The sequence below is a fragment of the Trachypithecus francoisi genome, unplaced genomic scaffold (genome assembly GCF_009764315.1).
Source record: "Trachypithecus francoisi isolate TF-2019V2 unplaced genomic scaffold, Tfra_2.0 Lachesis_group0, whole genome shotgun sequence".
Lineage (NCBI taxonomy): Eukaryota > Metazoa > Chordata > Mammalia > Primates > Cercopithecidae > Trachypithecus > Trachypithecus francoisi.
The window spans coordinates 195,892,845-195,962,700 of record NW_022681453.1 but is presented as its reverse complement, the minus strand read 5'-3'; the positions used below and the strand labels follow the sequence as shown (position 1 = coordinate 195,962,700).

Sequence of the window (69,856 nt, the reverse complement as noted above, 5' to 3'; positions counted from 1 at the left end):
AGGTTTTTGAATGAGGGGTGCACGTATAGGAAGGAACAGGTTTTTGAATGGGGGGTGCACGTATAGGAAGGAACAGGATTTTGAATGGGGGGTGCACGTATAGGCACAGGTTTTGGAATGGGTATACTCTTTTCCCTTTAATTTAAAAGGTAATATTTACTTATTAAAACGAGCCTTGGTAGAGTTACTGGTTTATAGTATGTTCTTTAAGAATCCTTATATTACATATACCAATAGTTAGGGTGTTAAAATACAATCGTATTCTCTGTTTGTGTTTAGATTATTGTAAAGTAGAAATGTCATAAGGCGAGGAGGTCGCATCACGTACTTGCCCCATGAGTGGAATCCATTCCATGTGCTATTTCATTTACTTTCTGGAGAAAGGGGAATGTTTTTGCAGCAAAAATGTAAGGTGACTTCGTGGTAGTGGGCGGCGCTACTTCATCTGTAACATATTCCGAAAACCATGATTCTGGTTTGGGCTTTTTTTTTTTTGCTTTGCTTCTGTTTCTTTTTAGTCTGTTTTTAATATCTTTCCCCTTCACTCTAATCTCAAGGAAAGTTCTCTTCTTTCCTACAGGGCTGTGAATTAAGGAATGGGTAGAGTTTACGTTTCAGTAAGCCAGTGTCTGCTCAATTTCCTAACGTACACATTTGTTTTCTTTTTAATTATTCTTTGTTCTTAAAAATACTAGGAGAGGCCAGGCGCAGTGGCTCATGCCTGTCATCCCAGCACTTTGGGAGGCTGAGGTGGGTGGATCACCTGAGGTCAGGAGTTCAAGACCAGCCTGACCAACATGATGAAATTCTGTCTCTACTACAATTACAAAATTAGCCAGGCGTGGTGGTGCGTGCCTGTAATCCCAGCTACTTGGGAGGCTGAGACAGGAGAATCACTTGAACCCGGGAGGCAGAGGCTGCAGTGAGCCGAGATCGCGCCACTACATTTCAGCCTGGGCAACAAGAGCGAGACTCCATCTCAACAAAAACAAAAACAAAAAACCTAAAAGAATGGAAGAAAACATAGGTTCGTTCCTTCCTTCCTTCCTTCCTTCCTTCCTTCCTTCCTTCTTTCCTTCTTTTTCTTTTCTTTCTTTCTCTTTCTTTCTCTCTCTCTCTCTCTCTCTCTTTTTCTTTCTTTCTTTCTTTCCTTTCTCTTTGTCATCCAGGCTGGAGTACAGTGCTGCGATCCCTGCTCACTGCAGCTTCAACCTCCTGAGGTTCAAGCAATCCTCCTGCCTCAGTCCCCCAAGCAGCTGGGACTACAGGCACACACCACCACATCAGGCCACTTTTGGTATTTTTTGTAGAGATGGGTTTTTACCATGTTGCCCAGGCTGGAAAAACATAGATTTTCTAGTGCCCTTAAACTTATGCTGTAATCTAACTACTTTAAATAATTAATAACTTCAGTAGTATTACTGCAACACTGTCTACTGGCCAAAATCACAAAGTGAGTAGTAAGTCAGTTGCATCAATTTCAAAAGCCATGCTTTTGTATAAATTGTATTTGCTCAAGTTGTACATATTGATATTATATGTATATATGCAGCATGGTTAAATAAGAATAAAAATGTTTTACCTAAAAAAAAAAAAAAAAGGAAATAGCAGTAGTCCTGGGCCAGAGGAGAGCACTGGATCTCAATCTAGAATGAAGGCCCTCCTCCTGCAGACACCCTGGCCTGTGAGGGAGCAGGGCTCAGGGCAGGGGACCCAGGAGGTCTGGCCGGGCAGATCGATTATGGAAGCTGTGGACAGTGGAGAACAGTTTTGCTTTGTTATTTTGTTTTGCTTTGGCAAATGTAACTAGGACAAAAATTGTCTTCCCTTCCCTAGCCAGCTATGGGATTGACTTTGCCTGTGTTACCAACCACTCCTCAAGAAATGAGAAAAGTGATCAGTCTTCTGAGACGGTAGGTCTCTGGAGCTGACTAACCTTTCAGTTTAGCTCTTCAAGACCCACGGGCTTCCTGCAAACCTTGGTGGTGGCCTCCAGTGGAATATGAAGTGACCAGCAAAGTTCCATGCTGGGGGCCGGTGTGTGTTTTCGAAGGAGGACTTGTATTAGAAGCTGAAGGCAACTCACATCACAATTTGTTTGCAGGGATTTTGTTGCATCTTTCAGCAAAATTAGCAAAGATGTGACACTGGTTATAGAGATGTCTGCTGAGGTTAGAAAAATAGCCAGTGGGTGACTCTGCCTCACCAGTGAGGCTGTGGGACTAGACCTCCCAGGCTAGGCTGCAACTAAACTGCAGAATCTAATGATGGAGAGTGGCACAAAAATCCTTAAGCCGTTTTAGATCAAAACATCTTCCCACTGGACAAGTATAATTGTCCCCACCAAGATCACCAATATCAGACAAGGGGGCCGGGTGCGGCGGCCCACGAGTGCTTACGGTGTACCTGCTACTTGCCAGGCTGTGGGTACGGGAGATGAACCTGCTCTCTGTCCTCATGGAGCTTCCTGTCTAGTGGGAAATCTTTCCCCATCTGTCTGGTGTCCACTCCCTCTGCCTGCCCACTTCTGACCCTCGCTCCTCTCTTGGCACCTATGGGCAGTGAAAGAGGTTGCCCAGGTTGTCAGCCACACTCCTTTGGGCTTGGTTTCCATTTCGGCGTGTGGCCTGATCTCTGCTCTCCCCGGTAAGGTTTTCGCGCATTAGTCACTCGGCTTGTGGAACGTGGGTCAGCAGAGACGATGGGGTCACCGGGAGGACAGGGTGGAGTCTGGGCTGCAGAGCAAGGACTTGCCCCAGGGGTTGGCAGCCTCTGGGCCACTCTGGGATGACCACGGCCAAGCCTGTCCTGGGGGAAAAGAAGGCACAGGCCGCTGACGGGTCTAGCTGGGGCTGGCACCAGGTGCGGGGCCCCACCGGGGATGTGCCTGATCTGCCCACGCACCCGGAGGAGAGCAGTCCCTGCTGTCCTGGGCTGGCCAGTGCTGCCCTCCTCCCTCCCTTCCAGCCTGTCGCAAACCCAGGCACTTCCTACTTGGTGCCTAGGTTCAGGCCTGGGTCTTGCTCCCTGGGACCAAGGAGGGGCTTCCTCCCTGATCACCCCTGCCCCAGATGCCCCACCTTCGGTTTGCCCCATGCCCACCACCACAAAACCCTTGCAGGAGCCTCCTCTGCAGGCTCCTGCTCCCAGGAGCAGCCCTGTACAGCGCCTCGACCACCTCCAAGCCAGACCAGGCCACACCCTTCCCGGTGTTTCTCCTGCTCATCCACGGACAGTGCTACAGGCCACCGAGTTGGCCCCCACACCCTTCCTGGGGGTGGGGGTATCTTTATGAAAATGGAGGGGAAATAGAGATGCTCTCAGAATAACCGTGCACCAGAGTCATGGGGCCACCAGTGATGGCAAAAGAAAGGTGTGCTGGTTTTGTGGCTGTGCCTTTCCGAGGGCCATTTTCTTTCACCCTCTCCCCTCCTCTGTGGCTCCTAAAGTCTTCTCGCCTGCTCCAGGAAGAGGCAAATTGGACAAAGCCAAGGTCCTGGGTGGATGGAAGGGCCCCCAGGAGCCCCTGGATGTGGAGGAGGGAGGGAAGGGCTGGGGTACAGCAGAAAGAATCCCCAGTGTCCCCATCCTGGGGGAGGCAGCTCTGAACATGTAAATATTGGATGGATTTACAAGAAAGATTTCAATCCAGGATAGACTGTATCTTTACACTCTTTCAGATAACATGGGAATGGTTCAAGAGTCCCAATGGTACAAGGAAGGGGTCCCGATCTAGCCCCCAAGGGAGGGTTCTTGGATCTTGCGCAAGAAAGAATTCAGAGTGAGTCCGTAAAGTGAAAGCAAGTTTATTTTTTTGTTTGTTTTTATTTTGAGACAGAGTCGTTCTGTCGCCCAGGCTGGAGTGCAGTGGCACAATCTCAGCTCACTGCAACCTCCACCTCCCAGGTTCGAGCCATTCTCCTGTCTCAGCCTCCCGAGTAGTTGGGATTACAGGCGCCGCCACCACACCCGGCTAATATTTGTATTTTTAGTAGAGACGGGGTTTCACCATGTTGGCCAGGCTGGTCTCGAGCTCTTGACCTTGTGATCTGCCCGCCTCAGCCTGCCAAAGTGCTGAGATTACAGGCATGAGCCACTATGCCCGTCCTGAAAGCAAGTTTATTAAGAAAGTAGAGGAATACAAGAACAGCTATTCCACAGATGCAGCAGTGAGGGCTGCTTTGCCCATTTTTATGTTTATCTCTTGATGATATGCTAAACAAGGGGTGGATTATCCAGGCCTCCCCTACTAGACCATATGGGGGAACTTCCTGACGTTGCCATGGCATTTGTCAACTGTCATGGTGCTGGTGGGCGTGTAGCAGTGAGGACGCCCAGAGGTCACTCTCGTGGCCATCTTGGTTTTGGTGGGATTGAGCCAGTTTCTTTACTGCAACCTGTTTTATCAGCAAGGTCTTTATGACCTGTATCTTGTGCCAAGCTCCTGTCTCATCCTGTGACGTAGAATGCCTGACCATCTGGGAATGCAGCCCAGTAGGTTTCGGCCTCATGTTACCCAGCTCCCATTCAAGATGCAGTTGCTCTGGTTCACACGCCTCCGACACTAGTAACAACAGCTAAGGATGATCACGTCTCTGCCACATGCTAAGCCCTTATCATTGTGGACACTCTTTGTGGCAAATGCCTTTGATGTCTATGATACAGAAGAGAAAACCGAGGCTCGAGAAGGGTGAGAAAGCTGTTCGCGATCCTACACCCAGGCAGCAGTGGGGTTTGCCCAGGTGGTCTTGACTAAAGCCCAGGCTCCCAGCCACGACACTGGTGAGGTGGCCACGGGGAGAAAGGCACCTCCCATCACTCCGAGGCCCAGCTGCAGCCCTGGGAAGCCCTGAGCGTGCTGTGCGCTGAGGCTGGGCCTCCTGGGGCAGCTCCAGGCAGCGGCTGGCTGCGCAGGGGCAGGAAGGCCGGGGCAGGAAGGCACACGGCGGGTCTGGGGCGCTCCCCTCCACCCTCCCTCCCTCCCTCATTCCTTCACGCAGGTTCAGACTTGCATGGCCGTCTGAAGGCTCTCCCAGCTCCTCTGGCTCCCTCCTTATTTCCCTCACACAGTCACCTCCCCTGATAGAACCCTGGGGAGTTTAATCCCCAGCTCGGCGACCGCTTTCCGGAGGAGCCGGACGCACTCGGGGCTGTGGATTTCTCCTCCAGCCACGCTCGGCTCCGGCCAGGCCGACGCGCGGGGCCGGGCGCCGCCGGCAGGGGGCGCGCGCAGACAGGGAGGCCCCACCCCGGCCCGCGGAGGACGCGCTTCCCCGCCCGGCGCAGCCGCGGTCCGCTCCGCTCCGCTGACACCTGCCAAGCCCGGCGCGCTGCAAAGCCTCGCTCAAGCTCACGTCAATTCCAAGGGAGGCTCAGGGGCTCTCAGTCCTGGGTGCTCAGGACAACTCCGTGGAGAGCTTTTTAAAACTCGTGGGCCGCCGCCGGGCGCGATCACCCATGCCTGTAATCCCAGCACTTTGGGAGGCCAAGTGGGCGGATCGAGGTCAGGAATTCCAGAGCCGCCTGGCCCGCACGGTGAAACCCCGTCTCTACTGAAAATACAAAAAGTAACCAGGCGTGGTGGCGCGCGGCTGTAATTCCAGCTACTGGGGAGGCTGAGGCAGGAGAATCGCTTGAACTTGGGAGGCGGAGGTTGCAGTGGAGCTGAGATCGCGCCGTTGCACTCAGCCTGGGCAACAGAGCAAGACTGCATCTCAAAAAAAAATTTAAAAATTGGCCAGCCACTGGGGCTCATGCCTGTAATCCCAGCACTTTGGGAGGCCAAGTGGGCGGATCACGAGGTCAGGAGTTCGAGACCAGCCTGGCAACACAGTGAAACTAGTCTATTAAAAAATACAAAAAATTAGCTGGGCGTGGTGGCGGTGTTCTGTAATCCTAGCTACTTAGGAGGCTGAGGCCGGAGAATCGCTTGAACCTGGGAGACAGAGGTTGCAGTGGGCTGAGATTGCACCATTGCACTCCAGCCCAGGCAACAGTGCGAGATTCCGTCTTGAAAATAAAAATAAAAGTAAATAAATAAACCCGGCCACAGCCTAGTAACCATGCAGCTCTTGATCACCTACAAACACCTGCAAAGCACACGTCGTGGCAAACATGGGCTTTGGTGACAGGAAGACCTGGGCCCAGATCTTGCTTGCTACCCTGCTCACTAGCTGTGTGACCCTGGAGAAACCGCTGAACTTCTCTGAGCTTGGTTTTCTTAGCTAAAGAGAGAGAATATAAGGCTTCTTATGCTTGTCAGGAGGATTCGTGTAATACCACATCAAGATCTAAGCACAAGCTTCTCTTTGGTAGACCAGTCGCTCTCAGCGAGGACAGTGATGACCCCTAGTGGACAGTGTGGGACGTTCTGGGGGTTTCAGTTGTCACCGAGCCAGGGGCTACTGGCCTGAAGGGCAGGGCCGCAGGGCCTCCTGCAGTGCGTGAGGCAGTGATGCGGAATGAGGACATGGCACCGATCCTGACAAAATAGTTTTTCGCACAATTTTAAGACAAACTGAATTTTCCAGGAACGCAACTACTGTGTAAGTTGAGAAGGTTTCATAATGAGTTTTGTTTGGCACTTTACCACCGTTGTTCACCAGTGTGGGAAACCGATCACTGGCGGCACCTGCCACGCACGGTATCTGAGTGGCCGTGACCCGTGCATCAGCCGGCGTGTGTAACAGCAGCCACTTAGGCACAAGCATCTGACCCGTGTAACATCTTAGCGAAACGCTTCTCACGCGCCAGTGTGCACACAAATGCCTGTGGAACTTGTCAAAGTGCAGAATCCTGTCCAGCTGGTCTGGGGGGGACCTGAGAAATTCATGCTATGAGGTCCTAGTGTAGTCACGCCCAAGTGTGTGTGCAGAGAGCACATTTATCACAAACTACGCTTCTCTTATCTTTCTTTTTTAGTCTCGCTCTGTCACCCAGGGTGGAGTGCAGTGGCACCATCTCGGCTCACTGCAACCTCCGCCTCCTGGGTTCAAGTGATTCTCCTGCCTCAGTCTCCCAAGTAGCTCGGACTACAGGCAGCCGCCATCACACCGAGCTAATTTTTGTATTTTTAGTAGAGATGTGGTTTCACCATGTGACTCAGCCAGGCTGGTCTCGAACTCCTGACCTCAAGTGATGTGCCCGTCTCGGCCTCTCAAAGTGCTGGGATGACAGGCATCAGCCACGACGCCCGGCCTCTTATCTCTCTTTTATACAACGCTTAGGGCATCATCTTGGGTGGAGTTCCCCAGGAAACACTCCGAGAGGGAGATTTGTGTGCCCGTAGTGAATTCGGGTGTGCTCTCAAAAACACCTGTGAGGGGCAGGTAATGCAGGATCGGCCAGAGGGAGAAGTTCAGCTGTGATATAGTCATAGCAGAGGATGCAGCTGGTCCCTCAGGGCTCAGGCCTGGGGTGGCCTTCAGAGATGTCCCAAATTGAGGCTGGAGTGGAGACTCGACCCGTCACTGGATGTGTGCTCCCCTCCCCCCAGGAACAAACGTGGCTCTCTTGGGCCTCAGTTGTGAGCAGCCGACACTCCTGCAGCTGGAGGAAGGGCCTTGGTCCTGGATGAGTGATGTGCGTGGCGCACCCCAAATCTGCGACAGACCGTACGCTGATGTTTAAACGTGGTGTGTGGACAGATTATTTTATCTTCGGAATTTCATTTCAGTATAGTAAAGGTGTTGCAAAATATTTGTCTCAGAAAAGGGGAACTGAGTTTCATAGGCTTAGAGCCTCTACACGGGGTAAATGGCAGAAGCCCCTATTACCAGAAATCATAGTTCACCAAGCTCAGCAAATACCTGTTGCCTACCATGTGCCAGCCACTGTTTTAGGCACTTGGAGATACATCCACGAACAAAGCAATGAAGGCCTGTCCTCTTTGGAGGTGGCAAGGGGTTACAGGCTGTGATCACAGTTTTCAGTTTCAGGCCCACATCCGCCCTCTGGAAGACCCACAAGGCATCCCATAGTTGGCATCAGTCAATGGGTATCTAGTTTACAGCAAACCCACCACAACAGTTGGACAAGCACCTAGAACTCTTCTCTCTGACCAGAGGATTTGTGCTTCTGAAAGTATGGAGGAAATTCCCACTGGCTTTTTTTTCTCTTTCCCGTCTTCTCTTTGTTTGGCCCCAGAGGCAGCTGCAGTCTCAGGAAGTGTGTGGTGTAGCAGGGAAGCTAAAGCCCAGGCCTTCAAGCCAGAGAGCCAGAAAGGTGGGGGAATGGTGGGGGGGTGACCTGAAAGCCAGAAAGTGTCACCGAGACTGAAAAGAAGGAGGTGGCTCAGGGCAGGAATCCCATAAAGCTGGATCCGAGCTCCTGGGCCCATCCCTTGACGGCACAGGCATGGACCGTAAATTGCGTACCGAAGTCCCTGAGAACTGAACCGTGGGCAGATTACCACCCCAGTCCCAGACTGGTCACTGGTTGGTGCACATGTGGGACGGATCCCAACCGCAAAATACAAAGACTTGAAAACTGACTGACATTGCAGCCGCCCCTCACAGGAGGCAGAACTTGGGGTCTCAGTCTAAGTCAACTACCTGCTAAAATCAACCCATCGACAAACAAAAATCACATTCTCTGCGGGCTTTAAACAAGACCCAGAATCTCATTACATCATCTTCAAAAGGTCTAAGATACAATCCAAAGCTACTCAACATACGAAGAACCACAGAACTCTCACATCTCACAAGGAGACAGACAAGCAACGGAGGCCAATCCCACGACAAGGCAGGTGTTGGAATACCACAGACATTAAGCAGCTGTTATAACCATGCTCCAAGAAGTAAGAACGAACACTACCGAAGTGAACAAAAAGACACATCATCTTGGCAGATACATGAAATATTAAAGAGAAACATGAAAATTTTAGAACTGAAAAATACAACAACCCAAATAGAAAATTCGCCTGAGAGGCACAAGATGAGAATGGGCCACAGGCCATGGACCTCCACAGGCAGCCGCGAGGCCTCCTCAGGTTTGGAGGACGCGGGCGGAGGGCACTGAGACTAGCACCAAACTAAGTGGCTTTGGTCCCAGAACCCTTGATGCTGCTGCCACTGAGGCCACCCATGTCCAAATCTGCCCAGTCCTGCCTGGTTCACAGTCTGGCTGTGCCTACCTCCCCCCACCCCCATCCCCGCCCTGCCACCATAATGCCTCAACAGCCTCGTCTATGAGCCCCTCCCATCCAGTGCAAGCTCCTGCCGGGAAGGGACTGCTGGTTTCTCTCTTACTGTCTCACAGCGCTCTGCATACAGCAAGAGGCACGAGAGGAGGTCTGGCAAACGGAGGACGCGCCTCCAACTTGGTCTGCAGGGAAGAAGCAAAAGTGAACAGGAAATAAGGTCTCGCAGCTGGAAGTTTTGACACATCGAATTCCTCACAATGTCTCAAACCCATTTCAAGATGAGGAAACTGATGCCACTGAGAGATTAAAAGGCTAGAATGGGCCCGGCGGCGGCTCACGCCTGGAATCCCAGCACTCTGGGAGGCCGAGGCGGGTGAATCACTTGAGGTCAGGAGTTTAAGACCAGCCTGGCCCACATAGTGAAACCTCGTCTCTAGAAAAATACAAAAATTAGCATGGCATGGTGGCGGGCACCTGTAATCCCAGCTACTTAGGAGGCTGAGGCAGGAGAACCGCTTGAACCCAGGAGGCAGAGGCTACAGTGGGCCAAGATTGCACCACTGCACTCCAGTCTGGGCAAAGAGCGAGGTTCTGTATCCAAAAAAAAAAAAAAAAAAAAAAAATAGCATAATGGCCAACTGTGATTTTTTTCAAGGAACGAACCAGAGCAAATGCTAAGCACTGAGAGGGGATGATTCGATAGTAACAGACTTAGCACAATTCGCTTTTTTTGGCAATAAGAATAACAGAAGAAAAATGAGAACTACCTCTATAACGAACCAAAGGGGAGTGACAGAGTATTTTGGCACATGTACTCAGTATTTACAAGTCTATAATAAAGTGAGCACATTAAAAACATACACACAGCAGGAGAGAAGCACCATGCTGTTCAGCAGGGATTGGATTCAGGAGCCGAACGAGCTGCAGGTTCTGTTGTTCTCTCTTTTGTAGGACACTTCGGGCATCGTCTTGGGTGGAGTTGCCCAGGAAATGCTCTGAGGGAGGTTATCCAGAAGCTCCATAATGAGAATGTTCTTTTGGCAAAGAAGGTAAACATTTTATCTGGAGGGAAAAGCCATTCTTTTATTCTGGCACAGGGCTGATAGTCGGAACAACAGCTTTTGTGATGTTAGGCCCCTCCACACCTGGCAACCTATTCCTACTTTGCTCATCACTGTACCGCTGGCTCCCAGTAGTGCCAGGTACACAACAGAAAGCAGGAAATATGTGTTGATGAATGGATGAATAACATACTTAGACATATGATATTATCTGAAATTTTAAAACTTCTATGAGGGGGCAAAATTTTATTTTTCTTTTTTCCTTTTTCGACCTCAGAAGCTTCCAGAAAAAAAAAAATTTGTTTTAATTAAAAAAAAAAAAATGCCTGGGCGCGGTGGGTCACACCTTTTATCCTAGCACTTTGGGAGGCTGAGGCAGGTGGATTGCTTGAGCCCAGGAAGGAGTTCCAGACCAGACTAAGCGACATGGTGAAAGCCCGTCTCTACAAAAAACTAGCCGGGCATGGTGGCACGTGCCTGTGATCCCAGCTACTTGGGAGGCTGAGGTGGAAGAGCCACCTGAGCCCGGGAGGCGGAGGCTGCACTGAGCCCAGATTGTGCCACTGTGCTCCAGCCTGGGGGACCGAGCGAGACCCTGTCTCAAAAACAACAACAAAACTTCTAGTAGAGAAAGGAATTAGAATATTCCAAATGGGAAGGATGTAACTGAGACAAAGAAAAATAAATGCACCTTAGAGGAAGTTGTTAGCTTTCCTGCCTGCGGACTAGGCTGTGGTTATCAGACAAGATAGAGTGCTCGTAACCCCAGGACTTCCGGCAGCCGAGCCCCTCTCCCAAACACAGTGCTGCCCGGGCCCGTGAAAGAAGCTCAAGCCTGTGGCGCTGGTTAGGCCTCACACGGCTTTTCCTCTGATCAGTTCTCCTCACTCCCAAGGCCATGATCAGCCCCGAGGTTCCAAGGGAGAGCAGGTGAGCGAGGTGGGCGGCTGGCAGGCCAAGAAGGGAAGGCAGTAGGGGTGCTCCCTGCAGGCTGAGTCCTTCCAGAGCCCACCCCGGTACAGGGATGCTCACTGCTCCAGGGCCCTCTGTGATACTGGCAGGAGAGCACATGGGACTAGGGTCCCAGTGATTGGCCATCACAGACAGTGTGTCTTCTATTAAAACAATTACTGCATTTTGGCCGGGCGCAGTGGCTCAAGCCTGGAATCCCAGCACTCTGGGAGGCCGCGGCGGGAGGACTGCTTGAGCTCAAGAGTTCAAGACCAACCTGGGCAACATAGTGAGACCTATCTCTAAAAGCAAAATAAATAACAATAAAATAAAATAATGAAATAAAATAATAAAATAAAATAAAAATCCTCTGGGCATGGTGGCTCATGCCTGTAATCCTAGCACTTTGGGAGGCCTAGGTGGATGGGTCACCTTAGGTCTGGAATTCATGAGACCACCCTGACCAACATGGTGAAACTCCATCTCTACTAAAAATACAAAAATGAGCTGGGCATGGTGGCGGGCGCCTGTAATCCCAGCTACTCGAAGGCTGAGGCAGGAGGATTGCTTGAACCCGGGAAGCAGAGATTCTGGTGAGCCGAGATCACACTGCTGCACTCCAGCCTGAGTGACAGAGTGAGACTCCATCTCACTATATATATATATATATATATATTCTATAAACATACGTATAAAAATTTTACATATTTTAAAATATATGTCCAGAACATAAGTCCTTTCTTTAAAAACATATATGGTCAGGCACGGTGGCTCACGCCTATAATCCCAGCACACTGGGAGGCCGAGGTGGACGGATCACCTGAGGTCAGGAGTTCAGGACGAGCCTGGTCAACACAGTGCAACCCCGTCTCTACTAAAAATACAAAAAAGTCAGCTGGGGGTGGTGGTGGGTGCCTGTAATTCCACCTACTTGGGAGGCTGAGGCAGGAGAATTGCTTGAACCCGGGAGGCGGAGGTCGCAGTGAGCCGAGATCGGGCCACTGCATGCCAGCCTGGGTGACAGAGTGAAACTGTCTCAAAAAAAAAAAAAAAAAAAATATATATATATATATATATATATATATATAGTACATTTTCTTTCATGAAAAATTTCAAAACATATACTTTAATAAAAGAGACAAATATTTCTGGAAAACCTTTTAGCACTATTTATTAAAACAGTTTGTTACAGCTGGGTGCGGTGGCTCACGCCTGTAATCTCAACACTCTGGGGAGGGGGAGGCCGAGGTGGGCGGATCACTTGATCTCAGGAGTTGGGCAACATAGTGAGACCTCATCCCTACAGAAAAAAGGAAAACAAAGAACAAACTTATCCGGCTATAGTGGCGTGCCTGTAGTCCTCACTGCTCGGGAGGCTGAGGCAGGAGGATCCTTTGAGCCTGGAGGGGTCAAGGTACGGCGAGCTGAGCTGGCGCCATTGCACTCCAGCCTGGAAGACAGAGGGACAGCTTGTCTCTAAATAAATGAACAGTTACAAGATAAAAAATGTTAACAAAATGTATTAACTGGAGTTTAGCCACAGAATAAAAACTAGGCAGTGTTTAAATATTCTTCGAGAAGATGAATTTAAAGTTACAGGAAACTGGCCAGGCACAGTGGCTCACGCCTATAATCCCAGCACTTTGGGAGCCTGAGGTAGGAGGATCACTTGAGTCCAGAAATTCAAGACCAGCCTGGGCAACACAGTGAGACCCTGTCTCTACTAAAAATAAAAAATAAAAAAAATTAGCCAGGTGTGGTGAGGCATGCTGGTCACCCCAGCTGCTGGGAAGGCTTAAGTGGGAAGATCGCTTGAGTCCAGGAATTCCAGGCCGCCCTGAACCATGGTCACGCCAGGCACTCATCCTGGGTGACAGAAAGACCTTGATTCAAACAAAACCAAACCACATAAAATAAAGATAAAAATAAAGCTTAAGAAAACCCTGGCCGGGCGCGGTGGCTCACGCCTGTAATCCCAGCACTTTGGGAGGCCGAGACGGGCGGATCACGAGGTCAGGAGATGGAGACCATCCTGGCTAACATGGTGAAACCCCGTCTCTACTAAAAAATACAAAAAACTAGCCGGGCGAGGTGGCGGGCGCCTGTAGTCCCAGCTACTCGGGAGGCTGAGGCAGGAGAATGGCGTGAACCTGGGAGGCGGAGCTTGCAGTGAGCTGAGATCCGGCCACTGCACTCCAGCCCGGGCGACAGAGCGAGACTCCGTCTCAAACAAAAAAAAAAAAAAAGAAAACCCTGCATGCTGGATGATCTTATTTTACAAAACCGTAATACACATAACATATATGTGCACAGAAAAAAAGTGGAAGAAAATATGTCAAAATTTTAAGTGGCTTTCTGCGTGTTTCATTTTCTCACTGCTCTTTTCTGAATGGTCCCATTCAACAAAGAGCATGTCTGACAATCATAAAAACATTGTTTAAAAGACAGTGGAGCTGAGGCTTCCCAAACGGAGTGTGTGATGCCAGGACTTCTGCGGGAGAGTGGCTGCCCGCTCTGCCAGCCCTCAGCTTCCCTCCAGCGAGCCCAGAGCCGCAGGCTTCTGGCCCAGGTGCAGGCGTGGCCTTTTTCAGAGACCCCCACCCGTCTCCTTTCCTGACCTTAGATCCTCGCTGGTCCCCGTTTGGCTCCGGATGGTGGGCGACCCGGAGCTTCCCTTTAAGCACCCGTGGGCTTGGGCCAGCAGATTTGGACTTAATTGATTTATGAGGCCGTTAATGAGGGCACAGTCTCATCCCTCCCACGCTCGGAAATTTAGCCAGAGGGCCTGCAACGCCACATTGTGCCAATAGGTGGTGCTGCCCCACGCGAACGCACGCTGGCCCCTGCTCCTCAAGACTGACTTCGGGGTCCCCAAAATAGCAGTCATTGCCGGGGGCGCATCGGGACAGAGCACTGCTCCCCAAGGACACGGGGACACGGTTACCGTCTACCACCACCGCCACCACCACGACGCAAGAACAGCCATTTCAATACCAAGAACTCAGGAAGACAAAAACATCCGAATAAAGACCATCCTTGAAACGGAATCTGTTTCATTTTAAAGAAAGCTCAGTCCTGTAGTTCTTATCGTTTCACCTCAGGTGGCTGAAAACTTCGCTCTAGACCGGCAGTGGCCCTGGGCTGGCCTTCAAGAACCCTTACTCTCGACAAAGATTCCAGGAGTTGGAGGTTCCTCCAATCTCCAAATTTAGTTTCTGTACAGATTAACTTGCTTCGAATTAAGGACACCTTGCTGCCCGCAGTGTGCAGTGAGAGACACGCGCTAGGTCCTTCCTCCTCCTGTGGCCACAGTGGAGCCGCCGGCCACTTTCCAGCAAACCCATCCTGCTTAAACACGCAGACGCAACCCCACCATCCCTCTGGCTGTTCCTGCTGTCTTCCTTTGTCTACAAAGTCGAAAAGAACTCAGCGTTCCACACTAGCAGCCTCATGATCCAGGCCTGCCTCACGTGCCAGGATCACGAGAACCGCCTCTAACCCACCCCCAAAACAACAAAAGGATGCGCTCTGGCCTTGCCAACTTCAGTGCTTGGGACAAGCCGGCTGGCGTCCGCCGCCTCGGGTGCAGTGCTTTTGTCCCCTTGCCTACCTGGCACGCACCGTTCTTACCCATCACGTCAGCACAACGTGACCTCGTGGGGAGCCACTTCCTCTGCTCCCAAGGCACCTGGTGCACAGTGATTACAGAGCATTTGTCTTGCCGTGATGATGTCACAGTCCCCCAAAGACTGAGAACCCCTCTGGGGCACAAACTGTTTCTACTCGGCTCGTGTTTCCTCATCAGGGCTCAACACACAAAAAGCACCCAACACCTCCCCACTGAGTTGATTCTCCCTGTTGGCAAACACACGTGGGTCAGCGTTTCAACATCCCAACTGAAGATCTTTTCGGTAAACCCAGGAGATGCTGGAAAAGCTGGCAGGCCAGTTAGAAGCAAGAAAAACATAGCAGGAAACCCCAGGGTTTAGGGAACTTGTGTCTGGCAGGAAAAGTACATGGGGTTCCCTGCTCCCCTGAGAAAACTCCAGCTGCTTTGACATCCTCTGCCCCCTGCAAAAATCCTTCTGAATGTGTTGGCTCTGAAACGGATTTTTAAATGCTTGTAAAGCATACACACGTCTGGATTGCTTACAAAAAAATTGATGTCTTTTTAAAAATGAAGTAAAAACACCTATGATCTCTAACTAGGATAATCGTGAGCAAAAGAATAAACTGTTTCCGAAAAAAATAGGGAAAAGGAGAAATGTAAAACACAATTTCATGCACAGAGTGTGGTCAGTGCACAACGTAAGCTACTGATTAATAGAAACAGGCAGGAACACGGGGAAATACATTTATAATAACTACTGTGTAGTGGGTATTGACTATGGCCCACACACTAAGCAAAACGTTTTACCTTCCCAACCTCAGTCAGTCCTCACAACCCTTCTAGAAAGCAGGAGTTACTCCATCAGTTTACAGACTCAGAAAGGTTAAATAACGTTTCTAAGATGAAACAGAGCTGGGAATGAAATCCAGGTCTACCAGCAATGCTCAAAGCTCACTTAATATGAACTTGTTCTGGCTGGGTGTGGTAGCTCACGCCTGTAATCCCAGCACTTTGGGATCAAGGCTGAGGCAGGCAGATCATGAGGTCAGGAGTTCAAGAGCAGCCTGACCAATATGGTGAAACCCCATCTCTACTAAAAATCCAAAAATTAGTCGGGTGCGATGGCACATGCCTGTGGTCCCAGCTACTCGGGAGGCTGAGGCAGGAGAATCGCTTGAACCCGGGAGGCGGAGCTTGCAGTGAGCTGAGATCCGCCCACTGCACTCCAGCCTGGGCGACAGAGTGAGACTCCGTCTCAGAAAAAAAAAAAAAGAACTTGTTCCTTTTTATGATCTATTTGACTAAGTATTTTAAATCACAGTTAAAATAGAATTCCTGCCTTTGCAAACGGCATATGCAAACCTGCCAGGCCTCAGAGCTTCTGAGCCTCAGGACCTACCCCCGAAGGCTAGCCTATAGCCACAGACACACACGTGGCCCAGACTCATCCTGAATGGCCTGTTTTGTTTTCAATAAACCCGAGTCATCAGCTTACTTTCTTATGATTTACCTCTTTTCCTATCAAGTTCACATGATTATATGTGAAGCTCAAAGAGCTAGTTTCCTTAACTGATCTAGTGATTTCCTGGAAAGCAGTAAGAAACTGATGAATAATCTAACATTTTGTAATGGGCCAAGGATATTAATAGGCAACTCATTAAAAAGGAAATACAAATGGCTCAACTTACTTTTGAGTTTATTCATAAGAGAAATGCATATTAAAACTATAGAAACACTATTTTCTAACAGTCTGGTAAAGATCAGAAAACTTAAAACACGGAAAGCTCTCCTGCACAGGTGGTGGACAACTGAGGACGCCCCTCCGCTGGGGGCAGGTTCAGCAGCACCCACCGCCATGGCACACACTTTGACCCAGGAGTCCCACTGCTGCGGACCCATCTGTCAGACTGATGTGCCCACTACACCATTTACTGAGGCAATGGGTGTAACTGCAAAGGACCGGATACGACTAAAATTGCCCTTCATCAAAAGGAGCCCAGGTAAGTAGGCTGTGGTACACCCGTACAGCCATGCAACCCAAAACAATGGGAAGCCCAGCTGGGTGCGGTGACTCACACCTGTAATCCCAGCCCTTTGGGAGGCTGAGGCGGGCAGATCACCTGAGGTCAGGAGTTTAAGACCGGCCTGGCCAACATGGAGAAACCCCATCTCTATTAAAAATACAAAAATTGGCGGGGCTTGGTGGCGGGCGCCTGTAGTTCCAGCTACTCAGGGACTGAGGCAGGAGAATCACTTGAACCCGGGAGGCAGAGGTTGCTGTGAGTAGAGAACACACCACTGCACTCCAGCCTGGGCAACAAGAGCAAAACTCTGTCTCAAAAAAAAAAAAAAAAAAGAATGGGGAAGCACGTTCAATATTGCTACTGAATTCTTCAAAATATTAAGTAAAAAACCAAAAACAAACACAAGCACTACACAAGAAACTGGTGATACAGGCGTCTCTGGGCTGGGAAAGTGGACGGCTGGGGTGGGTCATTTCACTGTACACTCTTCAGTGCCTTTTCAATTTTGAACCGTGTGAATATATGAGTTATTCAGAAAAACAACATTAAAACGCCTAACATACTGAAGGGCTCCTTGTTCCTACCATCTCTGGCTTGGCTCCGTGTAACTGAGTTGCTGTTCTCTCTCCTGCAGCATATATCCTGCCTTACACAACTCCACATGGCACATGAAGTCCAGGCACTGTGAAAGTCACTGACCAGACAGGTGGGGACTCTGGCCCCGCTGCCCGCTGCGTAAGGGGAGACGCCTCCTGGTGCCCAGGGCTGCACGCCCTCCCGCTGCCTCCAGGTGGCGCCACAAGGCCTGCTGCCCGGAGCAGGTGCTGGCGGCGGGGGAGCCTCACTCGGGGCCTGGAGCTTGCTGACCAACAAGCAAAGGAACAGGCAGGTGCAAGTAAGTAACATAAAATAGAAACTAACTTTATTTCTCTGGAAGAAGCAGGTACCGAATGCTGGGGCAGCAACTTTGCCGACAGGCTGGTGGGAAAACATGGAACCGCACGGGAAATTGGGTGGAAGAGGAAGCCCTGATGTCCCTCAAGGGTGGCTGCCCCTTAGTCTCCTTTCAGCCCAGGGCCTTGGGCCCTGTTCCCCGCCAGAGAATGGTCTGGCGCCCTTTCGCTGCCTCCTGAGCCACCTCAGGCTATTTCCAGGCACAAGATCCTGAGGCCAGCCAAGTCCCATTCAAGTCCATGGTGAGGCCACCAGTCACATTCTGCCCGACACCCCAACTGCCTGCCAGGGGCCCCCTGGAAGAAGGCCCAGTCCTAGGAGGTCCTACCGGGTGCTGGTCCGCCTCTCTCTGCGGCCAACACATCCTGCCTGCCCAGGTCCAGTCAGGTTTCCTCCCCGTCTGGTCACCCAGGGCAGGGCCTGGGGGCACTACTCCAGCCACAGGCCCCACCCAGGACCCGGGCCAGGGGCAGGTCATACCCAGAGCCTGCTGGGGCAGCCCCCAGGCCTGTCTTCACCGGGCCCCTTCCTCATCTTGGCTGGGGCACTGAACCAAAGTCTGCAGGGACAGCGCTGGTGCGGGAGGGATGGGCAGGGCAGGGCTCCCAGCCTCCCGCTGCCTTGGCCTTGCTCCGTCCCCAGGAGCAGCAGGGAGCAGCAGGTCCTCCAGGTCTGGATGGGAGCATCTCCCCAACCCTGGTGGATGGACAGGCTCAGGCGATTCCTTCAGCCAGGTCCTCTGGCTCTCCAGACACGCCTCAGCGCCTGCAGAATGGGAAACCAACAGCAGTTACACAGGTTACAGAAAGGTCAGTGGGGCGGATACCGGGGGCCACAGGAGTCACTGTCTCCTGGTGCCAGGCAACACCACTGGAAGCTGGCAGTCCCCGGCAAGAACTGTGAAATTTATCATCCTGAATATCCTTTCTCTGTACTTTAATAAACGATGAGTAAATTAACTAGCACTCCTGCGTATTAAGAGAATCTGTGGACGACCGCTGCAAAAAAGCCCAAACCTAAGTGGGTGTAAATCAGTAAGAACCACCCGAGACAGTATGGGACAGACGGGGGACACGGGGTGCCTGCGTCCTGGTGCCAGGCATGCTGTGCGTGATGTGACAGACACGTCCCCCATCCATCGCACCAGTCCCTTCCACAGGGTGGGCACTATTTTTTTATCTTATTTTTTTGAGATGGAGTCTTGCTCTGTCGCCCAGGCTGGAGTGCTGTGGCGCTATCTCGGCTCACTGCAAGCTCTGGTTCCCGGGTTCCCGCCACTCTCCTGCCTCAGCCTCCCGAGTAGCTGAGACTACAGGCGCCGCCACCACGCCCGGCTAATTTTTTTGTATTTTTAGTAGAGACGGGGTTTCACCGTGTTAGCCAGGATGGTCTCGATCTCCTGACCTCGTGATCCGCCCGCCTCAGCCTCCCAAAGTGCTGGGATTACAGGCGTGAGCCACCGCGCCCAGCCTAGGGTGGGCACTATTATCTACATACTTTACATATGGAGAAACTCAGCGCCACGCACAGGCCACACTGCTGGGACACGGGCCCTGACTGAGCTGCCATCTCCAGGGCCTGGCCCGTGTCAGCCCCACCTCCTGCCATGATGCTGGCTCCACCCATCTGACCTCAGTTCACTGCTTTTTGACTTGGCAGCACTCTCACATACATATTTACATAATATATAAAGTATGTTTATATATGTACATATTTTAAATGTCTGTATTTTTTTGCACTATAATATAAACCTTTTACAGGAAAGACAATACATTTTCTTTTTAGTGAAAAAAAAAATTTTTTTTTTTTTTGGAGACAGGGTCTCGCTCTGTCGCCCAGGCTGGAGTGCAGTGGCGCCATCTCAGCTCACAGCAACCTCCGCCTCCCAGGTTCAAGCTATTCTCCTGCCTCAGCCTCCCGAGTAGCTGGGATTACAGGTGCCCGCCACCACACCCAGCTAAATTTTGTATTTTTAGTAGAGACGTGGTCTCACCATGTTGGCCAGGCTGGTCTCAAACTCCTGACCTCAGGTGATCCTCCCTCCTTGGCCTCCCACAGTGCTGGGGATTACAGGCATGAGCCACGGTGCCCGGCCAACATTGAAATTTTAAATGTTACTTTAAACAGAAATATGGAAACACAGAGGTGAGACAGAGGTGTGTCAATCACGGGGCCCTAAAGCACCGTTCCCTGGAGCCGCTCAGGTCACTGCAGGTGCTAGGGCAGCAAGGTCTCTTCAACTGGAGAGGCTTCAATTCCCTCTTGTACTCATTTGAAAACCAAGTGGCTAAAATGTCCAAATAAACACATTTAGGGGAAACGATTTCCTGAGCCCCGTGCGCGCCTCCCTCCCGCAGCTGGAGAGCTGTCTCCCTGGCCGGGAGTGGCCTGCGAGGTGCTGGGCTTCCTCCCAGCGTGGCAGGCTCCGGGACAACCTCCTGGGGCACGGAGCGGGGCAGACTGTGGGGCTCACTCACTTGTGGTGGGCAGGGCCCCAGGAGCCCAGAAGATGGCAGCCGGCCTGCTCCAGGTTCCAGTCGAACATCTCCAGCACTTTGTGGCACTCCCCTCTGGGCCGTAGGCCCAGCCCGAAGAGCTGCTCCACCTGGGGGTAAGGGTGGTGCCATGGACACGCGGACCCAGGACACCAACTAGGGTGGGGAAGAGGAGAGTTGGAGCCAGGGGACAGGGGGCTGGGGACAGCAGAACCAGGCTTCAGGGTCCCTAAAAGCCAGAGCGAGCAAGAGGTGGCGGTACCTTCAGATACTGGGCAGCCCTCTGCACGCTCCAGCCGTGGCTCTGCAGGGCCGCCTGGCACTCCTCTGTGGTCACCCCATGCACCATGGCCTGCAGCTGGGCACACCCCCACCCCCGTCAGCACCACTAGGGCCCACTGCTCCAGGCCCCTTGGGCCCTGCCCCGCCTCACCCACAGCCAGGCTGGGTGCTCACCATCTGGATCTTGTCTGCTGGCCGGCCCGCCTCTGGCCCGTCCCCAGGGCAGCCTCTCTGTGGCAGCCGAGCAGTGGCCCTCGGGGCTGGTGGTCGGGCCCCTGGGTTGCTGTTGTTGGTGGAGAAGTTGGCCTTGGGGTCCGAGGCAGCCTGGGGCATCGGCCGCACGGTGGCCGTGGGGGCGGCGGGGGCTGGGGTACTGGGTGGGGGCAGCAGCAGGGGCACAGGCAGGGGGGCCGGCTCCTCGGGGCTCTGGGCCTCATGCAGGAAGCGCTGGTAGCGCTCCAGGTAGGACGGCCGCTCAGGCAGCAAGTAATAGTGGGTGCTGCTGACCTTCTTGCCATCCCGGACGATGGGCAGGATGCAGGGACCGGCCCGCAGGCCAGGCGCCTGGATCACCTGGGGGGCGGCGTACTTGGGGTCTGAGGCAAAGCTCTGGGTGGTGGGCATGGTCTTCCCAGGTGAGCCTGAGAGTCGGGGTGGCAGTGGAGAGCTACCAGGTGGTACCAGGGGGCTGGGTGTCCTCGAGCCTTGAGGGGACAGGGGCTCCCGCGGAGGCACCCGGGGAGGGGAGGCAGGTCCAGGCCACCGACCAGTCTCCTCCTCGCCCGAGGGGGCTGGAGACAGCTGGACGTGTGGGCGCGTGGGCCGAGGGGGGATGGGTACCCGGGGGGGCACCTGGGGCTTGTCGTCACCCCCTGGGCTGGGAGAGGGGGTCGGGGAGCCGGCTGGAACCTGCAGTTGCCTCATGCACTCCTGCTGTAGCGCCTGGAAGATCTCTGCGGTCTGTGCAGAGCTGGGCGGCTTGCCCCCACCCTGGGGCGGGAGGAACAGGTTGTCCTCCAGGGGAGGGGGCGGCCGCCCCTGCTCAGGCACAAAGGCGTAGTTGGTCTCGCCCTGGCTGGGCCCAGCAGGGACCCCCATGCCCACCAGGGTGCTGTTGATGGAGCAGACCTCAAAGTCATCCTCATCCTGGGCCACATCGTCATAGGCGGGTGGAGGGGGCAGCGGGCGGGCATCCCAGTCCACCACAGGCGTGGGGTGCAGGGGCCGGGGCAGTGCCCGCGTGGGGCTCTGAGGCGGGGTCTCGTCCAGCAGGGAGCAGGCGTCCATGGCCAGCTGCGCCAGGGAGGGCGCACAGGGCCGCAGGGCCGGGACCACGGGCTCCTCACCAAAGTCGATGAGCGTGACCTCGACCCCACTGCCTCGGCCGGCCTTGGTGCCCGGCACCCGCGCTGAGGGCTTCGCCAGCCACAGCCCTCGGGGCAGGCCTGGCTTCCGCAGGCCCAGCCTCTTGAAGTCGCTGGACAGGGGGTCCTGGTCCTCGCTCACAGGGTCATAGGTTGGTTCTGTGAGGAAAGGGAGACCCCGACAGGAAGGCAGTCAGGCCGGGTCAGGGGCACAGGGGAGGTGGCACATGGGAAAGAAAGCCGAGTGTCCCCCAGCAACCCTCCACTCCCAATTCCCCCACAAGGTCCGAGGTCAGCCACTGGCTGCCAGGTTCTCAGTGCACCTCCGACCACTCGATCAGGAGGGCGGAACCTGCTCTGCCCAGCAGGCAGCCCCGTGTGGGCCCGTGAGCCCCACCTCCCTCCGTCTAAGCTGGAGCAAGCAACACTGGCTCCTGCCCGTCACTCCCTCCATCAGCACAAGACCCTGGCAGCTCTGCTCCTGGGCGCCAGCGAGTTAGTAAGCCCTCACCCCCGCCCCCATCACGGCACACCATTAGTGCAGGCACGGAGCCGCCTCCTGCCATCAGGGCCATAGGAACTATCCTTGGAGAGGACAGCGCTCCTGACCAACTGCCACGAAGCCCAGACAGTGCCTGCAGGTCTGAGAGGCAGTGAGGCCGAGGCAGAAGCCAGGGCCACACTCGTGCTCCAAAGCCCAGGCAGGTCTGAGAGGGAGTGAAAGCCTCAGCTGCACTCGTGCTCCAGAAGCCCAGGCAGGTCTGAGAGGGAGCGAGGCCGAGGCAGAAGCCAGCGCCACACTCGTGCTCCCGAAGCCCAGACTCGGGGGGGCAGGCTGGAGGAGGCAGGCATGCTAGGCCAGGCCAGCCGCGGAAGCTCACAGCACACACCAGCCTCCCCTCCCACCCAGCTGCCCGGGCTCTGTACCTTCCAGGAGAGGAGTGAGAGAGAGGGGGCGGGGGCGGGGGCCGAGGCATCGGGAGCAGCCCCACTTACTCTGAGTGAAGAAGGCAGGCTGAGGTGGGCGAGGTGGAGGCTCCCCTGCAAGAAAGGCCATGCGGACAGGGGGAGAGGGACGGAACAGGACAGAGGACAAGGGAGGAAGACGGCCGGACGACAGGGCAGAGTGTGGAGAGAGAGGAAGGGAGAGAAGTGAATGGGGGCGAGTGAATGTACAAGCCCCCAGCACACGGGAGGCCGCGGGCGGCAGGATGAGGAACACGGCAGTCTGGTATGACAGGCAGAGAACCGGGAGATGGAGGAGGCTCCAGGCAGAGCCGGAGCATGGTGGGGGTTTGGCTTGGGACAGGAGAGCAGGATTAGGGGGAAGTGAGGAAAGCCAGGATCTGAGCTTGGCCGTGAAAGGAGGGAGGAGGGACGCCGGGGCGGACGGGGCTGCTGCAGACCCAGTCTGAGGAGGCCCACCTCAGCGGATACAGCTGCCTGTCTTCCACCCCACGCCCAGCCAGAGCCAGGGACACAGCTGTCCCGCCTGCTGCCCTGACCCCACTGTCCCCAGAGCCAGAACAGCAGGCTCAGGGTGGCCTGTGAAGACAGGGCTCCTTCCTGAGTAGCCAATGAGTTAGGGACACCAAGGAGCAGAGGGGATCTTACTTTTCACCCCTCCTAGATGCTGGGGGGGCCGGGAGGTGCTCAGTTCCACGCTCAGCAGGTCCGGGGGGTCCATGGGGTTTCCCAGATACAGTCTGTGGGGGAGAGAGGCAGGGGAAGCATGTGGAGGGGCGGCAGAATCTTATCGGAGCCCCTTCTTAGGTCTGGAGTGCAGGCCTCCCGCCTCCCAGTCCACAGATCCTGACCACTCATCTCAGCTGGAACCAGAGGAGAGACACCAGGGTGTCCTGGAGAGAGGGCAGAGAAAGGACATCTGACCCCAGGCTGGAAAGCCTAGGACTTCAGGGGCTCCAACTGCACCCTACAAGGGCAGAGGTGTCCTCCACAATCCCCAGGTCCCCAGCCCACACCAGGCAGCTGCGGGAGGGCACACACTTCTGTCCCGCAGGCCACGATGGGGACCTGAGAACAGGGCACGTCAGCTACGGGGCCCGGCAAGGGCGGGCAGGAGGCACCCCTTTCACACATGGCCAGGAGGTGCGGGAGAGGCTGGGCCACCTGTCCTGCTGTGGATCCACCCTCCATCCCTACACCAACTGTCAGTATCTACGACTTAGTCACTGGGGCTGATTAAAGCCCGGAGGAATGGGGCTGGGCTGGCCACGGCATGCCAGGAGTGGGGCAGAGGGCACCAGCCTCTCCCGGAGGTGTCTGCAATCTTTCACCCCAAGTCTCAGGCCCTTGCTGGGTTCTTTTTAGGCAAAACACATGGGCTGAGCCCTGTGAGCTTGGGGTTCTGGTGTGTGGGGGTCCGGTGGGTGAAGGCCCCTGCTTTCCATGCCTCTCAGGACAGACCAGAGTATCAGACGTCAGCAGGAGAAGGGCTGCAGAGGCCAGGGACCTGGAATCCCCCTGTGGCCGGCAGAGAGGCTTGGAGGCCTGGCGGAAGAAGGTTCCAGGGCCTCCCTGGGGTGTAGCCTCCCGGAAGCGACTGATTCTGTGTGTCCTTCCCAGATGCCCCTCAGTGGCCTTATCCTCTTACACAGGAGGCAGCGCCCCTCCCAGGTATGGAGTGAACTCTGTAGAGTACTGTGCGGTTGGGAGGCGGACCTGCCACCTAATGTTCCCTCTGCAGTCCCCAAGGTCCCAGACCTGCTCTGGTTCTGGGAAGCAGGCTCACTCCCACGTGCACCTGCACACATCCCCAGGGCCCGAGCCAGTGGGTTCACGTCTCCAGGACTCTGGCACCACCGGCAGGTGAAGGAAAACCACTGTTCGCGTGCAGGGGTCACGGGGTCACGGGGGTCATGGGGGGTCACGGGAGAAGCTCTGCCTCTCAGCAGCTTCCACTGGGTTCCTCCCAAGTCCATTTTCCTAAGGCCCAGATCCCAAGAGGGGTTACAGCTGTAGCTCCAGGGACCTTTCCACCAAACAGGACTCCATCCTCAGAAACTCCTGACCCTACTTTCATCTGTGATGGGAAGGAAAGCTTCTCTCAGGACCCCTGCCTCTGAGCAGCACGTTCGAATTCAGACTGCATCTACAGCCCTCCCCTCGTCGGCGGGGTGGACCCATTTCACAGATGAAGTCAGTCTCAGAGTTAGGAGATCAGCCCCCCGAAGCTTGAAAATGGCAGGGAAAGCACATTCCCCTGGAGAACCCCCACCAGGCTGGGCTTTCTAGGGTTCCACAGCTTCCCGAGGGTAAGGCCAGGGGTGAGGAGGGGAGAGTGGCGGGTCCGGGGCTGAAGCCCGAGCGAAAGGTGAAGAACAGGTTCCGCCTATGTGTGCCGTGCTGAGGGCCCTGGAGTCCTGAGCGGGGCATCCATCCCCGCCCGGTACTCACTCGTCAATCCTGTCTGGGAAGCCCCAACAGTGGCGAGGGTCACTGTCGCCATGCCCCGTGTGGATGAAGCTGTTCTGCAGGGGCTGGCTGATGTCCTGGGCTGACAGGCCGGCCACGGAGGTCACCACGTTGCGAGGGAAGGGTCCCACACACAGCGTCCGCGTGTTCTGGCCACGCCACCAGTAGTTCTCGGCCCTGCCCGACAGAGATGGCACAGTGAACTCGAGGCGTGGCGGGCAGCCCCGGCACAGGGACCCTCCTCACACCCTGGCCACTGTGGCAGAACGAGGATGGGGCTCAGGCCTCAGGACCAACTGTCTGCCACCGGCCCTCCTCCCCCACAGCCCCGTGACCCACCATGCCCCGTACAGGCCTGTTTGCACACGGCCTCACCCTCAACTCTCTAGGTGGGCCAGGCATCTTTCCCTACAGTTTGCAAATAAGGAGGCACGTTGAAGGCTGCTGCAGCAGGCACTTTCCCTACGGTTTGCAAATAAGGAGGCACGCTGCTGCAGCAGGCAACATGACCTGTCTACAGTTACCAGAAAGATCCCAGCAGACCCAGGACCCAAACCCAGCTTTCAGGTCTGCAGGGCCAGTGCCCCAACCACAGCTCCTCCTCGCTCCCCAGTCAGTCCCCTGGCAAGGCCGGGCCCCAGTCCTCTTCTGGCCACTGGCTTTCACTCCTCGGCTGGGTTCCAGGAGTTCTGAGAGGTGTAGGGGTGTCAGGGGACACCGAGGACCTTGCACTGGGCTGGGGGCCAGGCCTCCAACTACAACCTGCCTCCTGCATGCAAACCCGTGAGAGTCTAGAAGCACTCCGGGCAACTCAAGGCCTTCCCACCACTTCACATGCTTCCAGCAGTTTCTATCATCTCCTGGCAGGCCTGCGGGAGCCTCCCCGTCTCCTCAGGAGGGGCTCTACTTGTGTCTTAAAACAAGAAGTCCAAAAGGGAACTCAGGACTCCCACAGTGACCAGACAGTGGGGCTGCCAGTGCCCTCTGACCTCAGTCCCCTCTGACCTCAGTCCCCTCTGACCTCAGTCCCCTCTGACCTCAGTCCCCTCTGACCTCAGTCCCCCCTGACCTCAGTCCCCCCTGACCTCAGTCCCCTCTGACCTCAGTCCCCTCTGACCTCAGTCCCCTCTGACCTCAGTCCCCTCTGACCTCAGTCCCCCTCTGGCCTCAATCCCCTCTGACCTCAATCCCCTCTGACCTCAGTCCCCCTCTGACCTCAGTCCCCCTCTGACCTCAGACACGAAACCTCTGCTGCTGCGGCCTAAGCCAGGGCAGGGGCCAGGGCAGGGGCAGTGGGAGGGAACGCACGCCAGGAAGCACAGGGCTCCCCAAGACACTCCTGACACCCAAAGGCTCTGACAGGCTGTGAGGCTCCCGCCTCCGTGCTGGACTTGCTCATAAGTGATGCCGTGGGCAGAGCGTCTGCGCAGGCGGGGGCGGTGATAGTCCCGTGCTGCTGGGGTGGACACGTGTGGCACCACACTGCACACCCTCCCCACCAACCCCCGCTGCACCTGTCCCAGGGCCAAAGCCTGAGGAAGGGCTCCCCTGAAACACAGTCAAGCCCAGGAGAGAGGATGGAGAAGGCGGCGCCGCGCGGGCACCCAGACCCACAGCCTTGTGAGGTGACCAGGCCTGGCTGGAGCGGCTTGACTCCGGGAACAGCCCATCCCAGAGACCAAAGTCAAACCCCAGAGCACCACAGTCCGCAGGGGGGTGGGAGGTGAGGGGAGGCGGGGGCCCAGGGAAGCTCGTGGAGGCGGGGGGGTGCATGGAGGAGCGGGTGGGGGGGGCGTGGAGGCGCGTGGGGGGGGGCGCGTGGAGGAGTGGGGGGAGGCACAGGAAGGCTGGGGGCCGGGGGGCGCAGGGAGGAGCGGGGCGGGGGGGGGGTGGCGTGGAGGCGGGGCGGGGGGCGGCGCGAGGGGAGCATGTGGAGGAACTGGGGGAGAGGCACAGAGAGATTGAGGGCCTGGGGGGCACATGGAGGCGTGGGGGGGGGCACGTGGCAGCGGGGGGTACATGGAGGCACGGGGGGCGCAGGGAGGTGGAGGGTGCGTGGTGGGGGCGCAGGGAGGTTGAGGGTCTGGGGGGCACATGGAGGCACGGGGGGGCGGGTGCGTGGAGGGGGACGAGTGGAGGCGCGGGGGGGGGGTGCTCAGGGAGGGTGGGGGCCTGAGGGGTCGCCGGGAGGCACATGGAGGCGCCAGGGCAGGCGGAGGCGCAAGGAGGTTGGGGGCCTGGGGGGGTGCGGGGAGGCACGTGGGGGCGCGGGGGGGGGGTGGCGCGTGCAGGGGGCGCCTGGAGGCACGGGGGGAGGCGCAGGGAAGTTGGGGACCTGGGGGGGCATGGGGAGGCATGTGGAAGCTGGGGGGGCTGCAGGGAGGTTGGGGGCTTGGGGGGTGGGGGGGCATGTGGAAAGCGGGGGAGGTTGGGGCTGGGGGGCATGAGGGGGCGCGGGGAGGTGCAGGGAGGGCGGGGGGCGCGGGGAGGCAGGAGGCTCCCCGGGTCCAGCCTCCCATACAAGGGCCACGGGCCCCGCCCCACCACACACAGCCACCCTGTGATTCCCAGCCTGCCTGCAGGGTGGGAAGGAAGGAGAGAGGACAACACCCCGAGAAGGGACAAGTCCCATCCGAAAAACAGGGCTACTCGAAGGAGCAGAGCCAGGGCTCCCCAGCGCGCACACAGCCTCCCGAGGCGGCCCGTGGGGGAGGAACCCCGGCACCAGCCGGGCTGCGGCTCCCCTGCTACACCCACGGGCTCCCCGATGGCTGCCCGGGGCCAGACGCTGGACTCTGCTCTCCACCTCTTCAGGGCGCTCATGAACCAGGTGAGAACGCAGCCGAGGCGGAGACCTCACTCAGAGCAGCATGACGTGCCCAAGGCAGGTCACTCCCTCTGGCCTTTCCCTTCCACCAGCACTGCCCAGCTCCTGGCACAGAAGCCTCCTCTGGGACCCACTTCTGCGAGGGAAAGGAGACACCAAGCCCACCTCCCTTAGTGCAGGCGTGGCCGAGGCAAGAGCCCCCATGGCTGCCGGGAGTCCTGACACCACTCCAGAAAACATGCTTGCTCCTGGACGAAGGAGTAAGAGGACAGAGAATGTGTGCAAGAAACACCCCTCAGGATGGCACCCAAGCACATTCCGAGGCAGCTTCTCCCCCAAGAGGATCGGTGTCACTTCTCACAGCCCACACACACCCGTGTGAGGCTCAGTGTGGCCGAGGTACCAGCAGCCCAGAGGGGACCGAGGCCAGCCCTTCCCTCCAGGCCCAACCTGTCCGTGTTCTCTCTCTCCCACCACCAACAGGCCAGAGTCCCTGTGGCCATGGGAGGGCCAGGGCTGCCACCAGGCAGTGACTGAAGCAGGGGCTGATGAGGACTTTCTGGGGAAGCAGGAAAAGGGTCCAACACCTCCAGCATGAACCTTCTACCTCCTGCTGCCCCTGAGCCTCCGGTCAGCGTCTCTGGGGTAGACAAGATGGAAAACAGAGGCCGGGTGCTGAGAACTGCCTAAGGCTACCCCAGCTCTGGAAATCTCAGCACCGTGTTCCTGTCCTGGCCGGAGGTAGTCCAGAAATGGCTCAACCAATGCCGGACATTCTGTTCAACGCCCGCCTGCTCTTCTCTCTGGGGGTCCCAGGCGCCCAGGCCTGGAGGGATAACCAGGATGCCTGGCTCTCACCCCCAACAGGAAGCCGAGGCTCCAGAGCCAGACCAGGCCAAGGACCCGCAATGGATTCCAACACCCGCTCTGTATGCGGAACAGAAGTGCTGCCAGCCATCCCTTCCTCCAAATGAGCCCCCAGGAAAGACCAGTCATCAACTGTGTCTCCAAATCTAACAGAGCATGAAACACCTAGGTGTTTTCCCTCTGCCCACAGCCTAGTACCCTGAGAAGGACTGAGCCTAGACTCAGTCAGAGCTGGGGCAGGTGGCCTCCCAGACTCCACACCAGGAAACATGCTGGGCACAGCAAGCGGGAAGTCACTGCGAAGAGAAGGCCAGGCGAGGAGGGAGGCCCAAACACAGAGACCCACATGTGCAAAGCCAGGCCCAAAGACACAGACAGAGCCATCTGTCCAGAGACATGGAGACGGAGGCAGCCACACAGACATGGAGATATTCAGGGACTGAGAAAACAAGGGGGCAGAATCAAGCTCTGCCACCACGGACACCCAGGCCCGCTCCCAAGCCTCACCGGCTGTCGTGGCCTCCTGCCCCTCACCTCCCACCTCCTGAGCAGCTTCAAGCACGGAGGGCAGGTGCTGTGGTCCAAGCCAGAGCTGGTGGCCCCGGGGAAGGAGCCCCCAGCAGCAGCCACAGGGAACCAGCCGCTGGGGCTAACAGGAGCCTTCGACGGAAGGGCAGGGCAGGGCGCACCCACAATCCTCCCGGGAGCAGCCGCTCCCGGCCCCTCCCACTGCCCGCCTTGCCCCGTCGGTGACCTAAAGCACCAGCTCCAGAGACACACGCCCCAAACACAGGCCACTCCGAGTCACCCCTGGGGACACTGGCAGGCACACAGGCTCCTGCTGAGAGCAAGGGAAGCGGGCGGTAAAGATCTGGGGCTCCGGCGGCAGCACAAGAGGGGCCAGGCCAACGGCTCTCCAGCTCGTGGAGGTGGACGTGGACGTGGGGCTGAACTTTGGGCTGGAGGCCCTGCCAGGTACCTCCAGGGGACCCCCACACTTCATCTCCCCAGAGCGCCACGCTTGCAATCCCATCCCTGACCCCTCCGCTCCAAACCTGCAGACTGTGTGCCTCCTGTCTCCAAGCCTCTCTTTCTAGAACCTTCTGCTTTCTTCCCCAGCATAACACCCCCAACCACAGGCCCTGCCGTCTCAGTATGTCATTCCTGTTCCCGGACCCTGGGCCCAAAGGTGAGGGAGCCGGGCCTGGGAAGGCTCGGGGTGTTGGGGCCACCGTGGGACAGGTCACACTCCATGCCGCCCCCCAGGTCTCCTCCCTACACCCCCAAGAGGCACAGGACTGCACCGAAGGCTGCAGACCCCTAAAACCTGCAGTGTAGGTGGAAGAGGCTTCCTGGGAAGCAGCCCCACCCCCTCCTTGCCTGGCCTGAGTCACAGGGGCTGAGAGTACAGGGAATTTCCTCCACTTCACTCTTCTTCCTGGTCCTCACTACTCCCCGCTGCCTCAAAGGCACCTCAAACCCCTGCCCTGCCCCACCAGTTCCTCAGACACCTGGGGATCAGCTGGCAGAAGGCAGGGTCAGCAGTGGGTGGGGCCTCAGGATAGGCGCTAGAACTGCGGGGGCTCAGGGAAGACGGGGCTCTAGAGAGGCTCTGGGAGGAGGGTTAGGTATAGAGAGGGTCTCCCCAAGGGGAGATGGGAAGAGAGGACCAGAGGCTGGAGGCCGGCCTGGGAGCACATAGTGGGCTCAGCAGGAAGGATGGAAAGCTGGCAAGAGGGCAGGCTGGGCTGCTTCACCTACTGAAAGGCACCCAGGTAGAAGGTTGAGTCCCTGTGCCAGGAAGAAGCAGGGAGAGAAGCAGGGAGGAAGCACAGGAGTCCAGAGCGCTGCTGCCACCCAGGCCAGGCCAGGCCACTCCCTGCCCCTCCGTAAAGGCAGCCTGGCCCAACCACAGAGCCAGGGCTGGAGCCCAGTGGGAAAGGGTGGTGGAAAGCAGCTGGGCAGGAAAAGGCACTAGGGAGATGGAGGCAGGCCTGTCCTCCCCTCACACTGCAGGGTTCAGGCCCAACCACCAGCCTGTGTGTGGCCAAGGGAATCTTGAAGGCCAAAGAGATCTGTCCACAGGCCCCTCCGACCTGTGCCCTTCAAGCGATCCCAGGGCGGGCCCAGCCCCGCACTCCCTACCTTCCCTCGATGACGGTGATGACGTCATTCATCTGGATGTGCAGTTTGTCTGGCTCCTCAAAGTCCTGAAGGGCCCGCATGTCCGTAGGCTGGGCCTGGGGGAAGAGAAAGGTCATTGCCAGCTCTGGGACTGACGCCTGGGTAGCCCCTCAGCTTGGACACCCCAGCTCTCCTGGGCTGACCTGTCCCTCACCTCCAGCAGGAAGTCCCGCAGGGCCACAAATGTGGGTCTGTCCTCTGGCTTGTGAGCCCAGCACTGGACCATGACGTTGTAGATGTCCTGGGGGCAGTCCTCAGGCCGGGGCAGCCGCTCCCCCTCCTTGTCGATCTTATGCAGGATCTGAAGGTGACGAGGTGCAGAGTTTGAGGACAAACAGAGCACCCAGCCCTTCACTTCCCGCCTTCCCTCCGGCCTATCCACAGCTGCAGCAGCTGCTGCCGGGCCTGGCCTCCAAAGAAGGGATCTGCCTGCCCGGGAGGGGCCCTCTCCAGAGCCCTAGACCCTTCTTCCCAGGTCTGGGGCCTCGGAATGAGTGGATGTGGCAAGGGCTAGCAAAGGAGGGCGGGCCCCAGCTTTTCCCTCCCCGTCTCTTTGCTGGGCTCTCCCTGAGGCCATACAGATACGGGGCGTGGGGGGAGGGAGTCCCCGGGTGACAGGCAGTTCCAGCAGGGCCGGGCTGCAGGCTGGGAATGGAATTCAGCCACCTCCCAGCCCTCACCTGACTGCCATTGAGGCCGATCCAGGGCTCCTGGCCATAGGTGAACATTTCCCACAGTGTCACTCCGAACATCCAGGTGTCGCTGGCATGGGAGAAGGTGCGTGTCTTGAGGCTCTCGGGGGCACACCTGGCAGAGGCAGGGGTCAAAGAGAAGGCCTCTCAAACACCCTACTTGCGTCCGCCCTGGGGACTTAAAACACTCATTCGGCAAACACGTGTTGTGACCCTGTGCCACGTTCAGCAGTGGGTCCTGGGGGCGCCGTGTGAAGTGGGCAGGACTCCTTGACAACACGGTGCACAGACGTGGGGAAAATCACCTAAGCCCAGGTATCTTACTCACTGCAGCCTGGCGTGGGAAGAGGAGGAGAAGCTTCCCAGCCAGAGAAGCAGGGAAATGAAGGAGGTCAGAGGCTCTAGGACGGGGCAGGGAGAGAAGATCACAGGCTGTTTTCTGACTGTGGTGGGAGGATGACAATTCCCAGATTTGGGGCGGGATCCTGGGATTTGGGTCCTTCGGCAGGAAGGAGTGGGTGGGAAATTCAGATAGGGCCTGGGGAAGAACCAAAATGGGTAGAAACAGTCATACCGGCTTCACCCAAATACATTGGTTCTGGGCACCCCCCGGGGGAGGGGAAGTGCCTCTGTGGTGAGGTTAAAACGGACATCCCGGCGTGGGCTGAGGTGCAGGGAGGAGGGTGGCGCCTAGACAGGGACCCAGAGCGAGCCCTGCCCCTCAAAGGGGATGGGGCCAGGAAAGTCTCTTGAGACCTCTAAGGCTCATTATCCTCGTCGGTGAAAAGAGAACACAGTAACCCGCTCCCTTCATCGTGTTGTTTAAAGGCAACTGTATTAACACATTACCATGCAAACCAGGATGCCTGAATACAAAAGAGGCTGCTATGAATTACTGCAGGACAACAGGCATAATCTAAGACCTACGCTTGCCCTAGGAGGAAAGCCAGCTGCTCCTTCAGATGACCATGCGTTCCGGATCATAAGGGTTGCCCAGTCACCGCTCGGGCAAGCAGAACTGGAAAAACCCTTCCCACCTTAAAGCAGGCAGATCACAGTCCTTTGGGTGCTTCTGGCACCAGAGGACCACAATGGTCTCAGCAGAGGATAAGCCTACAGAGGGGCCAGGGCAAGGCCAAGCACCACCCCCAGTGCACAGGTGAGCAGCCCTGGCCCCTCTACAGGGCCTGCTGTGGCCTGGCCTGTCTACCACTAGCTCTACCTAGAGCGTGCTTACCAACGAGTCTTTCCCTGGCAAACTTCCCCTGACATTTCAGGAAGCCTTTGAACACCCCACCGAGCAGTGCCTCTTGGTGAGGCCACGGCATCTATCCCTGCAACACCCCACCGAGCAATGCCCCTTGGTGAGCCCCACAGCATCTATCCCTGTGCTTTCCAGCACCCAGATCCTGGCATGTGGGCCCTCAAGAATTCCTAGATGGATGGTGAGTGAATGGGTGCAAAGGAGGGCACCCCAGGCTTAGAAGAGACAAGGACAGGCCCAAGCAAAACCAGGGGCTGTGGTGGGTCAAGAAAGCCCCGGAACTTTGAGGCCGGGGTCTGCAGGGACCCTGTGAGCTGGCAGCACCTGCCCCTCACCAGGCGAAGGGCACCTTGCGATGTTCCTGCATGACGTAATGGTCGTCATTCTGAGGTAGTGCTCGCATCAGCCCAAAGTCCCCGATCTTGACCAGGTCGCGGGTAGCCAACAGCAGATTGCGGGCAGCCAGGTCACGGTGAATAAAGCGCTTGGACTCCAGGTAGCCCATGCCCTCAGCCACCTGCACAGCGTAGCGACTCAGAGTCCCCAGGAGGAAGTGGCCCTGGTGCTTACGTAGCCGGTCCAACAATGATCCCAGAGGTGCCAGCTCTGTCACCTGAGGCCATGGAGGAGGCAGGAGGAATGAGTTGGAGGACCCTGCCCCTTCTCAGCAGCCCACACTGGGCCCCCAGCCCCCTTCCTGAAGGCTTTCCAGAACCAGGCTGCACACTCCTTCCTGGCCTGCTATCTGGGGACCTCTAGGAGTCCTGCAGTTTCTCAGGCCTCTCCCTCGAGGCAATGGAGGAAACTGATACCCAGAGAGAAGGAGCTCAAAGAGGCAATGGCTAGAAATTCCAAAACTTGGCCAGGCCTGGTGGCTCATGCCTGTAATCCCAGCACGTTGGGAGGCTGAGGCAGGTGGATCATTTGAGGTCAGGAGTTTGAGACCAGCCTGGCCAACATGGTGAAACGCCTGTCTCTACTAAAAATACAAAAATTAGCCAGGGGTGGTAGCGCACAGCTGTACTCCCAGCTACTTGGGAGGCTAAGGCAGGAAAATCGCTTGAACCCAGGAGGTGGAGGTTGCAGTGAGCTGAGATCGTGCCAGTGCACTCCAGCCTGGGCGACAAAGCGAGACTCTGTCTCAAAATAAATAAATAAATAAAACATAAATTCCCCAAATTAAACTCAATGGCCAGGCCCTCCCATGGTGCTGACACTGAGCACCAGCAAAATCCAGAGGCAGACCTGGACTGGACCGCAGCAGACACAGCCCGTACCAGGCTGGGCCCTTGTGAACCCCTTTACTCCATCAGGGTGGGGGGACCAAAGTAGGATCTAGGGCGCCTCTGACCTTAGGACGGAGACAGTAACTGCACCACACATCTGGGACCAGAACCCTCTCCCTGCCCACCCCTCCTGCCTACAGCACTCACCATCTTCATGGGCGGCGTGAGCACCACCCCGTAGAGGCGGATGAGGTTTCGGTGGTCGAGCGAGTGCATGGCGTTGACCTCCCGGATGAAGTCGTCCATGGCTTCTGGCTGGCTCAGGACGTCGGGCTTCAGGCACTTCACAGCCACACTCACCTGTCCAGAGCGGGATGTGCAAGGACTCAGGACCTGCCAGGTCCCGGACACACGGAGCCAACCTGCTCCATCCTCCAACTCGGCTCAATGATCCCTGCCTCCGAGCTACTCATCTGAGTGGGTAAGCACGCCACCAGTGCCTGGGCTTACATGCTCTACATGAGGCCTGGCTGAAGAAGGACAGAGGGCTGGCCCTCAGGAGCCATCGTCGGCCATGCCTCCCCTTCCTGGGGGAATGCTGGGCTTAAATACCAACCAAAAAATAAGAGATAACCAGTATGATGAGAGAATATTCAAATGTTATAAAATGGATTTTTTTTTTTTTTTTTTTTTTGAGATGCAGGCTGGAGTGCAGTGACATGATCTCAGCTCCCTGCAACCTCCACCTCCCGAGTTCAAGTGATTCTCCTGCCTCAGCCTCCTGAGTAGCTGGGATTATAGGCAGGCACCACCATGCCTGGCTAGTTTTGTATTTTTAGTAGAGACAGGGTTTCTCCATGTTGCTCAGGGTGGTCATAAAATGGAGTATTAAAAGTTCTTTTGCTGTAGAAGAAAAATGCTTTAAATGTAATGCCAAAAACAAATATGTGGAGCTAGAAGTCGGCACAGCGGCTTCCCCGGGAGAAGGGCTGAGTGACAGCGGCCTCCCCGGGAGAAGGGCGCAGGCGCACTGAGTGGACAGGGCATGAGGAGCCCTCTGAGGTGCGGGGAATGCACCGGACGTGACCTGGGCAGTAACATGGCTTCTGCATAGGAAACAGTCACACCAGAACTGTATGCTGTGGTGCACACATGTTATTCCCTGAGGGGAAAATGTTAAATGCAATGCCAGGAAGAAAGAACAAGATTTTAAAAGCTGTATCTAGAATTTGTATCTTAACTAAATCCAACAAAATACCTAAAGTGGGAGGAAGAGGCAGAAATGCCAACTCTGCTTCCTCTTAGTGCTGGGATTACAGGCGATTTTTTTTCTTGTTTTTCAAATAGTTTCCAAACTTTTATAATAAGTAAATTATTTTTACAGTTGAAATAATAAATGTGCTTAGTTAAACCTGAGCATGGGCTGGGTGTGGTGGCTCACACCTGTAATCCCAGCACTTCGGGAGGCTAAGGTGGGCAGATCACCTGAGGTCAGAAGTTCAAGACCATCCTGGCCAACATGGTGAAACCCTATCTCTACTAAAAAGATAAAAACTAGCTGGGCGTGGTGGCGCACACCTGTAATCCCAGCTACTCAGGAGGCTGAGGCAGGAGGATCGCTTGAATCCGAAAGGCAGAGGTTGCAGGGAGCCGAGATGGTGCCCATTACACTCCAGCCTGGGCAACAAAGCGAGACTCCGTCTCAAAAAAATAAAAACCCAAAAATCCTGTTGTGACGCATCCCCAGTCCCACTCACATCCCAGGTGGGGTCAGAAGAGTCACTGCCAGTCTTGGGCCCCAGGCCTCTGCTGCGCTGGCAGGACACAGAGCTCACCGTCTTCCCTGAGGGCGTGTCCCACTCGCCCCTGCGCACCACGCCAAAGGAGCCATCGCCCAGCTTCTCCAGGAGGCGCAGGTCCTTGTCCCCGATGAGGCAGGTGAGGCTCTGCAGGGGCCCCTCCCCTGCTGGGCCCCCAGGGGCGGGCGAGGTCTTCCGGAAGGTGCTCTGAGAGTGATGAGGGGGGAACTCAGCCTCCAGTCGCTTTCCACTGAACACCTGTTTGAGGGCAGCCGGGGGCCAGATGGAATCCAACACCCCAGGGTCAGTCACTCGGTCCCACCCTGCTGGGTCCACCTGGTGATCCCTGGCTCAGCTTCCAGATAAGTCCTGGCTTTGCCAAACTGCCAGTGGGGCCGCTGGACTGGAGGGCTGCACTCCGTCCAGGCACACCCCAAATACAGAACTCAAAGCCTGACGCTGGCCTCAAGGTGGGTGCCAGGAAAAGACCAACAGGCATCAGCCTGTGGCTGCAGTGGCCCCACACCCAGCTGTGCGGACAGGGAGAGTCCAAAGCCCTCCCAGCACTGCCTACCCAAGGTCTGAGTCTCCTCCCAGTCCTGCCCCACCCTCCCTTCTTGCACCCGCCGCCCAGCAGACTCCAGCCCTAAGTCATGTAGATGGTGCAGGAGCCGCAGGGGCCTCCACAAACACCTCCTTGTCCATTTTTAGCCCTGGCCCCTTCTCTGGCCTGACCATTTGGTGCTGTCTGTCTCCACCCTCACTAGTGGCTGTCCTTCATCCTGCCCAGGGGAGAGGATAATTTTAGTCTGAGGTTGAACCATGAGTGTGTGTGGTTCAGATGAAGCTAGTCCTTACTGGGGAAGGGCCTGGGAAGACAGCTGGGTTTCTGGAGGGGCGACTCGAGCTGAGGGCTGAGACAGAAGGAAGAGTGGAGGAGACTCTGAGGCCAGAGTGGACAGGGAGGGGGCCAAAGGTCAAGGGACAGAAGAAAGGAGGCCATGAGGGTCAAAGGTGGCCACATCAGTCTGACTTGGCAGCCTCCACCGAGGCACCCACAGCCTAGGCTCCAGGCTGCAGATTCTTGCCAGTTTGGGTCTCACGTCCCCAAAGCTGGTGGAGCCTTGTCCGTTGGGGCTAGGGTGCCTCAAATCTGAGGGCCTCTTCTGGTCTCTGTGCTTCCTCACAGTAATTAGAATTCCTTATGTTTGCAAGCAATGTTCAGGTTACAAGACCCTTCACAGTCATTATCTCTGGGGCCTCCCACAGCCGTAGGAGATGAGCTGGGCAGCGGGCCTGGCATCATTTCCCTGAAGACAAAAGACGACCATCGGGAGGCCCCTGACTGCCCAGGGACCTATCAAGAGCCAGTGGCAGATCCAAGACCCCTAAATCTCAGCACCCCTAAATCTCGGCACCCCTAAATCTCGGCAAACCACGCTGCTCTCTTCTCCGGCCTCCACCAGCCCGACACTACTCATCCTTCCCTAAAACCCGGGCAAAGGACCAGGACAGGGTTCCCAGAAAAAGCCACAGGATCCCAAGAGACAGCCCCTTTGCCGGATCTCTGCTGCCCAATCCCACTCCAGCTGTTCGGCCCTGCCCACCCCCCACCCCAGCCCTGAGGCCAGAAGTGGGGAGGAAAGGCTGGGGCTGGCTCACTTCCTCTCTCATTCTCTTCCAGACAATGGGCAGAGTTCCACTGAGTCAGACCAGGGACTCACTACACCACAGACCCAAATTAGGACAAGGTGTGGGGAGAGGTGGGGACAGGCGGTGGGGAAGGAAGCTGTCAGCAGGGACAGATGACCGGTCCACCGCCCCATGCTGGACACTGGCCCCAACGCTCAGACACAGCAGGGCTAAGTTAAGGCACACTTATCAATGAGCTCCTGCTCCAGGCGCTGAGAGGGGCTGTGAAGGCCTCACCACACACAGGCTGCTTGCGTGTCCATATCTGGCAGAGACAGACACTTAGCCCGGCAGCTCTGCAAGTGCCCTGCCCGATAAGACCCTGGATGCAGGGGTTCTGTACAAAGTGCCGGCAAAATGGCGAGATTCGACTTGCTGGGGAGTTGGGGACGGTTCCCAGGACTGGAAGCGGTAGGGGGTATTCGAGGCTGCCACCCTCCCACTTCCTCACCCACCTTACTCATCCACGACTTGCGTTTGCACAAGGCCTTCCTCCTCTTCACAGCCTCCCACAGCCGCCGCTGGCCTGCAGGGAGGGTGGGGAACCCAGCGCTGTGAAGGCAGCTCAAACCCCTGAGAGAGGCTGCTGCCTGTGGTCCCCTCGCGGTGAGTCTGCCACTGGACACCACTCAGCACAATGATACCAATGAAATCAACCGCAACTAACCGGGAGCTTCGACTGACCAGACAGTCTCTGCACCCCACTCCCCAGCACTGGCTCTCCAACTGGGTGAAGGTCTCCACCCCACTCCCCGGCACTGGCTCTCCAACTGGGTGAAGGTCTCCACCCCACTCCCCGGCACTGGCTCTCCAACTGGGTGAAGGTCTCCACCCCACTCCCCGGCACTGGCTCTCCAACTGGGTGAAGGTGTTTAACCACAAACTTGAAGTGTGGGCTTCTCCCAGTTCTCAGGCAAAAATCAAGGTAATGAACAGAATTTTCTCAATGTTGAGGTTTTTTTCCCTCCATAAAATGTTGTTATGCTACTGGCATCAGACACCAACTATCCAGGCCAAAAGTAGCATAAGTCAATGTCTAACTCAGCACATGACTACCTATTAAGCTATTTTAACTTGAATGCCCTAATACGTTTCTCACGTTCTATGACGATCACGACTTTTAGATGCCACAACCCCCACTTTTAGGAAAAATACGAAGATAAGGGTTGAGCTCAAATCAGAGCAAACCTGTTTGTGTGCGTCTGTGCGTGTGCGTGTGTGTGCGTGCACGTGTTTGTGCGTGTGTGCATGCGTCTGCATGTGTGTGTGCATGCTTGTGCATGTGCACGTGTGCAAGTGTGCATACATGTATGTGCGTGTGCACGCATGTGCGTGCGTGCATCTACGTGTCCATGCGCGTGTGTACGTGTGCACGTGTGCATGTTTGTGCATGTGCGTGCATCTACGTGTCCATGCGCGTGTGTACGTGTGCACGTGTGCATGCTTGTGCATGTGTGTGCATGCATTGCGTGTATGCATTACGTGTCCATGTGCATGTGCGTGCATGTGTACATGTGTGTGCGCACGCGTGCATGTAAGTGTGCATGCACATGTGTGTGCGCATGTGTATGTGCCCATGTGTGTATGCATGTGCGTGTGAGACAGTGAGAAAGCGCGCGGTAGTGGGAATCAGCAAACCATCTGAGCCTTAGCGCTCTCCCTACAGATCTCTGGACATGGACACCCCCCCCCGCCCCGGTATTCAGAATGATGAGAACAGACTCAATTTGATGCTTGTGAAGGAGAGGCGATCAAGGACATACACTCTATGTAAGAACAAACAGAACGGGGCATGGAGTGCCTCCTGTGTAGCCGGCTTTAGGGAAGGCCTCACTCTGCTCAAACTCCAATTCACCTTTACAACTGCCAACTGTTCTCATCACACATCAGCACCTACTGATGTCCCTCCTGCTCCGCCTCAGGGCTCTGGGACAGACAGAGTCCTCAGCCTGCGCCGCCTCAGGGCTCTGGGACAGAGTCCTCAGCCTGCGCCGCCTCAGGGCTCTGGGACAGACAGAGTCCTCAGCCTGCGCCGCCTCAGGGCTCTGGGACAGACAGAGTCCTCCACCTGCACTGCCTCAGGCTCTGGGACAGACAGAGTCCTCAGCCTGCGCCGCCTCAGGGCTCTGGGACAGACAGAGTCCTCCACCTGCACTGCCTCAGGCTCTGGGACAGACAGAGTCCTCAGCCTGCACTGCCTCAGGCTCTGGGACAGACAGAGTCCTCAGCCTGTGCCGCCTCAGGGCTCTGGGACAGACAGAGTTCTCAGCCTGCACTGCCTCAGGCTCTGGGACAGAGTTCTCAGCTGCCACCCATGCACTCAGTGGTCCTGAGGACAGAGGACGTAAACGGTCAGGGGTAAGACAAGTCAAGTCAACATCCCACCTACCAGGCCGGCCCATGCCAATCTTCTCCAGGTCCTCATTCTTGACGTACTCAAAGTGGGACAGGCGGGTGACATTGAGGTCATCTCGCAGCCGCAGGAAGTACTGTTGCAGCTGCACCTCGGACAGCAGCTCCAGCAGCCAGGCTGTGCCCTCCTCTGGCTGCATGCTGCCGCCTCCCAGCCTCTGTAGGGAGGGAAGAGTGGCTCAGGGACAAGGGTTGTGGCGGGGGACAACAGGGGGCCTGCCCCAGTGACCTGGGCTCACCTTCATCCCACTACACTGCCGCCTGGAAGGGCTCACACCACCTTCTAACTCTCAACAGAAGCTACTAAGAACCGCCTGGACCCACATGCCCCATTCCTGCCAGCCACAGGGCACAATGAGGGCGGCAGAGATACAGCCCCGGCCCTGGAGTCAGGAGTCAGGGTCTTGCTCCCGAAATCTGTGATCTGTGGCTGAACAACCCAGATCACCCGTCTGTGCTCACGTTCCTCACCCGCACTAAGTCTCCAGGGGTCAAAAGTCCTTGAAAACCTTTTAAAAACTAACAGTGGTCTCTCTGGGAACATCGAGGTGTTCTTACTCCTAATGTGTGATAAAAGTATCCGCAGGGTGCAGTGTGCCCTGAGACCCTCTATGGGTTCCTCAGATGTGACAGAGAAAACTCTCAGGGCCAGACGAGCTCGGAGCTAAGTTCCTCCCTGTGCCTGACCCCCCGGCCTCTCCTAACAATCCAAAGAGCACTCCACGGGCCACCACCCAAGTGCCCACAGGGCCACGGCAAGCAGAAGACAAGAGGGAGGGGTGGGGCCTGGGGTGGGCTTGCGGACACCCCTGTCAACAGGGAGCTCAGATCCCACCAATGGTTGTCACAAGAGACTGTGACCCAGTGTTATCAAAGCTTTCCATTTTTTCAAGAAATAAAAGAAATCTGAAGTTACATGTGAAATCTCACCATTAAAGTTTGTTTGGAAAAGGTAATATCTGTACATGGTAAAATATTCAGAGGGCGCACAGAGCCACGAATCTCATTCCCCCCAGAACTGCACAGCCACCGGCTCCCCAGGAGCTGCCAGTGACGTCTTCTGCGGACCCTTCAGACTCTGTCGTCGCTACACAGATATCCACGCATTAACCATACCATTCTGTTCCCTGATTTCACTTAATATTCGTCTTTCTCCTGACTTTTTAACAATGCTGAATACTTCAAATCTGAAACGCACGCACACGCACACACAGCATGCTGGCCAAAGCACGCTGCAGGCTGCAATCAGCCGATGGGCAGGTGAGTGACCTCTGACCTACACTTTCCTGGGCCCAGATAAAGAAGCTGGTGGAAACTTCAAAGCTAAGCAAGCGATCCACCGCACAGCAAACCCATCCCTGACTGAGGAAGGTCTGTCACCGCACAGCAAACCCACCCCTGTCTGAGGAAGGTCGTTCAGAGCTGAGGGCGTGGCCAGGCTAGTCCCTGACCCATGCTCAATCCCCAAAGAGGCAAACAGGCAAGAGAAAAAAGGCCAGCTGCCCGGCTGGGGACCAAGCCATCCCCTCCCCAACTCAGCGGTGGCCTCCTCCCCAGCTCCCATCACAGTGAGCAGCGCTCGGAGAAGCAGGCACACACAGCCCGGGCCCAGCGTGAGCCTCCTGCCCCCACAGTTCCCAGTGGCCCTGCCAACACAGTGCCAGTTCCGACTTTCTCAGGCAGCTCAGGGAAATACAAAGAGTAACAAAGGGGAATGAGAAACGCTCAGTTCAAATCCTGGCTCTTCCTTCACGGCGACTGGGCCAGGCAGCTGGGCCAGCCGGGTGGTTTCCGAACTTAAAGCCGTCACCCTTTATTGGAATGGTTCTCACGAAGGCTGCGCAGCCCCCTATGGGACATTTTTTATTGTCACGACATTTGGGGGGGCCTTAGTGACATTTAGTCAGTGGTTGGCAGACAAGAACGTGAGCTAGCCTGCAATGCATAGGACATTCTCGCACTGTCCCAAATCCCACACAACTCAATTCATGAAGGTGTTTATGATCACGCAAACCTAGAATCTGATCCCACTTCATATATAAACAAGAAAGCACTTTTATAGGTTTTTTTTTTTTTTTTTTTTTGAGACAGAACCTCACTCTGTCACTCAGGCTGGAGTACAATGATGCTATCTTGGCTCACTGCAAACTCTGCCTCCGGGGTTCAGGGAATTCTCTCACCTCAGCCTCCCGAGAAGCTGGGATTACAGGCACCTGCCACCACGCCCGGCTAATTTGTGTATTTTTAGTAAAGACAGGGTTCCTTCATTTTGGCCAGGCTGGTCTCGAACCCCTGACCTCAAGTGATCCACCTGCCCTGGCCTCCCAAAGTGGTGGGATGACCGGTGTGAGTCACCGCTCCTGGCCTTACGGTTTTAATATAAAATAAATTTTCCTGGAATGAAACTACTGCGTAAACTTAAGGGAAAATGGACTTTGCTTTATTCAGAACATAGCAGAAGTCCACTGTTTGCAAAAATGTCAGTGAAGGCAACCCTCTCTCATTATTTCAAAACTCGTCTCCCGGTCAGCACTTGCAGATGCTGCCGTCAGTGCTTCCGCCTGAGGTCTCAGGATCTGACTCCTCATTACATTGTCTAGAGGACTAATGTATTAAGACACATAAAATGTTATAATTAGCTTCTTCTTAAGTCTCTTTATACTACAGTTCCCACTGTATTGTTTCACTGTACACAGGTTAACAGGTTAATATAACAGGTTACATATTTCTATTAATTTTATTTAAAACGAGTAACAATAAAAATAACATCTAGGCTGAGCGCGGTGGCTCACACTTGTAATCCCGGCACTTAGAGAGGCTGAGGTGGGTGTATGACGTGAGTTCGAAACCAGCCTGACCAACATGGAGAAACCCAGTCTCTACTAAAAATACAAAACTAGCCAGGTGTGGTGGCATGTGCCTGTAATCCCAGCTACTCGGGAGGTCGAGGCAGGAGAATCACTTGAACCTGGGAGGCAGGGGCTGTGGTGAGCCAAGATTGTGCCATTGCACTCCAGCCTGGACAACAGGAACAAAACTCCATCTCAAACTATACTAAACTAAACTAAAATAATATCTAACACTTCAACCGCACTTACCATATATGAGGAACAGTTCTAAGTATTAAGCTGTATTAATTAATTTATCCTCAACAAAATCATCTGTTTACAAAAAAAGGGACGTGGGGTTTAAGAGGACTAAGCGTCGTTGCTTTCCAGAAGCAAGTCCAGAGGTGAACTGGGAGTCACTGGCTTAGGTAGCATCTCCCCTCAGCCCGGCCACGGCCTGGCCACTGTTGCCCCGTCCCTGGAGCAAAGTGACCCCATCCCCTCCAGGGCTCAGCCTCAGGATGGGGGATCCCAGTCTCCCGCAGGGCAAGCAGTCTCCAGGCCCCCTTCTTCCTCCCACCACCAACTCCCAAGGATCCAGGCCCCCTCCTCTAGGCTCCTGAAAACAGCTCAAAGCCATGCCCTGGGTGGTCAGAGCTGGAGAAGACCCAGAGGCCCCTCCCCTGAAGCTCTTCAGAAAGCACAGCCTGGCCTGTTCCCTCTCCCCGAAACACCAGCTAACACACCTCTGCTCAGCTGTGCACTCCCCTCCATGCTCCCTGACCAGGAACAGCGCTGCTCTGCACAGGGGATGCATGTGGCAGCACGGGAAGGAACTCCGGGATCCCAGTGAGGGAAGCAGTCAGGGTCTCAGTCCAGGGTGACTCTGCAGGGGTCCGCCTCCCCGCTAAGTCCCCCTCCAGCCCAAGGTTCTTTGCGCAGCACAGGGCATGGCTGCAGCTCATCCAGAGTTCAAACACTCTCCAATTCTGCATGGGCCTGGCCCCCAGCACCTCGCAGAGTCTGCACACCTGTGTCCGTCACTACTCCGTGGCTGGTGTGCAAACACACAGGCCAACAAGAACGAACGCAGCAGCCACTTGGCCCGGACCCCCTGTCGAGCCCTCACTGGCAGGATCCCTCAGCCACTCCCAGTCCTGCTGTCTGCCTCTCAGTCAATTGCCGGTGCTAAGGAGCCCCAACAGTCCCCAGCAGTCCAACCCCTGTGCCCCACTCACTGTGTACAGCCGTCGCCGCAGTCTGGCCAGGAGAGGGAAGGACAGCTCCAGGCCAGGGAACCGACGTGCTGCCGGCATCTCCACGGAGCAGGACCCCCTGAACAGTCACTGGGGATCCGGCCCAGGAAGCAGATGGGCAGGGGCCTCGGCTACGGAGCTTTGCACGCCACCCAGGAGCCCCCCAAATCCCACACCAGGGGTGGGAAATGCGGAAGAACGAGCTGGGCCCCTGTGCTCTGCTGCAAGCCCAGCTGGGTTTCCACAGCTGGCCAGTCTGGCGGGGAGCGGAGGAGCTTTCCTCACGCTGGCTGCAGCCGGGATCCTCTGTCCTGTTTCTGTCTTCTCTCCAGGGCAGTGGTAACAGTCCAGCCCTGCTCCCGGCTTCCCCACCCGACTGCCCGCCCGCCCTCCCTCCTGCCTCCCTCCCTCCCTCCCTCCCCGCCTAGCTGAGCAGCTCTGACACTGGCTGAAAAAGGACTTTTCTGAATCACTGCCAAGAGGGCAGCAGGAATGGGGGGGACTCTTCCTCCCAGCCACCCGCGCTGGCCCCCCTGCCTCCCCATACACAAGGCTCCTGTCTCTGGCTTCTACCCCAGCCCTCACAGTTGCAGACAACTCCTGGGACTTTGGGGTGGGGGGGCTATGTGACTCAAACAGCATGTACAAAGCAGGGTTGTAGACCCCCACACGGGCTTGTGTGGGGACGTGGGGACTAGCACAGCCTGAGTGGGAGGCTTGGGCCCCAGAGGCTCTGCTGGGCCCTGCAGATGACTCTTTAGAGACCCTCCCCCACTCCTCAGTCCCAGCCTTGGCTGGGCGTCTCCTGGCTCAGACCCTAATGTGGCCCTGTTACCCTGGTGCCCGACGGAAATAGGAGGCCGGCAGCCTGCCAGAGTGGGGCAGCCCAGCCAAGAGCAAGGGTAGGGTGGGGTGAGGATCCCCACCCCCTCCCCCAGGGTTGCCTTGTCTGCTGCCCAAACACCCAGGGTGCCTCCTACCCAGACCAGGTGGCCAAGTTCCCAAACCCCCTCAAAACAAACAAACATGCCCTGAGACTCCTGATGGGATGCCCCCACCTCGAAGCTGTAGGATGTCTCCTGTATAACACCCCGGACACAGACCGCAGCCTCAGAGTAAGGGGTCTAGAGACACTCCATCAAGCCCCCGTGGGCCCCATGTTTCCAGAACTGACAAACGATCTCTCTGGCCCTCCTCGAAGGGTGCCAGCTGCTCTTACACCCCCCTCGCCACGGCCCCCAGACACACCTGACAGCTGCAGGAAGCCCTCTCCAGCTCCCCAGGCACCCCCCCTCCCTGCTGAGCCATGCCTAGGGAGCCCTGTTTCTTGCACACTGCTCTCTTGTCCCTGTCCAGCTGGCCACCAGCTCAAGGAGCCCCAGCTGGCTGGAGGGGTGGGCAGCTGGAGAACAGGGCTTTGGGGAATCAGCATCCCAGGCTCCCTTCCCAGGGCCTCTCCCAGCGCTTGACCTCCCTAATGACGCCGAACGGGACAGCCATTTCCTGATCGTTATAACTCCAGGAGGTGGGGAGGAGGACACCCCCAGCTTCAGACCCTCTTCCTCATCCCCCTGCCAGCCACCCCACAAAGCTTGTGGAGATACAGGTGTGCACTGAGTGGGGGCTGAGGTCAGGTGGACAAGCTCAGGCCTATGATACACTGGAGCTGACTTTTTCCCAAACCTTGGCTGACTATGCCCTTGCATCAGAGAAGCCTACAGCCTACCCTGGCACCAAACACACCTGGAAGGAGACGCAGGGACTGGGGACTGGGGAAGAATTTAAGCAGGGTTATTCCCTCTACTTCAAAACGAGTCTGCTGGATCAGAATGGCTAGATTAAAAACTCTAGCTGTCCCCAGAAATATGTCTCAAAGTCACCAGAACCCCATGCCTGACCCTCCCTTCCTTGGATGCCCAGTAAGAACAAGACCTGTAACTGGACCAGTAATCCAGATGCGGGAAGAAGCCAAGAATGTGGCGTCAGAGCCAGGCCAGCTCCTGGACCGTCCCCCCTCCCCCTTCTTGAGAGTCTTGCTCTATCGCCCAGGCTGGAGTGCAATGGCACGATCCTGGGTTCAAGTGATTGACCTGTCTCAGCCTCCCCAGTAGCTGGGATTACAGGCACCTGCCACCACGTTCAGTTAATTTTTGTGTTTTTTTTTTTTTTTTTGTATTTTCACCATGTTGGCCAGGCTGGTCTCGAACTCCTGACCTCAGCGTCCTGGCCTCAGGTGATCTGCCCGCCTCGGCCTCGCAAAGTGCTGATATGACAGGCGTGAGCCACCGCGCCCGGCCTGGCCCCCTTTCTCCTCGCCCAGGAAAATGCCCGACCTTAAGCCCCAACGCTCCTGCCGAGCCCCCCTTTCTCCTGTCAGCTACTGCCCTCTGCCGGCCGGGAGAGGAAGTGCTTTCTCTCCGAGGGGGAGGGAAGCTGCCTCGTCCATCAATACAGTGACCGTATTTCCAAAAGAAAACAAGGACATCTGGCTTGATATTCATATTCAAAAGGCTGGTAAATGGGAATGTCCAGGACATACAGACTCAGTTCTCCTAAAAGACTGAACCCCAATCCTAGCAGTGCTTCCTGGACTCCCTTGGGGCATAGAAGGAAGCCCAAAGGGCAGCTTTTTGGGGTCCCAGGGGACCCATGCACACGGTGACAGATGCCAGCATCACTAAGTCACCACCGCCACACCCACACAAACACTCCGCCCTCTGTCCCCTGGCCCAGGAGCGGACACCCTCACTCCTGAGAGGCTGCTGCAGAGGGCAGGGCTGGGCCCGGCTCACAGCAGACCAAGAGGTCTGCGCCCAGGTATCTGGCTGCCCTCTGGCCTTCCCCATTACCTGCGGTCCCTCCTCGCCCCCAGACAGGCGCTGGTAAGCAGATCTCTCCCCCATGGAGCCCAAACTCCCGGTGGCTGCGGTCAGGGAGAGCAGCAGTGCCCGCAGCCCCCGCCCCGCAGCGGCACCGGCAGCGTCACTGCCCTGCGTCCTGGGGGGCCGGGCTTCGAGCATCCTCCAGAAGGAGCGCAGGGCCGCTACTGCGTCTCAGCCCCGGGGGAGGCCCCAGCCTGTGACCCCCGCCCTCCACAGCCTCCTCCGCCACCGGGTGGTCGCCCCCTCCTGCTGCGGGCCTGCGGCCATTCCCTCCTGCAGCCCGTCCCAGCTCCGTTCCCCTCTCCGCGGCGCTGTCCCCACCCTCTCCGTGAGCCAGCTGTGCCAGCCCCGGGCTGACCCCACCGAGAGCTGGGGCTCTGCCTTCGCCGGCCGCGGAACCGGGCTCCACTCAGCCCTCGGCCCGCCTCCCGGGCCCCAGAGCCGCCAACTGCGGCCTCGGGGATTCACGAGTCCCCGGTATTCACAAGGGGCCATCTCAGAAGCCCACAGCAGAGAGGCCTCCGTCCGACTCCACCTGAGGCCCCTCCCCCTAGACATCCCGGGGCCTGCAGCCCACCCCGCCCCCAGCCTGCCCGGCGCCCACCTGCCCCGCGGCTCGGCCCCGCGCTCGCCGGCTCCGCGCCGCCTCCCAGCGCCGCCTCCGCGCAGGCCACGCCCCCGCCCCGGCCCCCGCGCGGAGCCACCGCGCGCCACTCCCGCAACGCTGTGCGCTGTGTGCTGGGCCTGGGCCTGGGCCGGCCGGACCGCGCTGCCCGCCCGGACTTCAGAGCAGTGACACGAGGGCCCGGACTCCTGCTGAAAAGCCGCCCCAACACGGGCCCACGCGGGGGTGCCGCGCCCAGCACTGGCGCGAGGCCATCGCCGGCACAGGAAGTCCCAGGGCAGAAGCTCTTCCTCTCCCCTGGGGCCCCAAGGCATCACTTCTCATTCTGGTGGCATCTGAAGCAGCCACTGACGCTTTAGTACTGGGTATTTAGGGCTGAGCTCAGGGCGCCTCCCTGGGTTGGGGCAGAGGAGAGACAGATGCTGCGACCTCTCCTCCCCACGCAGCGTCAAGGCTGGGCCAGACCCTGGGAGGGCACTAGGTGAGGCTCCCCCAGGGCCCCGTCTCCTCACACAGTCCCTTCCCCACCCCGAGCACACCAGGGTAGGTGGATGACTGCCGGCGAGGACCCCGGACGCCTGGTTCTATGCTGTACAGAAGGTCCTCGGCATCTTACTGCAGCTAAAGGCACACACTCCTCTTGGGAGTAGCTGCAAGACCCCAAAGCCGGGAGGTTGTAGAAGGCAAGGCAGAAAATGCCAGGCCCCTCCCTCCTTGCCCTGGGGATAAAGGATCTGATCCAAACCACTGCCCTTTCCCGCTTTCTCCCTGCCTCACCTTTCCCTGAAATCTCTTGCGTCCTAGTACCATCCTATTGTAAGACATCCACAGGATCCAAACTACCTCTAGGATGTCGAGAATCCACCCCCCACCCCACCCCCACTCCCCCCCGTGTACACCCCCTCTGCTCTTCACTTGTCCGCTTATATCTCCACTCTGCAAGGCTGAAGGAAACAAGAGGCTGGAAACCAGCCAGCTCGGCTGTCCATTCCCCTCTCCAACCTCTCCAACTGCATGCGAGTGACAAATCCACACCAAGGCGCAGACATGACAGGCAATTTCCGGCCAAGAGGATTTTTCCAAAACAATCTACCGTATTCTCAGGAATATACGCCAACCCCACCTCCCAGCTGGCCCTCTCCCACCTCCACCTCCCTCTTCTCCAGGCCCCGAGGAAAAAAGAACATACTGAAGAGGAGAGGGGGGCTTACAGCTCCTCCCCCGGCCAGAGGATTATCTTGCTTCCACATGTCAGCCCCACCAAGTTTAGTCAGCCTTAACTCACCCCTCTGTGCGCAGAGCCCAAGCTTCTGGCCCAAGGCCAGGCTGGGTGCCCTCGGAACCTCATCCCAGAGGGAGCTGCACCAGGCAACCCTGCACCTTCAGGTCAGCTGGGCCTGACATCACATTGGTCTGGGGAGGAGGCTGGCCAGGGCCCAAGCAAGAAAACGGAGTGATTCAGACATACACAGTGACTGTCCAAACTCTCTCCATCTCCAGAACACAGAGGTCCACTCCCTCCCAGGTGAGCCTGGCAGCTGAGGTCCTGAGGGCAGGCAAGGCTGTGTCTGCTGGCAGTGCTAGGCCCATGGTCCGGCCCTGAAGCCTCTTCTCCCCCACGTGTTTTTTGCTTGTTTGTTATTTGAGATGGGGTCTCACTCTGCCCCCAGACGGGAGTGCAGTGGTGTGATCTTGGTTCACTGCAACCTCTGCCTCCCAGGCTCAAGCAATCCTCCTGCCCTCCATCTCCTGAGTAGCCGGGATTACAGGCATGAACTATGACACCCAGCTGATTTCTGTATTTTTTGTAGAGATGAGGTTTCATCATGTTGCCCAGGTTGGTCTCAAACTCCTGGGCTCAAGCCATTCTGCCAGCCTTGGTCTCTCGAAGTGCTGGGATTACAGGCATGAGCCACTGCGCCTTCCCGCCCCACCGCCTGCTTCTTAACTGTTGGTATTTCCTAAGACTTTTGAACTCATGTTTCCTTATATTCTCCACTGATGCTCTGCTTCCTGGGGTTACCTCCGCCTCCAGGGGCTCCTGTTACCACCACGTGCTGTCTCCATTCCTGAATTCCTGTGGCTCCAGACCCACATTTCCAGACACTTACAGGGCAGCTCCGCCAGGAGGCTGCACAGGTACCACACACTGCATATCCAAACTGGGCTCCGCATCACCCCTTCAACTGTGCTGCTACGCTCCTGTATCCTGCTGAAAACATCACAAGCCAACACCAGCCACCCAAGGTAGAAACCACACCCCACCACGGACCCCCAACCAAGACTCCTCCTTCTTCCTCTACCTTCTCCACCAGGCACACCAGTCAGGTTGCCTCAGAATTCCTCCCAACAGTAACAATGAGATCAGGAGTCGGGCAGATGGGGGCTGAAACCCTGACCCCATCATGTTCTAGTTGGGCAACTTTTGAGCAAATAACCTCTAAGCCTCAGTTTCCAGTTTCCGCATCTGTGAAGTGGGGATAAATGGAATCTCCATAGAACTGTCATGAAGAGTCAAGGAGATAATGAGTAGCACCCCCAGCACAGCACCTGGCTGCCTACTGTTACTGTGGTCTGAGCACAGACCTGCCACCCTTCCCCGGCTGGCACACAGGCCCTTCGCTAAGTCCTCAAGAGCCCAATCCCCTGCTGGCACACAGGCCCTCTGGGCTCCACTCCTCGCCGATTTCCCCACCTCTCTCTCTTAGCATTCCCTTCAAATGTCTCTCTGTCCCAGCCAAGCCAAGTGTTTGCCCTTCCCTAGACATACTCTGGGGTTCTTCCTGTTTTTTGTTTTTAAGAGACTGGGTCTTGCTCTGTTGCCCAGGCTGGAGTGCAGTGGTGTGACCATGGCTCATTTTAACTTTGAACTCCTTGGCTCAAGTGACCCTCCCACCTCAGTCTCCTGAGTAGCTGGGATGACAGGCACCAGGAACCATGTCCGGATGCCCTTTGATTTCAATGTCTCCGGGTGGGCCCAGTGGCTCACGCCTGTAATCCCAGCACTTTGGGAGGCCGAGGCCGGTGGATCACCTGAGGTCAGGAGTTCGAGACCAGCCTGACCAACATGGTGAAACCCTGTCTCTACCAAAAAATATAAAAATTAGCTGAGCATGGTGGTGTGCACCTGTAATCCCAGCTACTCAGGAGGCTGAGGCAGGAGAATCGCTTGAACCCAGGAGGCGGAGGCTGCAGTGAGCCAAGATCGTGCCACTGCATTCTAGCCTGGGCGACAGAGAGACTCCGTCTCAATAAATAAATAAAGAATAAAAACAATTTTAATGTCTGAGCTATTTTTTGTCCGTGACACTTCTATTCTTTGTTTACATGATAAACTCCCACAAACTCCTCAAGACCCAAGTCAATGCCATCTCCTCTGTAAATTCCCATTTTCTAGCCCCAAATGGTTATCTCTGCTGTTTTGTTGGAGGGATGCTTGAAACATGAGCAGTAAAACTACACAATAGTATATGTGAAAAATAGCCACAAGGAATTTTTTTTTTTTTTTTGAGAAAGACCCTTGCTCTGTTGCCCAGGCTGAGTGCAGGGGCACGATCTCGGCTCACTGCAACCTCCATCTCCTGGGTTCAAGCGATTCTCCTGCCTCAGCCTCCTGAGTAGCTGGGATTACAGGCGCACACTACCATGCCCAGCTAATTTTTGTGGTTTTAGTAGAGACAGGGTTTCATCATGTTGGCCAGGATGGTCTCGATCTCCTGACCTCATGATCCACCCACCTCGGCCTCCCACAGTGCTGAGATTATACGCATGAGCCACCATGCCTGGCCAAGAATTTTAAAAAGTTTAAATTATCCATCATGTTCCTATCCTTAAAGGGTCACTATTCCTGTAACTGTTTGTATCAGCACATAACTGTGCTGCAGGAGCCCTTTGTATACCTCTGCTGTGGTTTGTACATCGTAAGGGAACCATCTTTCCACATCTGTCGCCCTGAAGGGAGAACCTGGCAGGAGCCCTGGGTGTGTCTGCTGGTGTGAGAACACTGGAGAAAGGGGGCCTGCTTCTTCCCCGTGAGCTGCTGCCAGGCTGCTTTCCAGTGGGTGCCAAGAACAAGCCTGGTTGCCCTCTCCCAGCCCTGGCTTTGCCTCCCCCCATGATTTCTAATCCAGAGAAGCCAGCACCCTCCTGGGAAGAGGGGCTGTCAATGCCATCACAACCACTCCGACCCCAGACGCACCCAGCGATTCAGTCTCCCAAAGCCATCTCAGAACCAGAGACAACTCAGCCAGGCCCTCAGGCAGAGGGAGAGCCTGACACTGGTCTTAAGGAAGGTGCCTTCTCACTGGACTGCGGAGCGGGTGCTGGGGCACAGGCTGCCACACAGGGTGATGGGAAGGCGGCCTGGGTCTGTCAGGATCCCAGCTCACCGAGAGAGAGGAGGGGAACAGGCAAGTGACAGGGTGGGAGGGCAGAGCACCGAAGCAGAGGCAGACACACCAGACAGGGCCCTGCTATGCCTCGTCCCCTCCAACTCCAGTGCAAAAGGGAGTGTCACTTGAGAGAGGAGGGGAGAGGATCTGACTCAACAATGTGACCCAGTCCACACTGAACCTGAGGCTGCCGGACTTGGTGGGACTGACATGTGGAGACAAGATCACCCATCTGTCCCAAGTCTTGAAAGTGAAACTGTTTCATGCCCTGCCGGCTGCAGACCGGAGTGTCAACGCCGACACACAGAGAGACAGTACACTGAGGGCCCTCATGTGCTCCTGGACCGTCACTCCCCAACACAGACAGCAGCAGCAGTGTGCGGCAGAGGACACACTGCTGCAGCTGTCCGGGTCTCATTCCCATGCACGCCACGCGTGCCCAGGTGCCAAGGCTGGGACACTGAGTGCTGCAGAGAGCTGCCTCTCGTTGTTTGTCCTGCACATGCACTGTCACGGCACAAGGGCCCAGAGGGAAGGATGCAGTCTAGCTCCCAGCAGTAGCCACTCCCAGAGAGATCTCTTCCAGGGCTGGGCAGAGGCTGCCCGGCTAGTCATCCTGCCTGCTGCCAGCTCAGGCCTCACCCCACCCCCGAGCCCTAAGCAAGAGCCTAGAGCTGAAGGGGTCTATTGTCGGCCCTGGAGGTGACGTGTGGCAAGAAGGAGCGGAGAGTAGATGCCAGAGCTGGGAACTGAACATTCAGGCGACACGATGCACTGCCCACCCCCTCAGGACCACGTCTACACCAAGACCCAGGAGCAGGAACGTGTCATCTAGGGCAGGCCAGAGGGCCCAGGAGAGCCTGCGAGCGAGAGAAATGTCTGGGGCTTCACATCCTACACCTTAAATCCCACTGGATCCTGCTCACCATCTGACCCTTGAAGAGCCTGGGACCCTCAAAGGGGAAGGGGCTTGCCTGGTCCAAGGCACTAGGAAGCTGTCATCGGGAACGGAGGCTCAGGATCTGGGGGAAGGCAAATGTTAGGGGAATGGTGACTTTCTTCTGGCCGTGGGGTACGGGGAGAGCCCTGCCAAGGTCAGGGGACCAGAGAAGAGGCCCTGCCTCACTGGCAGACACAGTATACCGGGGACAGAGAGAAACAAGAGTCCAAGGTTGTTACATCCAGCTGGGGCTCCAGGAGTACAGCCGCTGAGGAGAGGGACCAGGAAAAACCTCTCTCCCCTCTCGCCTTCCTTAGACGCCCGCCACGCACCCCACATGCCCGCCTGATGCCAGTGTCTGGGGGAATATGAGGGAGCAGAAGTCAGAGCCTGGGTCCTCAGGAAGACACTCTGCACCAGCTCCACTAAGACAGTATCTTCACTGGCTGACCGAAAACCCACCTCACGACCCCAGATTATCCCCATTTTACAAAGGCCAAAACAAGCTCTGGAGAGGCGGCCGGGGGCGCCCAGAGGGGAAGGTCAAAGCTCTGGAGAGGCGGCCGGGGGCGCCCAGAGGGGAAGGTCAAAGCTCTGGAGAGGCGGCCAGGGGCGCCCAGAGGGGAAGGTCAAAGCTCTGGAGAGGCGGCCAGGGGCGCCCAGAGGGGAAGGTCAAAGCTCTGGAGAGGCGGCCAGGGGCGCCCAGAGGGGAAGGTCAAAGCTCTGGAGAGGCGGCCGGGGCACCCAGAGGGGAAGGTCAAAGCTCTGGAGAGGCGGCCGGGGCACCCAGAGGGGAAGGTCAAAGCTCTGGAGAGGCGGCCGGGGCACCCAGAGGGGAAGGTCACGCTAGAATTCGGCCCGTTCAGGGCTGCACTGCTTGGTCCAAGGATGCGGCCCACGGGGGTCACGGCAGAAATCTTAAAACCCACATCAGACTCGCTGAGTAGATACCACGTCATTCGCTAACGCTGAGTGAATGCACGGATTCTGTGAGGAAGGGTAAAGAAGGGACAGGGGTTCCAGGAAAAAAACCGTCCATTCCACACAGTGTCAGTCCTGCCTGAAACCTCACCAGACCTACAATGAAAAAAGAATGTTTTGAAAGTCACAGGCCCCTAGGGAGCGGGGAGAATGGTAGAGGAAGGAACCACCACAAACCTCGGAAGCTAGAAAGCAGAGGGGCTAGTGGCAGTTGAGAGCTGACCAAGAAAGTCACAAATCCCAGTGTGAGAGACCTTAACCGATCCCACTGAATCCTCAAAAGCCCAGGAACAGGCAGCCCCAGAAACCTCTGGAAGAAGAGGTGAGTGTCAGAAGGGCAATGCTAAAATACAGGGGATTACTGAAAAGCTATTGAAGAGTTAGTAAGGAGTTAGTAAGGACCAGGCACGATGGCTCACGCCTGTAATCCCAGCACTGTGGGAGGCCGAGGCGGGCGAATCACCTGAGGTCAGGAGCTCATGACTAGCCTGGCCAACATGGTGAAACCACGTCTCTACTAAAAATACAAAAGTTAGCTGGGCGTGGTGGCAGCCCAGCTGTAATCCCAGCTACTCGGGAGGCTAAGGTAGAACTGCTTGAACCCGGGAGGCAGAAGTTGCAGCAAGCAGAGATTGCGCCATTGCACTCCAGCCTGGGCGACAGCCAGATTCTATCTCAAAAAAAAAAAAAGCACCTCTCGGCAAAGTAGGAATTAAAGGGAGCTTCTGCAACCTGGTAAAGATCAGATATGAAAAATCTATAGCTCATACCACTTTTGTTTTGTTTTCTTTCGTTTTGTGAGACAGTTTCGCTCTGTCACCCAGAGTGGAGTGCGATGGTGCGATCTAGGCTCACTGCAACCTCCACCTCCTGGGTTCAAGCAATTCTTGTGCCTTGGCCTCCCAAGTAGCTGGGATTACAGGCACACACCACCACACCCAGCTAATTTTTGCATTTTGCGTAGAGACAGGGTTTCACCATGTTGCCCAGGCTCCTCTTGAACTCGTGACCTCAGGTGATCTGCCCACCTCGGCCTCCCAAAGTGCTGGGATTATAGGCGTGAGCCACCACGCCTGGCCAGCTAATACCACTTTTTATTTTTTTTTTGAGACAGAGTCGGAATGCAGTGGCGCAATCTTGGCTCACTGCAACCTCCGCCTCCCAGGTTCAAGCAATTCTCCTGCCTCAGCCTCCCGAGTAGCTGGGACTACAGGCACCCACCACCACGCCCGGCTAATTTTTTGTATTTTCAGTGGAGACGGGGTTTCACCGTGTTAGCCAGGATGGTCTCAATCTCTTGACCTCGTGATCTGCACACCTCAGCCCCCTAAAGTATTGGGATTACAGGCGTGAGCCACTGCACCCGGCCAGCTAGCACTACTCTTAATGGCGAGAGACTAAATGCATTCCCTGGAAGATCAGAAACAAGGTATCTATTCTATTCAACATTATATTAGATGAGGCTGGGCTTGGTGGCCCACCCCCATAATCCCAGCACTTTGGGAGGCGGAGGCGGGCAGGTCACCTGAGGTCAGGAGTTCGAGACCAGCCTGGCCAACATGGTGAAACCCCCATCTCTACCAAAGATACAAAAATTAGCCGGGTGTGATGGCGGGCGCCTGTAATCCCAGCTACTCAGGACTCTGAGGCAGGAGAATCGCTTGAACCCAGGAGGCAGAGGTTGCAATGAGCTAAGATCGTGCCACTGCACTCCAGCCTGGGCCACAAGCACAAAACTCATCTCAAAACAACAACAACATTATACCAGAGGATCCAGCCAGTGCAATCAGGCAAGAAAAAGAAATAACAGGCATAAAGATCAGAAACTGTTTATTAGCAGATGACATGCTGCTCTATGTAGAAACTCCAACGGAAGTTACAAAAAAGCTTACTAGAACTACTAAGTTAATTTAGCAAGACAGCAGGATTCAAGCTCAAAATACAAAAATCAATGGTACTAGCAACAAACAACTGGAAAGTGAAGTTTAAACAACGGTACCATCTTATAACAGCATTACTGACAAGAGCCAAAAGGTGAAAGCCGCTTGGGCCAGGAGTTGGAGACCAGCCTGGGCAACGTGGCAAAATCCCATCTCTACAGAAAATTCCAAAAAAAAAAAAAAAAAAAAAATTAGCCAGGCATGGTGGTACACACCATAGTCCCAGCTACCCAGGAGGCTGAGGTGGGAGGATCACCGAGCCCAGGAAGTTGAGGCTGCAGTTAGCCATGATCACACTACTGCTCTTGGGCCTGGGAGACAGAGTGAGACCCTGTCTTAGAAAAAAAAAAAGGTGAAAGCAACCCAAGTGAACAGATAAACAAAAAGGGGTATATTCATACAACAGAATATGATTTACTCTTTAAAAAGAAGAAAATTCTGACATATGCTGCCATATAAATGAACCTTGAATAGGCTACGCCGAAGTGAAATAAGCCAGTCACAAAAGAACAAACATTGTAAAATTCTCCTTCTATGAGGCACCCAGAGGAGCCAAATTCTTAGAGTCAGAAGGCAGAACGGTGGTTCTCAGGGGCTGCGAGAGGAGGGAACGGGAAGTTACCATTTAATAGGTACAGTTTCAGTTTCACAAGATGAAAAAGTCCTGGAGATGGAGGCTGGGGATGGCTGTGCAACGGCATGAGGTATTTACCACCATTTCAGATGGTTAAAATGGTAGTCTATGTAATTTTACCAAAACTAAAAGTTTTAAAAATAAAAAAAAATACTACCAAGAAAAACCAGTATCATTGACAATAGCATAAAAATAGGTACTATTTAAGGATATGTTCAATAAAAGATGGAAAAGACTGATATACCAAAAACTACAAAGCACTGCTGAGAGACAGTAAAGAAAACCTAGATAAATACAGAGATATACACTGTTCACCGGTCAGAAGGCTCCATACTGCTAACCTATCAGTTCTTCCCAAATTGATCATAATCCAAATCAAAATTCCAGCAGGCTTTTTTGTAGAAATTGACAAACTAATTCTAAAAAGTATATGGAAGTACAAAGAACCCAGAATAGCTAAAGCAATTCTGAAAAGACAAAAACCAAGTTTGAGATCATAGCCTGATTTCAAGACTTACTATGGTTTATAAACCCACAGTAATCAAGATAGTGTGATACTGGGATAAAGACAGACAATTGATCAATGGAACAAAACAGAATCCAGAATTAGACACACATAAACAATTGATTTTTTTCTTTTTCTTTCTGAGACGGAGTCTCGCACTGTTGCCCCGGCTAGAGTGCAGTGGAGCAATCTCAGCTCACTGTAACTTCCGCCTCCCGGGTTTAAGCAATTCTCCTGCCTCAGCCTCCCAAAGAGCTGGGATTATAGGTGCCCGCCACCACGCCCGGCTAATTTTTTGTATTTTTAGTCGAGATGGGGTTCCACTATGTTCACCAGATTGGCCTTGAACTTCTGACCTCGTGATCCGCCCGCCTCGGCCTCCTGAAGCACTGAGATTACAGGCGTGAGCCACCGCGCCCGGCCAACAATTGATTTTTGACAAAGGTTCAAAGGCAATTCAGTGGAGAGACACATCTTCCTAACAAATGGTGCCACTAGATCAGTTAGATCTCTACATGCAAAAAACTGGACATTAATTCACACCTTATACCACATACAAAAATTAGCCCCAAATGAATCCTAGATCTCACTGGAACACCCAAAACTATAAAATGTCTACAAGAAAACAGAGGGGAAAACTGTTGTGACTCTGGGTCAGACAAAGATTTCTTGGACATGACACCAAAAATGCAATCCACAAACTAACAAATTAGTAAATGAATCAAAATTTTAAACTTCTCTTTCAAAACACACCATTTTGCATCACTGATCATGATAATTTTTTTAGAAGACATTGTTAAGAGAATCAAAACACAAGCCACAAGCTGGAAGAAAAGATTTGCAAATCACATACCTGATAAAAGGCTTATATCCAGAATATATCAAGAACTCTTCAGAACTCAACATGAAAAAAACCCACACAATTGAAAACGGGCAAACAATCTGAACAGACACATCACCAAAGACATATATATGGCAAATGAGCACATCAGAAGATGCTCAACAACATGAGTCACTGAGGAAACACAAATGAAAATCATAATGAGATACCACCACAGACATTAGAATGTCTGAAATTAGACACTGACCATATGACGGTGTGGACATATCAAAGACATGGACAAACCAGAACTTTCAGACACAGTGGGTGAGTATATAAAATGTACAACCACTTTGGAAAACAGTCTGGCAGTTTCTTAAAGGTTAAATGTATACCTGCCACACGACCCAGCCATTCTAGTCCTAGGGATTTACCTAAGATAAATAAAAGCATACATCCATACAAAGACTAACAAAAGAGTTCAGAGCAGCTTTCTCTGAAAATCCATCAACAGGTCAATGGATAAACAGACTCTGGCACAGGTGTACAATGAACTGTTGATATGTGCAACCATGTGAACCAACTCCAAAATACTTCTGTTGAATGAAAGACGAGATTCCGTTTACAGTAAATGCTGCAAACTCAGATACAGTGACAGAAAGTAGACCAGCCTGTTACCTGGGGTAGGAGATGGCAGCGGAGGGGGGGATGGAGGGATTCCACGAGCAAACTTCTGGGGACTGGGGAATAAGGGGGATGTTCACTATCTTGACGGTCGGGGGTGGTTTCACAGGTGTATACATAGGTTACAACTTATTAAATTGTATGTTTTAAATATGCTCAGTTTACCATATGTCATTATAGCTCAACAAAGCTGTTACTTAAAACGAACAAAAAGAAACACTGCATCTTCTAGACGAAGCACAAGGTGGGGGCTAATCTCGGGCTCAGGGGCCAGAGGGAAGAGCCTGACCCTTCCTCCCCAACATCCGCTGGGCTCCTGGGAGGTGGGCACCAGGCTCCAAAGGGCCTGAGGTTTCTTCACTCAGGACACTGCAGGGGAAGCCCTGAAACCTAAAGACACTATGTTGCCCAAGGAAGTTCCACAGCTTGTAAGTGATACAACCAGATCAAAAGCAATCTGTGTGATGCCAAGGCCTTTCTCCCATTCATCTACCACAAGTTCAAAAAGGTCGACATGAAATAAGTAGGTGAAGATGTGTGTTGTGTGTACGTGTTTAAAACAGACAGTTCTCTCCACTGAAGCCAGACACTGAGAGCCGCTCTGGCCATTCCAGAAGCGTCAGGCACCGTGGGCACAGCAGCTGAACTTCCGGTGCATGAGTGTTCGGGCCGCAGCGCGACAGGCACGGGATGAAGCTGACAAGCGAGTTTGAGTTTGTATGAGGAGTAGGCTAACCGGCTCCTCCAGCAGCTACCTCCAGCACCACTCCCTCTGCCCCCATAAGAGAGCAGCCAGTCTGGTTCAGGACAGGGGCCTGGGACCATCTGACTCAGAGCCACACCTCGGGCTGGGGCAGAGAGGGGTCCTAGCTAAGGCCTTGGGCAGACAGCAACCCTGCACCCATCCCCACCCAGGGGCAGGGGAAGCAAGAACCTGACAGTGCCAGGTAAGAGGTGAACAGCTCTAGGAGAGTAAGGCCCACAAGCAGCCCTCCAAGCCCCTCTGGGAGCACGAGGCAGTATGAGTAGGTCTGGCACTCAGGCCATGAGGCCTTGGCCCCTACAAGCCCTACCTCTAGACTGGGCTGGGAGCTCCTGCCCTGACAGGTGCAGAGCCCACGATACCACAGCGGCCCATCTGCAAAACCTCCCCACGATGGGGCCACAGAGGCAGCCCAGAGTCCTCTGGCGCAGATGCACCCTCCTCTCCCGCCCCTCTCACGCTGGGGTAGTGAAGTCACACCCAGAGACTCACCAGTTGCTCTCCCACCTTCTGCCCACTAATCATCCTTGGCTCTGGGCCCTCAGGGTAAATCAGCTGTGACAGGACGGCGTGGCAGGAGCGGGTCAGGCTCGTGCCGTGTCCAAGCCACTAGCTGTCACACTCACATCTCAGCTCACATGACCAACAGGGTTACAAGATAAGGTTCTGTTAATCCCATGCTGCCCTCTTCCCTTCTGTGGAACGTGTTTTGAGGACTTCAGGCAACCTGTGCTGACTGTACCATGCAGAGCAAACACCATGGAGGCACCCTACTGCCATCGAGGGGCAGGTGGAGGGGTGACCATCCTGTAGCTCTTCCCTGGGGCCACCCCTCTCTTCCCTCTGCACAGACCTGGCAGCCACCCAGACGTCCCGCGAGCTGCCTAGACTCTAAGAAGATGCCCCATCACTCCAACTACCATACACAGTACTGGTGGGGAGAGGTCCTGCCTTGCAGCCGAAAAGTGCGCTGCTTCCTCCCTGCAGGGATGAAAGGCCGAGAGAACGAGGACAGTGTGGAGACTACCCTCTTGCCAGTGACCTGCAGCTTCTCGCTTCCAAGCACACAAACTCCAGCTAAAAGAACTGGGCTTCCTTACCTGACGCCTTCCGCTGCCTCCCCGCAGACACAGCTTCAGCGTTGCCCAGGCTGAGCGAGCAGAAGACGTTCCCGCGGGCCGGGCCTACCCTCAGGCAGTGGCTCGCAGAGCTCCCCGGTTCCCCGCACTCTTCTGTGCCCGACTCCCCACGCCCCTACATCCTGCGTTCCCTTTAGCTCCGGAGGCACCGTGGGGCCCGGGCGGCGGCCTGCCAGTCACCACCTCCTCCTCCGCCGGCGCCTCCGGGTCCTGAGCCCCTCGCCGGGTCCCTCTCCCTCCTGGGGCTCCTTTCCGTTCAGATAGGTTTCCTGGACAGCCCGCACCACCTGTCCCTCCTGCACTCCGGGCAGCCAATTCGCCTCTTGCACCCCCAGGCGCCCCTCCCCCGCAGGCCCCCGGGGCCCCACCGGCCGGGCCCTCCCCACCAGCTCCGGGCGGCTTCGGCGCTCCGGGGCCGCTCCCAGGACTACCGCCTCCCGCCCCACGCTCTCCCACTGCAGCTCCCCCAGTTCGCCGGAACTTTCCGGCCCCTCCCCGCGCTCGCGGGGGCCTTCCCCGGCCTCGGGCGCCGGCTCGGGCTGCTGCAGCAGCCTCCGCGGGCTCCCCTCTCCGCGCTCCTGCACCCCGGCCCGGGCCTCGCCGCGCTCCTGCACTGCGGGGCTGCCTCCGCCCTTCTCCTGGTGCTGCCCGCGGGGCCCCAGCCCCTCCTCCTGCGCCACAGGCCAGCCCGCCGAGCCCGTCCACCGCGGCGGGCGCCCCCAGTCCGCGCCGTCCGGCGGCCCCCACACCACCCCCCGGCTGGGCTCGTGGCCGCGGCCGCCGCGCTCCTGCAGCCCCGGGCCCACACCGCCCTCCTCCTGCACGGCCGGGCCCACCCCGCCCCGCTCCTCCACGCCGAGCTTCAGCCCGCGGAGCTGCTGCGGGCCCCAGCTGAGAACCCCGACGCGCTGCGGCTGCTGCTCCGGCAGCGCGGGGCTCAGCCCGCCGCGCTCCTCCTGCTCGCCCCGCCGGGGGCCCTCGACCGGCTCGGCCCAGCGCACTCGCTTGCCCCCCAGAGGCCGCGCGCTCCCGCCCCTCCAGATGGTGCTGCCCTCGGCGCCCGCTCACACCGCCCGCCCGCCCGCCCGCCCCGGGCCGCCCCCGAGTCCCGGCCCGCCTCCCCGCCCTCGCCTCCGGGCGTCAACGTCCGCCCGCCGGGCGCCCGCCCCGCGCCGGCCCCCGCAGGTGAGCGCCCGCCCGCCGTCCCTCCTGCCGAGCGCCCCGAGCCCGCCTGCGCCTGCGCCTGCGCCGCCCCGGGGTGGGGTTGGGGGGGTCGGCCCGCCCCTTAAAGGGCCCGGCCTCGTCGCTCCTCCCCCGGCTCCTCCCCCAGCCTGCGGGCCCCACCCCGCTTTCCCCGCACCCCCAGGCCCGGCCTGCGCCTCCCTGCGGTGCCGAGGGAACTCGGGTGAGGAAGTCCCGCCGAGTCGAGGGGCGCGATGGAGGAGCGCCGGAACGAGTCTCTCATTCCGAGTAGCTACCGTCGCACTGTGCGAGTGTGAAAGTCACTCCCACCCGGCGCCCTTGTTGCGGCTCTGAAGTGAGGAGATTGGACTGGAAGGTTTCTCGGGTCACTCCAGTGAGGCTGGGATTCTCTAGCCCTAATATCACTGGAGCAACCCAAAGGCCCAGAAACCGGACCGTCACCTCTCCTTCCCCGGGGCCAACGGAGGACTCCTGAAGGAGGGAGGGTTTGTCTCAGGCCTGACAACTCCTGATGAGGACTTGGGCAGAAATCGCCCCAGGCAAGGGGACCTTCGCCATGCTGCCCTGGAGCGGTCTCCTCCCTGCCCCACCCCCTCCCCCACCCCAGAAGGGGAAAACCCAGAGCTCTGATGCCCAGCGCGGGGCAGCCTGCAGGCCCGGGTCCCAGCCCGAACGGGGGCAGCCCTGGGCAGCGGGCGCTTGGAACCCGAGGGCTCAGGGCCACTCAGCCCTTGTAACTGTCCCTCATCTAGAAGATGGGTGTAATAACAAGACAATTCGCTGTACATGGCAGGATCAGACATTGGGAGCTGTGTAGGGCTGGCTCTTTCTGCACTCACACTGTCCGGCAATGGGCCCCAGGGCCATGGCCCCAGGGCAGTAGGGCAATGAGAAAGAGGTGGCTTCCGGAAACCTACACGAGACGCAATCTGGGTGGATCTGGGTGGCGGTGCCTTGCCTGCGAGGTGGGCAGGGCAACTTTCTACTGAATTATCTGACACTGTAAGTAATGGCAGCCCTGCCCCAGGGAGCCGTGAGGCTGGGCCAGGACCACCCGCCTGTTGCCTGGCTTCAGGAAAGAAAGTGGGGAAGACAACAGATTTGGGAGAAGGAACCTGAGGAGGTTTTTTCGCAGTCTCCCTCACACTGCCTCAGTCATGGCCATTGCTAAGGCTCACGGAGCCCAACTGTGCAAGGCCTGCACTCTGCACTTCTTCTCATCCAACCCCACAACAACCCAAGGAGAAACATAATGTCCCCATTTTACACGTGGTAGAACTGAGGTTCTACATGGCCAAGTGACTTGTTCAGCACCATACAGCTGGTAGCAGTGAAGCCAGGATTCAAATCCAGTTTTCCGACTCTAAAGTCTAAGTCACAGGCCAAGTGTGGTGGCTCACGCCTGTAATCCCAGCACTTTGGAGGCTGAGGAGGGCAAATCATTTAAGCTCATGAGTTCAACACCAGCCTGGGCAACATGGCAAAACCCTGTCTCTACAAAAAAATACAAAAATTAGCAGAGCATGGTGGCACACACCTGTAATCCCAGCTACTTGTGAGGCTGAGGCGGGAGGATCGCTTGAACCTGGGAGGTGGAGGTTGCAGTGAATAGAGATCACACCACTGCACTCCTGCCTGGGCAATAGAGCCAGACCTTGTCTCAAAAAAAAAAAAATCTGAGGCACAAAAAAGCAATACCAAATCCAGGAGCCCTGCTTCAGGAAGCATCAGGACTAACTAGATTTTATTGGTCAATAGATGCAAACAACTGATTTAGAGCAAACTTCCCCTCCAGTAAATCAAGCTCCAAATCAAACAAAGCTAGGGGTCAAAGTGCCTCCACCGTGGTTGGTCCTGCTCCTAGGGCAGCCCAGCCCCCCATTTCCCCAGCCCCTCATCTCTCCAGTTTCCCTCAAGAAGCCAGAGTCACGCCCCATATGACCTCTAGTGTAGGGTTATCTGGAGCTTTAGGTTCAGAGGAAAGAGTGAGGTCTCCTGCTCCCTTCCTCCCTCCCACCCTGTTCCTCACCAACTCCTGGACGGTCCCCACCACAGGGTTGAGCACTGGGGCTATGCTGGGATGTATCCGTGACGCTGACCGTGGTGGCCAGAGAGACACCAAGGGAGACTGCTCTGCCACTAGGGAGCTGACGTAAGGAATGAGCCCCAGACTAAAAACATAAGTCTCAGGAGATTTGGGAGGTGGCCACAGGGATAACCCCAAGCCTCTAATTAACGTGCCTGAGCCAGTCTCCTCCTACATCTGGAACTGTAGGAGAGCTGCCCACAGCAGAATGACTCGGCAAGGAGAAGGGCTTGTCAGGTCTAGCTGGGAGCGGAGGTGGGCCAGGCTGCCAGAGGGAGGCTTTGGGTGGTGCCCTTAAGAATCTCCACCATGGGCAATTTTGCACTGTGGGGTAAGCAAGAGGGCAAGGAAGGCCATTGCGGGGGAGCGGGCAGCCTGGCTCACACCTGCCGGCAGCTGCTAAGCCAAGAGTGGGTGGGTGCTGCTGAGGGATTGGGCTTCTAGTTTGTTTGTTTTTATTTTTTTTTGAGACGGAGTTTCACGCTTGTTGCCCAGGCTGGAGTGCAGTGGTGTAATTTCGGCTCACTGCAACCTCCACCTCCCGGGTTCAAGCGATTCTTCTGCCTCAGCCTCCCTAGTAGTTGGGATTGCAGGCACCCGCCACCACGCCCAGCTAATTTTTTGTATTTTTAGTAGAAATGGGGTTTCATCATGTTGGCCAGGCTGGTTTTGAACTCCTGGCCTCAAGCAATCCACTCATCTCAGCCTCCCAAAGAGCTAGGATTACAGGCGTGAGCCACTGAGCACAGCTTGTTTTTAAATAAAGCAGTTTTAAAAACTGCTGTTGCAACCTTTTAGTGGGAGGTAAACTGAATATGGTGGATTTTGAATGACTTTTTTTTTTTTTCATGAAAGAGGATAATAATAGAATAGAAAATATGAGAATGTTTGGCCGGATGTGGTGGCTCACACCTGTAATCCCAGCACTTTGGGAGGCCGAGGCAGGCAGATCACCTGAGGTCAGAAGTTCGAGGCCAGCCTGACCAACATGGTGAAACCCCATCTCTACTAAAAATACAAAATTAGCTGAGCGTGGTGGTGCATGCCTGTAATCGCAGCTACTTGGGAGGCTGAGACAGGAGAATCACTTGAACCTGGAAGGCGGAGGTTGCAGTAAGCTGGGATCATGCCATTGCACTCCAGACTGGGTGACAGAGCAAGACTCTGTCTCTCAAAAAAAGAAAAAAAAAAAGAAAAGAAAAGAAAAAAGAAAATATCAGAATGTAATTTTTTAACTTTTTGTTGACATACAACATGACTCCAGAGAAGTGCAGAAAGCTTGCATTCTTTTTTTTTTTTTTTTTGAGACGGAGTCTTGCTCTGTCACCCAGGCTGGAGTGCAGTGGCCGGATCTCAGCTCACTGCAAGCTCCGCCTTCCGGGTTCACGCCATTCTCCTGCCTCAGCCTCCTGAGTAGCTGGGACTACAGGCGCCCGCCACCACGCCCGGCTAGTTTTTTGTATTTTTTAGTAGAGACGGGGTTTCACCGTATTAGCCAGAGATGGTCTCGATCTCCTGACCTCATGATCCGCCCGTCTCGGCCTCCCAAAGTGCTGGGATTACAGGCTTGAGCCACCGCACCCGGCCGAAAGCTTGCATTCTTGCAGGCAATACACTCAGCACGCAGATCAAGAAATGGAACATAACCAGCACCTCAGAACCCCACCCTCCAAATGTAACTTTTAAAGAGATTTTAATAAATAACCTTTAGCATGCCCTGTATATACATGGTTTACTTTTAACTTTCTGACCCCCTTGCCCTCCTAGAATAGAAACCTCCCAACAACAGGGACTTTCTTCTGGACACAGACAGCTAGAACGAGGCCTGGCACAAAGCAGGTGCCAAAACTACCTGCTGAATGATAGACACAGACAGCTAGAACGAGGCCTGGCACAAAGCAGGTGCCAAAACTACCTGCTGAGTGAATGAGAGTGCAGAGTGCACCCCAGGTAGTGAAGGCATTGTTTCTGTGGTGTTCTTGTTTCATCTTTGTAAAGTCCATTTCTTTCTGTAGGTCACAGTCAAAACATTGAGAGCCACAGCTACAACTGGAGCAAGTCAGACACGCTGTGACTCAGGCCAGGGAGATGAGCATGGGTGAAGAACGATATACCAGCTAGCTCAGGGCTTCTGGAACTGTGTGCAGCTGATCACCTGGGCATCTTGGTGAACCGTAAATTCTGATTCAGCAAACTGGGAGGAGGATGCTGAGATCCAGCATTTCCATCAAGCTTCCCATGGACCACACTCTGACTATCAAGGCCTTAGACGCAGACAGTTTAAATACAGCTGCACACAAGAATTACACAGAAAGCTTCAAAAATGCCGACGCCAAACCAGGTGCGGTGGCCCATGCCTGTAATCCGAGCACTTCGGGAGGCTGAGGCAGGCAGATCATGAGGTCAGGAGTTCGAGACCAGCCTGACCAACACAATGAAACCCTGTCTCTACTAAAAATACAAAAATTAGCTGGGCGTGGTGGCACCTGTAATCCCAGCTACTCGGGAGGCTAAGGCAAGAGAATCACTTGAACCTGGGAGGCAGAGCTTGCAGTGAGCTAAGATCGCACCATTGCACTCAAGCCTAGGCAACAGAATAAGACTCTGTCTCAAAACAAAACAAAACGAAACAAAATGCTCGTGCCCAGGCACCACCCTAGGACCACTTGGATGGGGGTTGGCATCTTCATTTTATTGTTTTGTTTTTGTTTTTTTTGTAGAGACAGGGTCTCAAGATGTTGCCCGGGCTTGTCTCAAACTCCTGGGCTCAAGCTGTTCTCCTGCCTCAGCCTTCTCAAAGTGCTGGGATTACAGGCATGAGCCACCCCGCCCAGCCTTAGCATCTTAGTTCTTTTGTTTGTTTGTTTGTTTGTTTTTGAGACAGAGTCTCACTCTGTCACCCAGGCTGGAGTACAGTGGTGTGATCTGGGCTCACTGCAACCTCTGTCTCCCGGGTTCAAGCAGTTCTCCTGTCTCAGCCTCCCGAGTAGCTGAGATTATAGGCGCCCACCATTACATCATACCCGGCTAATTTTTGTATTTTGAGTAGTGACAGAGTTTCACCATGTTGGCCAGGCTGGTCTCAGACTCCTGACCTCAGATGACCCACCCACCCTGGCCTCCCAAAATGCTGGGAGTACAGGCGTGAGCTACCACCTGGCCAGCATCTTAGTTTTTAAAAGCTCCCTAAGAGATTCCAACCTGCTACTAGATGTGGGAGGTGCTTGGCTGAAGGCAAACGCTGGCGGGGAGGAGGAGCCAGTCTGTTCCCAAGCACACCCTCACTGCCTAGAAGGAGGCCGGGCTAAGGCCCAGGGTAGGGAGGGCTGGGATCAGGACAGTCGGATTTGACAAAGGACCACCATTTCTGAGTCAGGAGGGGATCACTTGCCTCCTGGCAGAGGTGAAGAGAGGGATTTCTGAAGGATTCTTAGGCGTGGTGCGTATCTGCTAACCCCCAGCCACATCCTCCCAGGACCGAGAACAGACTGTGCCTTCACCCTATTGCCCAAGTCGGGGGTCCCTGGAGCGGCCAAGGGGGCTGTGCTCATGTGCTCCCGAGCAATTCAGTTTTCAAAACCTTACTAGGCCGTTGGGAGGAGGCACTGCCAGCTGCTCCCACACACCTGCCCCCTCTGCCCAACCACAGCAAGAGCCAAATGAGCCATCATGGGCTTTTCCGAAACAGCCTCATGGAGCCCTGGGCTCTGGTGCCCCCTGGTGGACACCTAGAGTTGTGGTTGGTAACGGACCCGCGAGTTCAGTTCCTGGTCATCTGTTGGTGTCAGGCACAGTCATTCCAGATGTGGCCCCATACACCATCAAGGAATTTCTAGCGTGGCACGGTGGCTCACACCTGGAGTCCCAGCACTCGGGAGGCAGAAGCAGCAGGATCAGTTGACGTAGGAGTTCAAGGCTGCAGTGAGCTGTGATCCGCGCTGCAGCCTGGGTGACAGAGGGACACCCTGTCTCTAAAAAAAATTAAAATGTTTTTGAGACAGTGTCTTGTTCTGTCACCCACACTGGAGTGCAGTGGTGTGATCTCGGCTCACTGCAACCTCTGACTCTCAGGTTCAAGCGATTCTCCTGACTCAGCCTCCCCAGTAGCTGGACTTACAGGTACCCACCATGCCTGGCTAATTGTTGTGTTTTAGTAGAGACTGGGTTTCATCATGTTGGCCAGGCTGGTCTCCAACTCCTAAGCTCAAGTGATCTTTCCGCCTCGGCCTCCCAAAGTGTAATCCCCAAAGGGATTACAGGCATGAGCTACTGCGCCTGGCCAAAAAAAAAAATAATTTTTAAAAAAGAGGCTAGGCACGGTGGTTTACACCTATAATCCCAGTACTTTGGGAGGCCCAGTTGGGAGGACTGCTTGAGGCCAGGAGTTCGAGACCAGCCTGGGCAGCATGGTAAGACTCCCTACATACAAAAAATTTAAAAATTAGACAATTGTGGTGGTGTGCACCTGTCATCTCAGCTACTCAGGAGGCTGAGGTGGGAGGATTGCTTGAGGCCAGCAGTTCAAGGCTGTGATGGGGTATCATCACACCACTGTATGCTGGCCCTGGGCAGCAGAGCGAGACCCTGTCTAAAAAATAAATAAATATGGCTCAAGCCTGTAATCCCAGCACTTTGGGAGGCCGAGACGGGCGGATCACAAGGTCAGGAGATCGAGACCATCCTGGCTAATACGGTGAAACCCCGTCTCTACTAAAAAATACAAAAAACTAGCCGGGCGAGGTGGCAGGCGCCTGTAGTCCCAGCTACTCGGGAGGCTGAGGCAGGAGTATGGCTTAAACCCGGGGGGCAGAGCTTGCAGTGAGCTGAGATCTGGCCACTGCACTCCAGCCTGGGCGACAGAGTGAGACTCCGTCTCAAAATAAATAAATAAATAAATAAATAAATAAACAAACCTCTAGTGGAGGAGTCGAGACTAATCGTATGCAGGATGGGCTCCTTTGATTCGTCACCTACTCCTTCTTTAACTCCCTGAAATCTGACTTCCCCTGGAACCTACCACACTAAGTGTGGAAAATGTTGTGGTCAAGGCTTGCCTTTAAATGGTGAGGTACTGTGCCACCCTTGCACCTTTCTTCTGCCCTCTCCTTTGCTCAAATCTCCCCATTTGCGGTACAGACACTGCACAGTCTTTAGCTGACTGTTTGTCTTCCTTCTGCTAAAATAGTGAGCCTCCCAGGCAAGCCCATACCTGCTCCTTTTTTGGCTAGCCTCTCCAGCTGGGTAAGATCATTTCCACCCACTGCCACTCCCCAACTCCCCTCCCACAGCTGAGCTAATGAGGCCCCCAGGTGCCGGGCTCCCTGCGTCTGCGGCTGCCTGCCTGAGCACTGATGTTGAGTGGACACCCAGACTTTTGTTCCATCTTAGAAGGTAGCAGTAGAACCCAAACTCTCAGTTCCAGCTCTGCTTCCCTACTCCCCTGGCTCTCCCATTTGTCCAGAAAGCAGACTCAGGTTCTTAGCAGCCTCCTTCACCCATCTCCTCCTTCAGCACCTAATATGCCTACTTCAGCCCCAGATACCTCAGGGGTCCATCCTTCTGCCTCCTCTCCCGACTCACTTCCTCTCAGCTACCACTTTATTCCACGTAGAAAGAACCTGTGACCAAGTCCAAGCTTCCCCACATTCATTTTTCAAATGGTGATCAAGTACCTTTGGGAAGCCAGACACCTAACCATGAAGTGGCTTCCACGTGAGCTGATCAAATCCTTCCGTTAGCCAGCCTGTGTCTCAGCCATGACCCCTCACTGGGAGATTGTAAGAATTACACAAGATAATGCCATGATATGCACACCCTTGAATGACATTATTACAACAAACATTGTGTAGATGACCTTGCCGACTTCAGTCCCTGTACCTCCTTAATTCCCTGTAATCT

The 69,856-nt window shown here is 55.6% G+C and overlaps 1 protein-coding gene across 13 annotated transcripts; it reads right to left on the bottom strand.

Annotated features, from left to right (window-relative positions):
* Window positions 1–17,688: 17,688 nt before the first annotated feature.
* On the bottom strand, window positions 17,689–61,235 carry TNK2 (tyrosine kinase non receptor 2). 13 transcript variants are annotated; one of them, XM_033213198.1, is made up of 16 exons: window positions 60,631–60,816; window positions 40,259–40,439; window positions 38,325–38,395; window positions 36,214–36,435; window positions 34,586–34,738; window positions 33,488–33,765; window positions 31,877–32,003; window positions 31,351–31,497; window positions 31,158–31,252; window positions 25,301–25,495; window positions 23,498–23,589; window positions 22,811–22,924; window positions 20,694–22,042; window positions 20,500–20,595; window positions 20,220–20,393; window positions 17,689–18,507 (listed from the first exon to the last, which is right to left on the bottom strand). In XM_033213198.1, the coding sequence occupies exons 2-16, from the start codon at window positions 40,419–40,421 to the stop codon at window positions 18,469–18,471; spliced, it is 3,315 nt and encodes a 1,104-aa protein (XP_033069089.1). In that variant the 5' UTR covers window positions 40,422–40,439; window positions 60,631–60,816; the 3' UTR covers window positions 17,689–18,468. The 13 variants fall into 13 exon arrangements, with proteins under 13 accessions (XP_033069089.1, XP_033069083.1, XP_033069086.1 ...); XM_033213192.1 differs by lacking the exon at window positions 60,631–60,816 and adding an exon at window positions 47,215–47,807 and having other exon boundaries at window positions 22,880–22,924; window positions 36,136–36,435; XM_033213195.1 differs by lacking the exon at window positions 60,631–60,816 and adding an exon at window positions 47,215–47,806 and having other exon boundaries at window positions 20,220–20,347; window positions 22,880–22,924; window positions 36,136–36,435.
* Between the last annotated feature and the right edge of the window lie 8,621 nt (window positions 61,236–69,856).

Bases quoted from the DNA above. Each gene is read 5' to 3' on its own strand.
- TNK2 (XM_033213192.1), bottom strand. From the start codon at position 47,385: ATGCTCGAAGCCCGGCCCCCCAGGACGCAGGGCAGTGACGCTGCCGGT. The intron at 22,925-23,497 runs GTAAGATCCCCT...CCTTTCTTGCAG, and splicing joins GCATCTAGGAGGGGTGAAAA to GGGAGCCTCCACCTCGCCCA. The intron at 18,508-20,219 runs GTGAGTGAGCCC...CCCATTCTGCAG, and splicing joins TGGGGCCCTGCCCACCACAA to GCGCTGAGGCGTGTCTGGAG.